Source organism: Pistacia vera, unplaced genomic scaffold (genome assembly GCF_008641045.1).
Source record: "Pistacia vera cultivar Batoury unplaced genomic scaffold, PisVer_v2 Contig320, whole genome shotgun sequence".
Lineage (NCBI taxonomy): Eukaryota > Viridiplantae > Streptophyta > Magnoliopsida > Sapindales > Anacardiaceae > Pistacia > Pistacia vera.
In genome coordinates, this window is record NW_022196136.1 from 3,057,830 (window position 1) to 3,127,393 (window position 69,564).

Consider the following 69,564-nt stretch of genomic DNA (forward strand, 5'->3'; position numbering starts at 1 on the left):
TCGCCCAGGCCGCTTTCGCAGCACGCAATGTACATCGTGACAGCGATGACGTATGCGTTGGCGTCAGCTACATCGGTGCGATCCCGAAATGATCCAGGACCGACCTGATGAAAGGATGGAAGGGAATCCTCCCTCCACCCTTGAAGATCTCTTCAGAGATCGCGGCAAGGCCATCAGCCGGGCGCCGTGACGACCTAGTGTAGTCGAGAACACCTCCGCGCGGATGTCGAACTGCCTCTTTATTCTAGCATATTCGTCAGAGGTGAGAACCGAGTAGACATCGAGAGCTGCGTCCTCGGAGCTCCCCGCGAGGACGAGCTGGCTCCTTCCTCTGGTCTGGATGTTGACGGTTCCATTCCAGTCTGCAACATCGACAGACACGGTCATTTAGGCCTTTGTGCTTGTCCGTTCGGCGGCAGGGGACAAACTCTTAAACCCTAGCAGTAACTCGAGCCGCCGCCACCGGCTCGAATCCAAGGACGGCGTCACGTCCCTGGTGAAACACCGGAGACCCAACGCCATCGCCCAACCAAGCAAATGCAAAAAGGGGGGGGGGGGGAGGAGAAAATGACGTGCGGGGGGCGGGGGGGGGCGGGGATATACTTGTACGGGGGGGGGGGGAGGAGAGCGGAAGGGGGGGAGAAAAGAAGAAGGGGGGGGAGGAGGGAGGGGGGGGAGGGGGGGGGGGGGGCGTGTAGGGGGGGAGGAGAAAAAGACGGGGGGGGGAGAGAAAGAGGGGGGAGAGAAACCGGTTCTTTTTTTTGGGTTTTCCTCTTTTTTTTTTTTTTTTTTTTTTGGGGGGTGGTGTTTTTTTTTTGGTTGGCGTGGTGGGGGGTGTGTTGGGTTGTTTTTTGGGTTTCTTGGGGTTGGGTTCCTGGGGCGGGGAGGAGAGAAAATCTTACCTTCTACGGTGGGTAACCGAGACCGAGGCTCGTTTCAGTTGTTTGAGAGGTGCCGATCGGAAAAGAATGGTTTTGGTTTGCAAAGGGCTGTCACTCGAAGCAAAGTAAATTTCGGTGACCTCATCTGAAAAACGCAAGTTTTTATATGGATTGCGAATCGACGGTTACCACCCCTCGGAACCGAAATACAGCCCACTCTCTCTCTCCCCACATTAAATGCGCCCCACGTCGCATTAAATGCCGTGATAATAGTCGTCGTTTCGAATGTGCTGCGCAACTAATGCTGTTAAAACGGTGTCGGGTCAGCACACGATGCATTTAATGTGTCTGACAAACGCTTCAGTGCGTACAGAGCGCCTGACAGCGCAGAACCAGGTTCATCGAATTTCTAAGGCACAGAAAGGAGCATCCATCGGATCCAGCTCGCTGAGATGAAGATTATCAGGTCGCTTAGGCAGGGAATTGCGCGAGATCGTGTTCGCCAAAAGTCCTGTGCCGAGCTTATCCCATGCAGGTCGGAGCGACCAAATCCTCAATATGACTTAGTTTCCAAGGTTCGATCCTCAAACCTTAAAAATTAGGGGGTTTGTTATGCCCGGGAAAATAAAGGGCTGACGTGGGAAAGTCACGTGAAGGGTGACCTGCTCCATCAGAGCAACACGCACACGTCAGACCTGCCAAATGATATGGAGCTCACACGCGTCCATTTCCCTGCAATAAGTCGTGCGAAGTCAGCTTGGGAAAGGGAAAATGGGACATAAAGCCGGATATATCCTGACAATCACACCAAACCATAGATTTAATGATGATTACACGCTTCAGTTTGATATAAAATGAAGGAGAACCCTTCGTTAAGGGGATTCGGCCATTTTCATACTAAGAACTACTCTCTCTCTCTGTAAAACATTTGCTTTTTCAAACTCTTTTGTAAGTCAATCCGCAGTGGCGACCTGACCCACACTAATATCAATACAAATCAGTGGACGTAGGACTTGTTACCTTAGCATCCGAACCACTTAAAAAACCCCTTTGCATTTATTTCATTTTGATATTCCATTTTCACGTGTATTAACAGCCAATCAACGTTACGCACGTGACAATTCGTTGGTGCCAAAAACGAGCATCAACATAATGGAATCACACAAGATGAATATCCGGCAGAAGAAGATACCTTCTCATATAATAATCATGAAAAATAAATTATTTAAATTGATTTGTGTCAACGTTTGGTGCCAGATTATTCAGTAATTAAAATCTTATTCGACCACACAGTTGACGTACTTTAGCGTAAAAGAAACATTTGCATTTAAAATTCTGCTTACGACTTGTATAAATGGATGTTTGAGTTAAAAGACAGGGATTCGTTGTTGTCTAAAACCAAATAACATAAATTTAATTCATGGGTTGAGAGTAATGAAGAGAGGAGGAGGTTGGAATATTGGACTTTGGGATCAAGGCAATACGTACTTGGAAATAATCAACCAATAATTACCTAGTGTTTTCCAATTAATTAACGATTCCCTACCAATTTTGTATAGATTTCTTAATGAAACAAAGTCAAATATTCTTGTTTTACAAACTGAAATTGCCAATTGATATAGACGACAACTAATTTACAAAATTTGAGTCTCTTTGATGCTAAAAGAATAAAAGAAATATCTAACATAGTCTTTAAAAAAAGAATCTAACATGATTTTCTAAATTCGAGCCTGTTTGAGAGTAAAAAGGAAAAAAAAAAAGATTTAATATGGTCTCTCGAATTTGAGTCTCCATGGTTGTTAATAGAGATAACTACTGGAGCTTTTATCGGTCAATAATTTTAAGGTTTTGAGGGATTAATCAATCAATAATTATTGTCCAATTAATTAATGATCACCTACCATCTTGTATGGATTTCTTGTGTGAAACCAAGTCAAATCATTCTTGTTTTTGAAACTGAATTGCCAATTGATACAGACCACCACTAATTTACAATTTGGTGTGATAAGGGAGACTATTTTATTTATCATATACTATAATCCCAAATCAAATATAAATCACTGACGTGTTACCCATGTTAATGACTTCATTATTTAACTGAAATACTTAATATAATCAATAATTTACGTCAATCAAGTTAAGACTAGTTAAATAATACAAAGCCATAACAATTAACAAAAGAAACAGTTATTTTCCACCATGCCCAACTCTTTATTTGTTGAACCTGACGTAGGATTCTGTGTTCATTTACTTTTAAACAATTAAAATTTGATTTATTGTATGCAAGAAAAGTTTAAAGCCTACTCTTATTTATTTTATTATGAATAGAGTGTTCAAACAGTTTACATGCACCTCAATTAATTTCTTAAGACCTTAAAATTATGGTGTATACAAGAAAAGTTTAAGGCCTACTTTTATTTTTATGATTGGGATATCGGTCAATTTACACGCACCTTAATTAATCCTTCGGACCCTAAAACTACCAATTGGGTAAAAGTTCTAGTGGCTATCCTTATTAGCAACCAATGAGGGGCTCGAACTTAGAATCCCTTGAGTAATACACCCAAGAGTTCATCGAACCACTCGATCACCTAAAAGTAATTAAAAATTACTTTTTTTTTATGGATCCATTTGTACCGTTTCATATAATTTATTATGCAAGTAAGCGTTTATCAGACGTCGAGATGCGGTATCCGAAAATGGAGCGACTAGCTTTCGCTCTACTGGTCGCGTCCAGAAAGCTGCGACCTTACTTCCATGCCCATACAATCAATGTAATGATGAGTCACCCTCTCAGGCAGGTCCTCCAGAAACCGGAGGCCTCAGATAAACTGCTCAAATGGGCCATGGAGCTGAGCCAGTTCGACTTAAAGTATACGCCCAGGTCGACTATCAAAGGGCAGGCTGTTGCAGACTTCATATCAGAATTTTCCTATCAACCAAGCGAGCAACAGTCTAGCGAAGTCGGGCAAGAAACTATTCAGAACCTGTCGACCTGGAACCTCTACGTCGACGGGTCATCAAACAGGAAAAGAGCCGGTGCGGGTCTTCTCCTGGTGAGCCCCGAGGGGGTTCGAATTCATGGTATCCTCCGGTTCGGGTTTAAGGCGACCAATAATGAGTCCGAATACGAAGCTCTGCTCGCCAGGTTGCGACTCGCCAAAGAAATGGGCGCAACCGCGATCAGTGTTTACAGCGACTCTATGCTGGTCGTCAACCAGATTCTAGGGGAATACCAAGCTAAGGAAGAGAACATGGTCCGCTACCTGAAAGAAGCTAAGGTCTCTCTGGGGTCGTTTAAGCACTTCGAGATCGGTCAGATCCCCAAGGAGAGCAACTCAATAGCGGACGCCTTGGCAAAGATAGCCTCGTCACTAGATTCAGAGGCTCCTGATAGCATTCCTGTTCGTTTTGTCAATGCTCCAACTATCAGCTCGACCGAACAGGCCGTGAACGAGGTTCAGTCAGATTCCTGGATGACTCCCATTGTCCAGTACCTCAAGGATGGGATCTTGCCTAGCGACAGGGTCGAGGCAAGGGTCCTACGAGTAAGGTCTGCTCGTTTCACACTCATCGGGGATCAGCTGTACAGGAGAGGATTCAGTGCCCCACTCCTCCGATGTGTGACCAGTGAAGAAGCAGACTACATCAGAGGGAAATTCACGAAGGAATCTGCGGTAACCACACAGCAGCTCGGTCTCTTGCGAACAAGGTTGTTCGCCAGGGATACTATTGGCCCCGATCCAAGAAGATCGGCACAACTTTGTCAAGAAATGCGACAAATGCCAACGTGTCGCGAACATTCCGCGAGCCCCATCTCACGAGCTGATCACATGTCTAGCCTGGCCATTTCCATGTGGGGGATCGACCTTATCGGCCCTATGCCAGTTGGAAAGGGAGGGGTCAATATGCCGTGGTCGCGGTAGATTATTTCACAAAATGGGTCGAAGCCGAACCACTAGCCGCGATACCGACCAGAAAGCTGAAAGACTTCGTTTTCAAGAACATAGTGTGCCGCTACGGAATTCTCCCACCTATCTCAGATAATGGAAAGCAGTTCGATAATGAGGAGTTCAAGCAGTTCTGCGACGAGCTGGGCATCCATAAAAAATTTGCCTCAGTCGCCAGAAGCAAGCGAATGCCAAGTTGAAGCAGTCAACAAGACCATCAAGCACACTCTGAAAGCCAAGCTCGGGGCAGCCAAAGGAAATTGGGCTGACGACCTCCCCGAAGTCTTTGTGGGCGACAGGACAACTCCAAGGACCTCACCTCGGAAACTCCATTTTCGCTAGCCTATGGCTGTGAAGCAATGATCCCTGTAGAGGTCGGAACTGGGTCCCTCGGAGGGACTTGTACAATGAGGACGAAAACGAGCACTAATGAGAGCAAGTTTGGATCTGGTCGAAGAGCACCGCACAAAGGCTTCGCTAAGGATAGCAGCCTACCAACAGCGAGCAAAAAGATCTTCGACTCAAGGTCAAGCGAAGAGACTTTCAGGTGGAGACCTTGTGCTAAAGGAAGTTCTCCTCGGAACTAGAGAGCCGAGTGCGGGGGTACTAGGACCTAACTGGGAAGTCCTCTACCGGGTCGACAAAGTAATAGACGGGGACCTACCATCTCAAAAGGTTGAACGGTTCCAAAGTACCCCACGTTGGAATGCTGAGCACCTCCGGCCGTACATCAGTAATCCCGAACTCAGCTCTCATTTTTAATTTCTTTTTAAGTATTACTTTGTCGCTTAAAACAGTTCGCATGTGTTCTGTTCGCATGTAAGGATTTATATGTAATCGCTTATGTAAATCATAACTGTAAATTGTACATATCTATGAAAAAACGAACTGCAATTGTAAAGAAAATATGTCTTCATTTATGTACAAAAAGTCAAGACTCGTTACAATGGGAACGACTCTTAACACAAGGCTGGTCGGGAAGATCCTTTGAGCCAGAGCCACCTGCTGGTCGGGTCCCTGGGCGGCGCGGCAGTCTGGTCGTCCTCTCGGCCATGATCCGCAAGGTCGCCTGCCAACCTCCGGGAGGTCGGACAAGTCCAAATCGGGGTTCCTTGCTCGCAGGGCGTAGATGGACCCGATTGCCCAGTCCGCGGCCTTCTCCTCCATCTCCTCAGACTGATTTTGCATTTCTACAGTCAGAGAAGCGACTTCTGACTCTCCTGAAGCTCGGCCTCAAGAGCTAGCCTTTCCTGTTCCGAGGTCCCCCTGTCTTCTTCAGCTCGCTGAGCCGTGCGAAGGTCGTCTGGAGCTCCGGTCCTTCTCGCGATCTCTAGAGAGCCTGGCGGTTGTCCTTTGAAGTTCCTTGACTTCCTCGCACGTCGATCTAGTCGCTTCTTGAAGCCACTGTTCGTAAAGCAGCGTCCTTTTGGTTCAGATACCTGTTCGCGCCTTCGAACGCATGAGTTCTTTCCGCCTCAACGGACTCCAAGCTCTGCTTCAGCTTTGCGACCTCTTCTGCAGGGCGCTTGTCCCCTTGGCGGCCCCCAGCCGCGTCTTTTCCATGGACATCTCATCGCGAGCAACGCCTGCGAGCAAGATATGAGTTAGAAATAAACCAAAATAAAATTTCAAGTACGGCTCGTTTACCTTGCTCAGGTGTTGGAACGACGGGGTCATCGGTCGCGCCCGTGTCGGCAAAACTCGTCGTACGACTCGACAGCTGCACTCGAGCAGGCCATAAACTATGGCTGCAGGTACTGGGCAGACTTCCCAATGAGTCTAAAACAGGCGCATCCTTCGCCTTGTCACCAGTCACCGCCTTGCTCGCGGGTTCCTTGCCCGACCTCCTGGATTCCTGGGCGACCTCAGAGGCTGTTCCTCAGATTCGGTCTCCGACTCTTCGGGCTGAATCTGCTTCCTCTCTTCGACCTCTGGGCCGGAGCCTTCCGCTTTGGGCGAGCAATTGGCGCCTGAGCAGCCCGTTGTCCTGGTCGCTTCTTGCACAGAACGAGGCTGGGAAGCCCGGACTGTTGTACCGGCTGTGCCGGGATTGGATGGCAGCTTCGGCCGCCTCTTACTCCTCGATCTAGGAAAGACGATGGTGCTCGGCGGGGGCTGCCCGGACTCCTTTGGAGGCATCGTTCCTGCATTTAAGTTTGTTGTAAACGAAATCATTCTAGACCAGAAAGGAACAGTAAATTTACCTTCTGGGGGTTCTAAAGACGCCTTTCGCTGAAGAACCCGTACTTTCGCAAGTCTGCGGTCGTCACAAGCTTCCTCGCGTCCCGGCTCTCCTCGTCCAGTACTCAAAGGATACGAGCCTGTTTGGGTCGGCGAGTAAGTCTTGGCTGGTCGTTCTGTTAACTGCAAAAGAAAACAAGTCGTTACTACTGATCATGCGAGCAGATAAAGAACCCAGCGAAAGGAAACCTACTTGGGTCCTGAAAACGACAGTAGCCATGTAAAAGAAAAAGAAGAACTTTGTCTCGTAAGCCCCCGCATTGCTGGGATAGCTGTGTTTCCCCGCGGCAAGGTAGGTCGCCGAGACAGATAGTACGAGTCTTGTCCCTACTCTTTTTAAGATAATAGCGATGCCAAGCTCCACTGCCGTTGGCTCGCCCAGGCCGCTTTCGCAGCACGCAATGTACATCGTGACAGCGATGACGTATGCGTTTGGCGTCAGCTACAACGGTGCGATCCCGAAATGATCCAGGACCGACCTGATGAAAGGATGGAAGGGAATCCTCCCTCCACCTGAAGATCTCTCAGAGATCGCGGCAAGGCCATCAGCGGGCGCCGTGACGACCTAGTGTAGGCGAGGAACACTCGCGCGGATGTCGAAATGCCTTTTATTCTAGCATATTCGTCAGAGGTGAGAACCGAGTAGACATCGAGAGCTGCGTCCTCGGGAGTCCCCGCGAGGACGAGCTGGCTCCTTCCTCTGGTCTGGATGTTGCGCGTTCCATTCCAGTGCAACATCGACAGACACGGTCATTTAGGCCTTTGTGCTTGTCCCGTGCGGCGGCAGGGGACAAACTCTTAAACCCTAGCAGTAACTCGAGCCGCCGCACACGGCTCGAATCCAAGGACGGCGTCACGTCCCTGGTGAAACACCGGGAGACCCAACGCCATCGCCCAACCAAGCAAATGCAAAAAGGGGGGGGGGGGGGAGGAGAAAATCTTACCTTCTACGGTGGGTAACCGAGACCGAGGCTCGTTCAGGTTTGAGAGGTGCGATCGGAAAAGAATGGTTTCTGGTTTGCAAAGGGCTGTCACTCGAAGCAAAGTAAATTTCGGTGACCTCATCTGAAAAACGCAAGTTTTTATATGGATTGCGAATCGACGGTTACCCCCCCTCGGAACGAAACACAGCCCACTCTCTCTCTCTCCCACATTAAATGCGCCCCACGTCGCCTTAAATGCCGTGATAATAGTCTCGTTTCGAATGTGCTGCGAACTAATGCTGTTAAAACGGTGTCGGGTCAGCACAGATGTAATGTGTCTGACAAACGCTTCAGTGCGTACAGAGCGCCTGACAGCGCAGAACCAGGTTCACGAATTTTAAGGCACAGAAAGGAGCATCCATCGGATCCAGCTCGTGGATGAGATTATCAGGTCGCTTGGCAGGAATGCGCGAGATCGTGTTCGCCAAAAGTCCTGTGCCGAGCTTATCCCATGCAGGTCGGAGCGACCAAATCCTCCAATATGACTTAGTTTCCAAGGTCGATCCTCAAACCTTAAAATTAGGGGGCTTCTGTATGCCCGGGAAAATAAAGGGCTGACGTGGGAAAGTCACGTGAAGGTGGGACTGCTCCATCAGAGCAACACGCCACAGTCAGACCTGCCAAATGATATGGAGCTCACACGCGTCCATTTCCCGCAATAAGCGTGCGAAGTCAGCTTGGGAAGGGAAATGGGACATAAAGCCGGATTATATCCTGACATCACACCAAACATAGATTTAATGATGATTACACGCTTCAGTTTGATATAAAATGAAGGAGACCCCTTCGTTAAGGGGATTCGGCCATTTTCATACTAAGAACACTCTCTCTCTCCTGTAAAAACATTTGCTTTTTCAAACTCTTTTGTAAGTCAATCCGCAGTGGCGACTGACCCACACTATATCAATACAAATCAGTGGAGTAGGACTTGTTACTTAGCATCCGAACCACTTAAAAAACCCCCTTTGCTTTATTTCACTTTTGATATTCCATTTTCACGTGTATTTAACAGCCAATCAACGTTACGCACGTGACATTCGTTGGTGCCAAAAACGAGCATCAACATAATGGAATCACACAAGATGGATATCGGCAGAAGAAGATACCTTCTCATATAATAATCATGAAAAAATAATTATTTAAATTGATTTGTGTCAACGTTTGGTGCCAGATATTCAGTATAATAAAATCTTATTCGACCACACAGTTGACGTACTTTAGCGTAAAGAAACATTTTGCATTTAAAATCTGCTTACGACTTGTATAATGGATGTGTTTGAGTTAAAAGACAGGGATTCGTTGTTGTTAAAACCAATAACATAAATTTAATATGGGTTGAGAGTAATGAAGAGGAGGAGGGTTGAATATGGACTTTGGGATCAAGGCAATACGTACTTGGAAATAATCAACCAATAATTACCTAGTGTTTTCCAATTAATAACGTTCCCTACCAATTTTGTATAGATTTCTTAAGAAACAAAGTCAAATTATTCTTGTTTACAAACTGAAATTGCCAATTGATATAGACGACAACTATTACAAATTTGAGTCTCTTTGATGCTAAAGAAATAAAGAAATATCTAACATAGTCTTCTAAAAAAAGAATCTAACATGATTTCTAAATTCGAGCCTGTTTGAGAGTAAAAAGGAAAAAAAAAAGATTTAATAGGTCTCTCGAATTTGAGTTCCATGGTTGTTAATAGAGATAATACTGGAGCTTTTATCGGTCAATAATTTTAAGGTTTTGGGGATAATCAATCAATAATTATTGTCCAATTAATTAATGATCACCTACATCTTGTATGGATTCTTGGTGAAACCAAGTCAAAACATTCTTGTTTTTGAAACTGAATTGCCAATGATACAGACCACCACTAATTTACATTGGTTTGTGTGATAAGGGAGACTAGTTTATTTATCATAATACTATAATCCCAAAATCATATTAAATCACTGAGTGTTACCCATGTTAATGACTTCATTATTTAACTGAAATACTTAATATAATCAAAATTTACGTCAATCAAGTTAAGACAGTTAAAAATACAAAGCCATAACAATTAAACAAAAGAAACAGTTATTTTCCACTGCCCAACTCTATTTGTTTGAACCTGACGTAGGATTGTGTTCATTTACTTTTAAACAATTAAAATTTGATTTATTAGGGTATGCAAGAAAAGTTTAAAGCCTACTTCTTATTATTTATTATGATAAGAGTGTTCAAACCAGTTTACATGCACCTCAATTAATTCTTTAAGACCTTAAAATTAGGTGTATACAAGAAAAGTTTAAGGCCTACTTTTATTTTTATGACTTGGGATACGGGTCAATTTACACGCACCTTAATTAATCCTTCAGGACCCTAAAACTACCAATTGGGTAAAAGTCTTAGTGGCTATCCTTATTAGCAACCAATGGGGCTCGAACTTAGAATCCCTTGAGTAATACACCCAAGAGTTCCTACGAACCACTCGCACCTAAAAGTAATTAAAAATTACTTTTTTTTTATGGATCATGGTGTACCCGTTTCATAAATTAAAAAATTAATGAAATTACCCAAATTCATGAAATAATTGTACACCACACATGTACCCTATATATATTGGTGTTCTATTAAAAGAATTAATAACTGAATATTATACTTTTAACTAAATATCTTACATAATTTAATAGTTAATTAACATTAGTTCAATTACTAAATTTAATTATCATTTTTATTACTGTGCAGTATTCAATGGACACAGAAAAAGTATTTCATTGAGCCTATTGGTGATTTGGGTTGTTACATTGGAGATTTAGAGTGTTACATAATGTAGTGGGTTAGAGTTTTGAAGTTTGAACCCATTAAAACTCTTTCAAAGCCCTAAATTAAATAAACAAATATATAGAGGAACCTCTCCGCTTAGAAGGCTTTTCCTTGTTTGGATTATTAACAAGTGAGCTAATTACAGTACATTAAATCCAGATTTTCAGATATGATCCTCGGCCCAAAGTGTAGCCCATATCAACCCTTGTATTATTTTAGAGTGTTTATGCGAAATTCATATCAATTAGAGATACTCAATCGACCTCGGGAGGGACCAAGTAAGATGTGCACGTGGTTACTTAAACCAACGAGGTCGATAAAATGACATGAACAAGTAAAGAACAAAAGAGATTTTTACAGTGGTTCGATGGTGGACAAGACAAGCCCACATCTACTATTATGTATTGCTTAAAGGTGTTACAGGATCGAGAGATTACAAGGGAATGGGTGCAATTAAATGGAGGACATTTAACTCTTGCGGCCTTCTCTCACTTAATTCTCTTTTACATGTATAAGTGTGTGTTTCCTTGAACTTTACTAAAAACTGGAATTCATCCCTTGAAATGGAGAGCTATGGCTCTTTTTATACTTGATTCGTGTACAATGAAGAGTGAGTATTACAAGATTGCTTGCAGCAAATCTCATAATTAGGGTATGAATCAGTAATCTTCATGCTTGTGACAGACCGGGTCACTAATGACAACTTAATCCATACTTATGCAGTAATCACTTTATGGCAGAAGGTAAATATTGATGGGACGACAAGTGGGAGGATCTTGGTATCGGGCTTTGGTTAACCTGGAGAACACATGCGCAATATGGCAATCAGGAAATTAGGCACAACATAAGATTACCCAACATGGAAATAATATTCGACCTCCACTAAGTATCATGTGACTTTTAAAATTTATACATAGTCTCTATTTTTGCTTCATAAAGATGTTAAAAGTTGTATTAGTACCTACTTAGATTAACATTTGTGGCTTGCTTAATTGAACGCCAAACAATTCATGATTTTTGTGAAATGAATATAACAAAGATCAAAAATTACGTATAGCGTCAATGAGACTAAAAGACGGATACTAAAAATAATTCTCTTTTACCAATATTAGGTACACTAACTTTGAGTGAGACTTTGTACGCCCATTGGAATGCTTCTCCAACCAATTTTGTTATTTACTCTTGTCAATTAAGAATTAATATATGTTTTATGTTGAATATACATAAACATATAAAAGAAAAATGAATAATTACAATTTTCAATCATCTCGCCAAATTCTCCATCATATTAATGTTGTTTTTTATATTGTTTTCGACTTAGATTTGAATGTATTCAAAGTTGCTCATATATAAATTTTTTTTGCATATATTGCTTTTACGTGGCTTAGGTCAGAAGTAGAGAGAAACCGAAACTGTTGCACATCGAAAAGCAAAATCTTCAACTTGCTTCCAATCCGGAAATGGGAAAACGATTGTCTCAGACTGTGTGGTATATCTCAATTGAAATACATGCCAAAATGGGTTTTGGAACTATAACCCAACTGTTATACACCATCATATTTGTTTGCGCGTAATCGCTTACGTTTCCTCCAAAATATTCTCATCCTCCTATTCTCTGCATAAATTCCACACCGTGTGGACCTCACACCTCTGAAGCAAAGCGCAGTGGGCAACTTCTAAAGAGATTGCGTTGTTTACCAAATTGACCTTTCACTTCACAAGTATAACGTACCAGATACTGCCTCTTCCGGTGCATCAAAGCATACGGCTCACTGAATCGATTTCTAACCGTTCAATTAAAGTAAGATTGCTGTTTATCTCATTATAAATTATTATTATTTGTAAAGAAGATCTTTTTCTTACGTACAAACAAACTTAGGCATGACGAATCGACGATGCCGTCATACACGTGGAACCAACTTTACATGCGTGGTGATTTGGTGACATGTACCAGCACTATTTAATTCCCTTTTCCGTCTTGCTTTTGGACTATTAGTTACATTCATTCACCAAATCATTTATTAATTTTAGAGCGTTACCAATTTCGATTTTCGGTTTGTTTTTAATATTTATTATAAGACTAAAAGTAAATTTGTCGACGAAATATCGCTGTGAATTTCCGAGGTCCGCGCATGGACAGACAATTAACAGGACCCACTAACGTAGGCCAATCAGCACCACTTATATCTCCACGTGTCCACTTCCGTTGACAGCACTCAACCGCACACTCGTACTGCACGTCATATAATACAGCCAGTGGGACTTCTCACCTTCCCGGTTCCACCCTCTATATTTCGCCCGCTCCTTATATACTCCCCGCTTCAGTCTCTCAATCACATTCATTTCGTTTATTGTTTCACCAATATTTTTCTCTGAAGTTTTCTGAAATGGAGAATCTTACGCTCACTGGATGTTGAAGAAAACTGCAACCGAGTTCCCAAACAAGAGAGCTCTTTCTGTTTCTGGGAAACTAGACCTCACACATGCTCAATTGCAAGAACTCATCGATCACGCCGCTTCTCTTCTTATCGCCTCTGGTATTAAGCCCGGCGTTGTCGTCGCTCTCACTTTCCCTAATACCGTCGAGGTAGTTTTTTATTTTCTGTTTTGGTATGTTCTGCTTGGATGACCAGAAAAATAGTCCGAAAACTTCAAACTTTTACCGTCAAACTTGACAAAAAAAGGCAAATTTATAATCAACTTTGAAGTTTTAAATTTTAATTTGTTTTCTTAGCGAAACATTCTTCTTATTATTTTAATTATTTCAAGGCGTTTATTCCGGAATCCGATTATTTTATTAGTTGTTTTAATAATAAAATTGTATTTTTCCAGTTCGTGATAATGTTTTTGGCGGTTATTCGATGTCGAGCCACTGCGGCGCCGCTAAATGCGGCTTACACTGCGGAGGAGTTCGAGTTTTATCTCTCCGACTCAGAATCAAAGCTTCTATTAACACCATTAGACGGCAACAAAGCGGCTCAAGCCGCCGCTTCCAAACTCAACATCCCTCACGTGACCGCCACGCTCCCTGAGTCCAATTCCAAAATTACGCTATCATCATCCACCGGAGCGGAGCCAAATCCTGACGCGGTCGCTCAACTCGTCAATAGCGCGTCCGACGCGGCACTCTTCCTCCACACCTCTGGCACAACCAGCCGCCCAAAAGGAGTCCCCTTGACTCAACTCAATCTGGCTTCCTCTGTTTTGAATATTATCTCAGTGTATAAACTCACCGACTCAGACTCCACCGTTATCGTATTGCCATTGTTTCACGTTCACGGTTTACTGGCTGGTTTACTCAGCTCACTCGGCGCGGGAGCCGCCGTCACTCTCCCCGCAGCCGGCCGTTTCTCGGCTTCAACGTTTTGGTCAGACATGAACTCGTACAACGCGACGTGGTACACGGCGGTCCCCACAATACATCAAATCGTCCTAGACCGCCACGAGAGCAAGCCCGAGCAGGCTTATCCCAAGCTGAGGTTTATTAGAAGCTGCAGCGCCTCTTTGGCGCCGAGTATAATGTCTAGACTAGAGGAGGCGTTTGGCGCGCCGGTGCTTGAGGCTTACGCAATGACAGAGGCGTCTCATTTGATGTGTTCGAACCCGTTACCCCAAGACGGTCCGCATAAGGCCGGTTCGGTTGGGAAACCGGTTGGACAGGAAATGGCTAATCTTGATGAGCAGGGTAATATACAAGCCGCTGGTGAAAAAGGGGAAGTTTGCATCAGGGGACCTAATGTGACTAAGGGTTATAAAAATAATCCTGAAGCCAACAAGACCGCTTTTCAGTTCGGGTGGTTCCACACAGGAGATGTTGGGTTTATTGATGCTGATGGATATTTGCATTTGGTGGGTCGGATCAAGGAGCTCATCAACCGTGGAGGTATATATTTCTCTCTTCTTACTTCATAGTTCACATAGATGATATTTTGTCCAGTATAATGACAGTTAAATTTTAAACATTGTTTTTAATATTTTCCAGGGGAGAAAATATCACCCATCGAAGTGGATGCGGTCCTTCTGTCACATCCAGATATTGCTCAAGCCGTTGCCTTTGGGGTTCCTGATGATAAATATGGTGAAGAGGTGAGCAAGACCAACAATTCTTCGTAGTCAAACCAACTCAGAATTATTATTACTTAGTGGTTGTGAATTTCTAATTTATTTAATCTAATCGGATTTTCCATAATGCAGATTAATTGTGCTGTGATTCCAAAGGAAGGATCAAACATAGATGAGCAAGAGGTGCTGCGATTCTGTAAGACGAATCTTGCAAGTTTCAAAGTGCCCAAGAAGGTCTTTATCACTGATTCAGTGCCTAAAACTGCGACTGGGAAGATCCAGCGCCGTATTGTAGCAGAGCATTTCTTAGCTCAAGTCTCCACAGCTAAAGTTCCCAAGTTTGGAGCTTAAGCAAACGCAGTTCTCCAACGTTTTTCAATATACTACAACATTTATTATAATTGTGGTATATTTATTGTATACAGATTCATGGGTGGTTCTTCTAAACTAGAAAAAATATGATTATTTTATTTATACATTGTTGTTTTTGTTTCTTCAAGATATGGCTTTAGTAGGTGTAATTCTTAGTGACTGAACGAGAAGAGACAATATTGTATATTAAATCTCGGGATCTGATATTTTTCAAATGAATATGTATAGCTGGTGTATATTTGTCCAAGTCAGCGAATATATATAACTTGAATGTGAAGGATAAGCAACAAGCAAATTACAGTGGTTCATATTTGCACGACTCAAATACATTTGTCTTTCCCATTGCATCTGCATGGCTGAGGAGGGTAAAAGAAAACTGACAGTTAGTGAGAGGACAAAAACATTGATCTGACTTATACATCAAGATGGAATATTTTCTTTAGGGAATATGATGGGCTGATAGTCTGATAGCCAAAAACAATGGGTAACTGGTGCAGGGGCTTTGTGGGTCAGAACCATTTAATCAGATTGTGCGCTTGAGCCGACGGTTTGTACTTTTGTTAACATATAAAGTCAATTTTTACCTAAGATTCTATTCAAGGACTTGACCATAATCCTTTGACTATAATCTAAAATTGAAAAGTAAACCGGTGATGTTCCAGGACCAGTAACTTAAATATTGTCATTAGTGACCGGCTTATGACTGCAACCGTAATGAACAGCCATTCTTTGCTCTCAAAAACACTCCAAATGTCAGTGTTAAAAGACAAATAAGATCTGGGTAAATGACTTGTTTCCACCTAAAAAATGGTTTAAAACAATTGTTTAACCCTTAGATTTTTAAAATACCACATTATCACCCAAAACATAAATATAATAGTAATTTTTGTTGTGAAGAAGGGCATGATAGTCAAAAGTTAGTTAAAAGGAAGGGTATAGTGGTCATATTGTCGTTTGGCCGGAATCTTCCCAAACTCTAACCGTCGGTTTGGGCTATTTAGGCGGTTTGACATGATTCCGACGCCGACTCTACCCTCAGGTTCCCCATCCTTCACTCACAAAACCCCTCACTTTCCCACCACACCGAGCACGCCAATCGCCGGCCATTGCTGGTGTTTTGTTCACGCGACCATTGAGCTTCCAGGCCAAATCCTGGCCGATTTGGTTGCTAAAAGTTCTACCTAAAGCCACTTGTAGCATTAGTGACACCTCCTCTCTAAAAGCTCCATCATCCTAGACCTTGGTTGTTCACCGTTCGTTAGACACCGACCCTTCAACAAAAGAACTAAACCACGATCGTTGGCTATTGGAGAGCTATCACGGTCCATATTATTAGGGCTATTGAAGAGGGATAGCCGGTTATTTGTTTGGTGATAGAAGGTTAGACTATAGTGGTCCAAGTCGATGGAAATTGTGTATGAAAGTTTGATTTGCGATGGTCGGCGATTAGGGATTGAAATCTAGTGGGGGTATTTTTGTCTTTGCAATTAAAATTATTGTATTTAAAGGAATTATTAATAGAGTTTTTGATTTGGGTGGGAAAATGGCATTTTAAAAATCTGTGGGTCGAAAAGTGTTTTTAGGCCATTTTTTGGGTGGGAAGAAGCCATTAACTCATAAGATGTTAATGAAATCTACATGTACGGCGTGTCGACTAAAATTTATTGGCACCAAGCAACTAGAGATGGCAAATGGGTTGGGCCGAGACTGGGTATCCCTTAGCTCGGGCCCAAGATAAAGGCCTCGTCCTAGCTTGAGCCCGTCACTGGGATGAGGGGTAAAGCCCAAGCCCGACCCGACGGGCTTTTTGTAATCTCAATCTTAGTCCAAGTCAACCTATTTTTATAATGTGAATTTTTAAATATTAATAAATTTTCATTTTTTTTATATTTTTAATTCTAGAAACAGTTTTTAAATATTAATTTATTTTTAAATACTCAACAAATATTAATAAATTTCAATTTTTTTTATATGTATGTAGGATAATTATGAAATTAGATATATAGTATAAAGGTAATTTAGTAAAATTAATAATAAAATTGTCGAACTGGGCCAAGCTAGACCGAGATTGAAGACATATTTATGCTCGACCCGTACCCGAGGACAAACCTTAAAATTAGACCAGACACAACCCTAAACCCGCAAAGTTACACCGAGTAAAACCGACATTTTTTTGCCAGATACCCAAAAATACCAAATCCATTGCCATCTCTAAGAGCAACGTGTCACGTGAAACCATTTGTAGTTTCTTCGTTCAACGAGGGACTGATTAGTCGTTTTATGTGATTCGACTTCCACAAAATTTGATTCCTCATCTTTATTGAAATCTTCAATTAAGTTTGCCATCACACATGCTACATAATCGACTATTATTATATGACACCTTTCAATAAATTATTCTCCTTTTTGTTTGCAACGTCGTCGTTTTAACGTGATTACTCAACGACGTCGTTTTAACGTGATTACTCAACGACGTCGTATCCTAACCCCACTTTCCGTCCATTTGTTATTTCTGTTCTTTAATTTCCAGAACTGTAACTGCAAAAATCATCGTACTTTCTTCTGGGATCCTAATCATTTCCAACCTACTGTAAGTTCCCGAATTATGTAATTTTATGAATTCCCTCATTTGAGCTCGCCTACGTATAGATTAGCTCTAGTTCCTGCTTTCTATTTCGAACTTAACTACAAATATTAATTTTTAAATCGTTTAATTTGTGGTGTAATTCTGATATTATAATATTATGAAAATAAAAAAAATCATTAAGAAATCCTTATTCTATGTAGATATGGAAGTGAAGGAGGTAAAGAAGTATGCCGCTGATATCTCATCCATAAAAGAAGCGCATAAGCGCATCAATTCATACATACACAAAACTCCAGTTCTGTCCTCGGAGTCTCTAAATGCTATATCTGGAAGGAGTCTGTTCTTTAAATGTGAATGTTTCCAGAAGGGGTGAGAAAAGGAAACTATTTTGCACCGAATGAATCAATTTTTATTTTGTTTTTTTATATCTGTAAGATTGCATCTGATATTATCTTTATACTAAAGAACCTTTTCTTTGTTTCGTTTCACAGTGGAGCCTTCAAATTTAGAGGTGCCTGCAATGCAGTACTCTCGCTTGATGATGATCAAGCTGCTAAAGGGGTTGTAACACATAGCAGGTTTTTACTGAGCTTATTGGATGCTTTGTAGTAGTTAAGGTTGTTAACTTGTTTGAATGTCCCCTGATCTTATTTGTCAAAATTAGTGGTAATCATGCTGCAGCCTTGTCTTTGGCTGCGAGATTGCGGGGGATTCCAGCCTATATAGTTGTACCAAAAAATGCTCCGAAATGCAAAGTTGAGAATGTTATGCGATATGGTGGTCAGGTTATATGGAGTGAAGTCACAATGCAGTCAAGGGAGAGTGTTGCATCCAAGGTGTTGCAAGAAACTGGTGCAGTTCTTCTACATCCGTATAATGATGGTCGCATAATAAGGTACAATATTGATTCTTACTATGTTATTTGTCCCTTGGCAGAATTCTAAATTGTTAAGTATTAGATGAAATGATGATCTTCGTGCTATATTGATAGATATTGTGTGTTCACAAGTTGCATTGTTTTCGGTGTACATCTGATTTTCTAAGCTTTGGTTCAGCATACTTCTTGTATCTTCGTTATTTCAGCTTTTCTTTCTTTCCTTTTAATTTTATTGTTTGGGACAATTGTGTTTGGTAAATTTGAGGGAGTAAAGGATGATGCTTGTGAGCAGTGACAATTTCTTCTGCGAATGAATATATGTAACCCGAAATCTGTTTTGGGGTTTGCACTATTAGTAACAGAAACTTAGGATGACTTAACAGGTTATACTCAGCAATAGCTTAGTAAATTATCAACTCTCATTGTGTGTAGCTGCAGCTTTTATATATTGAAATAAATCCTTAATATGGACTCTCACTTGTATGCTTATTTCTTGTCCTCAAGAGGAGCTTCTTAATATAGCATGCAGAAATGTTCGTATGCAGGGAAGTCTGTGAATTTGAATACAGTATGATGAGTTCAAATTTTTTTTTTATTATTATTATTATTATTTTGGTTGGTGCAGTGGGCAAGGTACCATATCATTGGAGCTTCTGGAGCAAGTCCCCCAACTCGACTGTATAATAGTTCCTATAAGTGGTTTGTTTGACAGTATTTTAAGGTCAATTTGTCATTATTCTTTTTTTTTGGTTTTTTATTCTTAAAAACATTCAACTGTAGGAGGTGGCTTAATATCAGGGGTGGCATTGGCTGCCAAGTCCATCAACCCTGCTATTCGAATTTTGGCTGCTGAGCCAATGGGTGCTAATGATGCAGCTCAATCTAAAGCAGCTGGTAGGATTATAACATTGCCTGAAACCAACACGGTTGCTGATGGGCTCCGAGCTTTTCTTGGAGATCTTACCTGGTAAGTACAATCTCATCAATGTCAATTGATGCTCTGAGAGGACTTTTTTACTTTGTCAACCGTTTGTTTCTTACATACTGAGAAATTTGCTTATGCGGTTGTTCTTATCTTGTATGTATTTGTTCATGACAGCTGTTACAGATACGTAGGACTGCATTTATACCTTTGGTTGTGTTTACCTTCATTTGTAAATCAATTTTCTTTTATTGATACCAACTTCCTTTCTATGCCTCTCTACTTTACTGTGCAGGCCAGTAGTAAGAGATTTTGTTGACGATGTTATTACTGTGGAAGACAAGCAGATAATCGAAGCCATGAGACTATGTTATGAGATTCTGAAGGTTGCCATAGAACCTAGTGGAGCCATAGGTCTTGCCGCTGTTTTATCGAACAGTTTCAGAAATAATCCCACTTGGCAAGATTGCAAAAATGTAGGAATTATACTTTCAGGAGGTAATGTTGATCTAGGTGTGCTTTGGGATTCATTCAGAAAGTGAAAGTTAAACGCCGAGTACATAGAAGATATCCTCCTTTGGCAATCAAACTTAAATCTTTCCATGATGAAACTAAATTGTTGTGGACAAGACAACTATTTTTAAACAGAAACAAGTTTGTAAGGTTGTATGCTAGCTGTCAATGTCCAGGAAGGAAATCTGATCTGCCATAGGCATCAGAAATGTCATGTCAAATGCTACCTTTGTGAAACAAAAATTTCATTCAGGAACTACTCTGATCCTACATTATGAAGCTCCCACTCTTTAAGCCTTGACTACCTTCACTGCCCAAATCAGATGACTGAGACCGAGACCAAGAAAGTAGCCAGCCGTCCACAAATAACGTAAGAACAACTTTCAGAATGCGGATTATCTACTTCATACCTACCAATTACCAACCAAACGTAAGATTTTAGCACAAGCCATTTGAGTACCTTGAAAGGTAAGGAAAATATATTAGAGTCGATTTTGCATCATTGTCAAAACCTCTTTTCAGTTTCTTTAATCTAAAAACTGATAAAAGTTGGCTACATATTGAATGTAAAATAGGTGTTAAAAACATAACATTTGTTTTGCAAAAGTTAATGATAGTTTAGAACATGTTTTCACTTTTTCTTTTTTTTAATCAGAAAATGATTCTTAAATTCTCAATATACAAGATTTTATTTTCATGTATAACTCCTGTGGCTGCGGTGCCTGAAAGTTGATTACTAGGCAGAAGATGTTAGAACTTAGAAGAGATCTGATAAAAGAAGACCTTTCTAATTAATAAAAGTGGAATTTCAGAGTAAGTCCACCTTAAAAGGAATTAATTAATTTAACAACAGATCATGACATAACAAAGCAGCAGTCAAAGCAGTACTCTATGAAATGTGGAGACAACAAAATCTTGAAAAAAAGATGCACACCCGGAAACCGGCAATGGACACTGCATCAACACCAACTCCACACAAGAAAATTGAAAAGAAAACTTATGACAATCCCAAATAAAATCAGAATAATTCCTTATATTCTACAAGCACACCAAGCCAGACTGAACTTCTCATTTAAGCCTCTTCCTGATACCCTTCCTCTTCCTCATCCTCATATTCACCTTCCTCCTCAGCTGTAGCATCCTGGTATTGCTGGTACTCTGAGACCAAATCATTCATGTTGCTCTCAGCCTCTGTGAACTCCATCTCGTCCATTCCCTCCCCAGTATACCAATGCAAGAAAGCCTTTCTCCGGAACATGGCAGTGAATTGCTCACTGACCCTTCTGAACATTTCTTGGATTGAAGTTGAATTTCCGATGAATGTAGAAGCCATCTTCAAGCCTGTTGGAGGGATGTCACAAACGGTGGACTTGACATTGTTGGGGATCCATTCAACGAAGTAGGATGAGTTCTTGTTCTGCACATTGATCATCTGCTCATCAACCTCTTTAGTACTCATCTTGCCACGGAACATGGCCGATGCTGTAAGGTATCGGCCATGGCGTGGATCAGCAGCACACATCATGTTCTTGGCATCCCACATTTGTTGGGTGAGTTCAGGGACAGTGAGGGCCCTGTATTGCTGAGAGCCACGGGATGTGAGAGGTGCAAAGCCAACCATGAAGAAGTGAAGCCGAGGAAATGGGATGAGATTTACAGCAAGTTTGCGAAGGTCTGAGTTGAGCTGACCAGGGAATCGAAGGCAGCATGTAACACCACTCATTGTAGCTGAAATCAGGTGGTTCAGATCCCCAACTGATCATATACAAAAGCATTTTGTTAGTCCCTGTAATTAACAAAAGGGGCTATCCATACTCTTCACAAATTCTTGCATAAAAGAAACAAGATCTGAACTTATCTACCAATCATACAGCTTAATTTGTTACCTAGACATTTAGAAATAGCAGAACCTAAATCATATAACTTGGTTTCTTTCTTGGCCAAAAATTCTGGAAGTGAGAACAGAAACTGTGCTCAGAATACTATCTGTGCATACAAAGTACATATCTGTCATGTGGGTCATAGTGAAATCATGAGTAAATCGACAAAACAATTTTTTGTCCCCAAATATGATGTATAAATCACAAAGACAATATGGTGCATAAAAGCCATCCGCAAATAAGTAAAGCAATGGCTGAACCATGTGTCTATCCTGTGTGACAAGCACCAGATGCCAATATAATTTATTTCTTAGACAAAAAGCTGCAGGAATTGAGACCCCATGTGAAATCACAACTGTACTAAGCTCAACTGCTCTGTCATAAAGATGAAAATCTAGATTCATACTGAATTTATAGCCAAAGTATATGAGAAGTGTTTAAAATTCACAATTTGTAAACATCATTGGACCATGAATTGATAGATCACATCAAAGGAACAATTATACTTTGTGCTTAGAAGAGCAATCTAGACATGCAAACTCCATACTTGTGGTAAGTAAAATTTCCACTCAAAAAAAAAAAAAAGCTCCACTTAACTCAGTCACAAGCAATTGATAATGAAGTAAAACTTACAACTGGGGGTGGTGAGCTTGAGAGTGCGAAAGCAGATATCATAGAGAGCCTCGTTGTCAAGAACCATACACTCATCAGCATTTTCCACAAGCTGATGAACAGAGAGCGTTGCATTGTAAGGCTCAACCACCGTATCCGAAACCTTCGGTGACGGAAACACCGAGAATGTCAGCATCATCCGATCCGGATACTCTTCCCTTATCTTTGATATCAACAGTGTCCCCATTCCGGAACCCGTTCCTCCTCCCAAAGAGTGACATACCTGAAACCCTGTAACCAAACAACCAAACAAAAATAAGAAACAATCCATAAACAGGAAAAAGAAATATAGAAACAAACTCCGAAAACAGAACTTCACCTTGCAAGCAATCACAATTCTCAGCTTCTTTGCGGACAACATCAAGAACAGAGTCGATCAGCTCAGCACCTTCCGTGTAATGCCCTTTAGCCCAGTTATTCCCGGCCCCGCTTTGTCCGAAAACAAAATTGTCGGGCCTGAAAATTGGCCCGTACGGCCCGGACCTGACGCTGTCCATCGTTCCGGGCTCCAAATCCATCAAAACAGCCCGGGGGACGAACCTGCCACAACTGGCTTCATTGTAATAAACATTGACTCGTTCAAGTTGGAGCTCGTTGGTGCCCTGGTAGCGTCCAGTTGAGTCTATCCCATGTTCTGCGCACACCACTTCCCAGAACTTGGCACCTATCTGGTTCCCACACTGCCCACCTTGAATGTGAAGGATTTCTCTCATTTTCTTAGTAGTTTTGATTTTTTTTTTTTTTTTCTCGGGAAAGTGAAGGAAAGTATGGGCAGGGAGATTGAAGAGTGAAGAGGGGATTTTATAATGGGATTGAAGAGAATGAGACTTCCTTGGTTTTTACTCTTGATGATGCGGTTGAGAGAGGTGGTTCCCACTAGAATGGAAAAAAGAAAGCTGTTAAATTGACATGACAGCTAGTGAGGTGCAGAGATTTCATCATGTGAGTGCAGACTTATCCATCAAAGTGAACCTTGGAATAAGCAAATTCCACACCCCCATTTGCTATGCTAAATATCATATTATATAATGATTGTAATTTATATATGTTTATATTGATGATATCTTGGCTTATGAAGCCTGTGTTCTGTGTCGCATAATTCTGGTTTGAATGGTTTTTACTTTTTTACTATTCAATAACTTAAAGTATAGATATAATTATCTCTGGATAATTAATGTTGATAAAATTTTTTTATTATTCTAAGGTTCTAAGTTCAAATCCTTCTTGATGTTAATAGGGATAGCCATAAGTTCTTACACGCGATAATTCTAAATCCCAGGAGATTAATTGAAGTTTGTACACTGTAGGACTAGATTGTTTTTTGAGGGTCTAAGATTAGAAGGAATGTTATTGGGGTTGCTTAAATATGTAGACAGTGTGGCAATGATTCGAAATTAAAAAATATCGGATTTTCGGTTCGAAAAAAAAAAAATGGTTAACCGAAACTGGTTTTACAAAAAAAAAAAAATATATATATATATATATAATAATAATAATAATAAAAATATATATTATATATTAAATAAAAAAAAATTCATTTCGGACTTTTATTTGTATCAATTTTTAATGTATTGTTAGTAGTAGTTAATAGATATGTATAAATATCTAATTTTTATTTGGATATGTATTGTTTATATTTACAATTTAATTTAGGAAAAAATTAAAAAAAAAAGTTTTATAAAAAAAAAGGGAAAACCAATTAACTGTTTTTTTTAAAGTGGTTAATCGGTTCGGTTTCGATTCAGGAATTCTTCTGAACTGAAAAACTAGTTCAATTCAGAAAAACGGTTAACCAACCAGTTAACCGCTTTTGAACATCCCTAATTAATATAAGATAGTAAATAAAACGGATTCGTAGTTACCCATTTGATGAGAATACATAATGAGCTATGATACTATTACTAATCCCTGAAATTAAATGTTGATAATTATGGAGTGGTCTTTTAGTTAGGCCATCTAATCACCTAGATTTACTTTACTCTCTTGTGACAAAGAAATGCTACCTATATCTTAATTTAATAAGTGACATTGGGTCAATGGTTACAATAATCATTAACTTTATCACCACCCTTCATTAATTAGAACATAACATAATATTTAAAGACAAAATATTGAACCAATATAACCCAAATTTGGATCATTAACTTAAGTGTGTGGACATTATACACTCAAAAAAACCCAATGAGTAATTCCTCAAATATTGACCTCGAAAATTTTTCTAGTTCCCCCTAAGTTTCGGCCTCCTTGAAATTTCCACCTCTCGTATCCCCAAAAGACAAGGATCTTCTTTCTCTTTTTTACTTGCATATCTTTCATTTTGTGTCTCTTGCCCCTACCTATTCCCTTTTCCCTTCTTCCTTTTTGCAATTCTCAATCTCCCATCTGTCGTTAGTGGCAAAATGGTATGCATTTTTTTTCTCTTTTATTTCTTTCACGTACCTAAGATTATATAATTTGTATTATCATCGCAAATTGCATGGTTGGTTAGAAATGTTAGTTGTATCAACCCTTTTGACATTTTTGTAAACGGCTTGAATGATTTGAAAGGGATATGTTCCGATGCCAAATGGGTTAAAAGAAGTTATCTATTTGGATTAAAATGCCCAGTTTTTACCAAGGATTTGTCTGTTTGTGTTTGGATATATATATATATATGTTGTTGATTGAATAAGATATTATCGTTTGATTTGATGCATTTAACGCCAGATAATCTTCGCTGCCAAATTAGGTTACAGATTTTATATTGTCAAGTAGTTGAAACACCATTGAAGCCCACTTTGTTAATGACTTGATGTTGAATGGTTGATGAAATATATCCATATGTTATTTAGGAAAAAACACAAGAATGAATGATGATGAGAATGTTAATGTTAATGTAAATGCAGGCAAATTCCTCTTCTGGAATGGCTGTGAATGATGATTGTAAGCTGAAGTTCATGGAACTAAAAGCAAAGAGGAGCTACAGGTTCATTGTGTTCAAAATAGAAGAAAAGATTCAACAAGTGATGGTTGAGAAGCTGGGAGAACCAAATGAAAGCTACGAGCATTTCACTGACAGTTTGCCTGCTAATGAGTGTCGCTATGCTGTCTATGATTTTGATTTCACTACTGAAGAGAATGTTCAAAAGAGCAAGATTTTCTTCATTGCATGGTACTCAATCAAATATATGTAATTTATTAAATGATCCATTCAATCCCATTTTCTAATTTTGATTGTTAAAAATGGGCTTGCAGGGCACCTGATACATCAAGAATAAGGAGTAAAATGCTGTATGCTAGTTCAAAAGACAGATTCAGGAGAGAACTGGATGGTGTTCAAGTTGAGTTACAAGCCACTGATCCGAGTGAGATGAGCATGGACATCATCAAATCACGAGTTTTCTAAGCAATTCAACAAACACATCTCCTTCATTCTTCATGTTTTATTTCATCTTCTTTAAGTTGCCATTCATCATGAGCCTTCTAACTCTTGTTTGTTACAGTTTACACATTCTTTTTTGTAAGCTTCAAGCCTTAAACATTTTGCTGCTTTAATGGCCGGCTCTCTATTTATGCAATTGATTCAAGGCTTGATTAATTCATTTTTACAACAACGTTCTACTTTGTTCAGTAGGGATTTTAACCCCATTTTTTTGCCTTTTAATTTTTGCTACTTTGTAATTCTTGTTATTTATCAACCAAAGCTTGTTAAGGGGAAAAAATATTTATTAAACTTTTAAGTTTTCTCATAACTATCAGAAATTTATAGTTTTGTTTTCCTTTTCTTCCATTTTCTTGGAAAAGACAAGAATAAAGGGAGAAAAAATTTGTAAACAAACAATGTCGTAGTAATAAAGATAAATTGAAGACGACATCGCTGCATTTGTCACTTCTGCATCAATGGGAACGACATCGTTTCACCTGTTGTCCATCTTCCAAACCGTTTTAGGGTTTAACAAATAGACTCTCATCTCATTTCCTTCTACATCATAATCTTAACAATGGAGGAGAGCAACATAGTGAAAACACAACCGCCACAAGGCGCACAAAAACAAAGAACTAAACGATACCGTCAAACCAACTCTTAACTGGAAAATGCAAGTCCATGGCTGTTGTTGATGCCAATGCTTGACTTGATAACAATATCATTATAGTTTACTCCAATACCTCGACAAAAAGGATATATATTTCTTATATATCATAATAAATAAGAATTTAAATTCACCTAGTCCTAATTAAATCAATGGGAGGAGTACTGACAATTGAACAGTTTTACATGTTTCTAATGTTGATGAACTAATTGGTTAAACATTTAAAGCAAATTTTCAGCATGAATCATTTTTTAGCATGAAATCTGAGCCTTCATACATTTTTTTTTCTTTTTTAGCTGTAGTGAATTGCAAAATCATAGAAATTTCATGGAGAATATTAGTCATACTAATTACTGTAAAGAATTAAGTATGTATACTTGTATTGTAATTAGTATATGTACGTGGCTTCTTTATCAGCATACTGTCTCACGCACTTAACTTCTTTGCTAAGTTCGTGCGGCCTAAGTTAACTTAGCTCTTAAGTCTGCTTCACCCTGAAGTATACTTAATCAGTAAGCAACGTGCAGCATGCTTGGGCAAACAGGCTGGTCGTGACAATACGCTCATGTTATTGAGGGGGGGGGGGGGATGGGGGAACTGTTACTGGGCCCTAGGCCCATATAAATCTTGTGCTGGGCCTGGCCCAGTCTGGGAGTCGTGGGTATTGTGTATGAACCGGTCTTAAAATATATGGGCTTATAGTTTAATAGTAATTTTCATAAAAATATTTGATAGTGTTTCTTTTCTTTTTTTTTTTTTTAATATCAATTAAGTGTTTCTTTAGTCTTTTTCGGAGGAATGAAAAAAAAGAAAAAGAAAAAGAAAAAAAAAAGGCCATATTTTGTTTTAAAAGATAATTGAGGACGAGATGAAACGACATCGTACCACTTGTCTTTCCTTTTCCAAAACATTTTAGGGTTTAACAAACAGTATATAGTGTAAACTCTCATCTTCTCCGCTACCGCTCTCTAACCCTAACAATGGAGGAATCAGCTGCGAAGTGGAGCAACATAGTGAGAACACAACCGCCAACAGGCACTGAAACGAAGAAGCAAACGATACCAGCAAACCAATTCTTAACCGAAAGCTGCAAGTCCACCCATGGAATATCCGTCGCTGTTGTTGACGCCAATGCAATCATTCAAGGCGGTCACAATCTTTCCAATTTCGCTGAAAAATTCGTCACCGTTTCCGAAGTCTTGGCTGAAATTCGCGACCCCGTTTCCCGCCACCGCCTTAGTTTCACTCCCTTCGCTATCGAGTCCATGGAGCCCTCCCCTGAGTCACTCAACAAAGGCAAGCACTAATCAATCTGTAATATTTGTTTTTGTGACATAAATTGTTGTCTGTTTGTATAGAAATTAAATATAGTTTTCAATTTTAGAAAAAAAATATACAAGAAATCATATGAAACGCTATGTTTTACAGAATAGTTGTCAGATTAATTTTTTTTTTTTTTTTTTTTTCCTCAATGCGAACCATTTCTGAATATGTTATCGAAAACATTTTAAGATATTAAAATTATTGAGATACAATTTAAGCTTTTAAATGTGTCTTAGTTTTAAAAAGTTATTTTATGATCACAAAGCAAATGGCCCTTAAATAGCATGAACTGGATCATATGGTTTGCAAAGTAAATTTGCTTATTGTTTGTGGTTTATGTTAATAGTTATAAAGTTTGCGAGGGCGACGGGTGATTTGCAGACACTTTCTGATGTTGATTTGAAATTGATTGCTCTGACTTATACGCTGGAGGCTCAGATGCATGGAACTAAGCATCTGAGGGATGCACCACCCCCGGTTCATACAGTAAATGTGAAGAGATTGCCTGAAAAGGATATGCCAGGTTGGGGATCTAATGTTACCAATATAGAAGAGTGGGAAGCGCTGGATAATGATGTTGAGGATAAATTAAATGCTGACTCAAGAATCCTTCCATTGAAAGACTTGAATCTGAATATCATCGGTGCTGATGATCAGTCTGAAAATGGTTCTGTGGGAACTCAAGGTGAAGCTCATTCTGAAAATCAAGAGGATGGCGACCATGGTTTGAGGAGACCTAGGAGATATTTGCCGAAGAAGAAAGAGATAAATATTGAAGGCAAGAAGATGGTGGCAGATGGAATTGATGCGTCTCAAGGACAATTTGATGATGATGCTGGTGATTGGATGCCTGCTGTCAGCCGAAGTACTCATAGAAGATATCTCAGAAGAAAAGCTAGACGTGAATATTATGGGGCCTTGTCTGAGAAAGATAGTCAGCAAGAAATGGAGATGAATAATAATGATAGCAAAAATCTTGAGGAAACTAGTAATGCAGATCAGCAGTTGCATCAGGGCTCTGAAGGGGCACATGGAGTTAATGGGATTTCTGAGGAGAGTGGCAGTGAAGAAATTTCCTCTATTTTAAAGCAAATGAGGCTTGAAGAAGATTCATTGAAGTCAATTCAGGAAGAGAAAGATGAAGATGTTTCTTCTGCTAGGCTTGATTCGGACAGTTCCCCAGTATTGGAAGCAACATGTGATGTTGATGCAAATATGATTGGTGAAGCAGATGAAGTTGATAGTGTCAATGAAGAGTTAAATCAATTGGAGTTTTCAAGCCAGACTAATGAAACTGTTGATACTTCCCATATGGATGATGCTAGCAGTGAGCAGAGTTGGATGTTGAGATCCTTATCTGAGTCAAGTGTAGCTTGCATAACTGGTGACTTTGCTATGCAAAATGTTCTTCTGCAGATGGGTTTACGCCTGCTTGCACCTGGAGGAATGCAGATTCGCCAGTTGCATAGGTATACTGTTGATGCATATATTCTTACTTCTAACTACTGATGACATCTTCAGTCATATTATACACCTTGTTAAGCCCTTTCCTATATAAGCTTGATGCTTAATGCCTGTATCGAAATTATGCCTTTTGATAAATTAATGAAACATTTATTATCGAGTAGGTTTTGCATGTTTCCCTCCCCGCATTTGATTATGAAATATCTTATCAGAGTATATATTTCTCTTGACTGTCTTTATTTGCAGGTGGATATTGAAATGCCATGCCTGCTATACCGTCACTGCTGAAATTGGGAGGATTTTCTGCCCCAAGTGTGGAAATGGTGGCACTTTACGTAAGGTAGCTGTAACAGTTGGGGAAAATGGAATCGTGTTGGCAGCTCGTCGCCCACGCATTACACTGCGTGGTACAAAAGTATGTATACCTTTACAACCAACTTGCAGCAATGACTATGGTTGCTTTGTACTGTGATTTTGTTAATTTACTTTCAGTTAAAAATTGAGTCTTGTGGGCCTTTTATTTATTTTATATACCATGTCGATATTGTGGTTTGGTATCAATATGCAGGTCTACCGTCTACATGCACGGTTGTGCACTCATAAGTGTGTTCTTGTGTGTGTGTTTTATTTTTCTAGAATTTATTTTTAACCATTATCACCCAAATGTAACTTTAAATTTGGGTTTGTACAGTTTTCTCTGCCTTTGCCTCAAGGTGGAAGGGATGCTATTACCAAAAACCTCATTTTACGTGAAGATCAACTTCCACAAAAGTTCCTTTATCCTAAGACAAAGAAGAAAGTGAACAAACAGGTAAATTTATTAATTATTATTTTCACTATTGTGTTTATTTTCTGTTTGAGCTCCACTTATTTTCGCATCTGATAAAATCAAGTTTTTGGGTTGAAATTACCTTGACATTGATCTTTATTTCATCATCCAGGGAGATGAATTCTTCACCTCTGATGATATCTTTAGTCACCATAATGATAAAAGAGCTCCTCTCCAACCTCCCATAAGAAAGGCATTAGCAGTTTTCAGTGGAAAGAGGAATCCAAATGACAATCATTACTCCCGTACCATGCACTAGTGACTTTGGCTTAATTTTTGTTTTGTTTATAAGATTTTGGTAATTGGTTTGATAAGTTCTGTGTTAGCCAATTGCATTTTATGTCTCCACCTATAATGAGTGTATTATAAAAAAAATTTGCTGAAAAAAATTGATAGCAATTCTGGTTTTATGATGGTGTTCTTGTTATGGTTGGCCTAGATGAAGTAAATGTCTGAGTTCTGGTTACCCTAGAATGGTCGGAAATGTTTCTCTCAAAAATGGGTATTGAGAGGACATTGCCCTCATCATTTCTCGGTGGATCGTATGCTTATTAGGTGTGCCAATGAATAGAACAACTACCATAAGGAATATTTGAAAAACCAATTTAGAAACTAAAGTCATTTGGTGTTGTTAAGGAGCAAGCAGGATTGGAACCTGAAATAACCTTCCAATTCCATGAACATTTATGGGAAAATTGTTATTGAGTGAACAAAAGACACCACTTGGTTTGTTCAATTGGGCCTGGAATTCCTTCACCATCGCCAAATGGAATAAAATGTGGAGTTTCCTTCAATTTTTGACCATATGTTTACCTGTCACATCTTGCAGGTTTTAAATAAGTATCTAAAGCACATTAAATGAGAAATTTTACTATCATTCCAGAGAATATTGGAATAAGTCAGTGTAAGAGAGTTACAGCTAGGGGTGATAGAACCAAAGCCCGCCCCATTAGCATCCAGTTCCAGTTCTGAAAAATTGGAATCGAGAATTCTCAAGTTAGGTTCCAATTCTTGTAGTGTTGGAACCAGAACAAGAACCAAGGTCTAGATACCCAGGTCGGAACTGAGACTAAATTATAATTTTTGTAAACTGCAAGATACCCGAAACCGATCACACTTATAGCCCCACAAGCACTTAAACACGATTAGGTATGTTATGATCTTTAAAACATCCACTCGCTGAGGCGCAAACGAATTCGAAAATCCATTATCTTTTTAGTATCATCAAGACTATGATACAAGTAGCTTCAGTTTTCCTGAGTTTGATCAAATACAAACATTTTTATAATTGCATATAAAAGACCAAGTCTTCCATATGAATATAGCCCCAAAATAAAATTAACAGTGTCATTTTCTGAATAACCACCCATATAAAAATAGCAAATGCAATACAAGTTAATACTTCATTAGCAAGAACTAGATTTACTATTTCGTGATTTCAGAACTTTACTGATTATCCCAAGGTATACAGAGTGTACGTTGTCATCCACCAAGCTCTATGTTTCTTTAACATGCACCATTTACAAAGATCGATGAGAGAGAGATAAAAGAAAAAAAAATTAGAGAACAAAAAGGAAAAATGAGTAATACAATTGTATATATCTAATCTACCGTATGTTAGCTTCAACTCAATCATGATGAAAGTGCAAGCTCAGCCCACGCCAAAGACGATGCTTTCAGCTCTACCGATATAGACGTGTCAATTCCGCTCTCCAAGGTGGAGCTTAATTCCTGCATAGATGGCCTCTTGCTGGGGTCTGGGTTGAGGCACATGTTTACTACTTCACAGATGACTTTGAGGTCATCATAACTAAAATGTTTCAACTCAGGATCCACCACGTACGACATTACTTCTGGCAATTCAAGATAATCCTTAGCCTGCAGAATATACAGTTTTATGTTTTTTTTTTTTTTCCAAAATTAGCATCAGAACTAATACTTTCAAAATAAACTTGAAAGAAAATATCGCAAATGTTTAAAAATTCCAGAGTTACATACCCAATCTACTAAGCTCCCTTTGTCCTTACAGTAAGGCGGCCTTCCACTGATTATTTCCAGTAAAAGTACACCAAGAGCATAGATGTTGCCTTGGACATCCAGATGGCGTTCCTCAAGAGAATTCGGAAGTACACAGATAGAACCTTGGCTGCCAATAGTGCCAGAGTTCTTCTCTGATCTTGCAAGAATTGTCTTCCAACTTTCAAAATCAACCAACTGCAGTAGGAGTTAAAAGATGCTCTTAGAAACGGGATATTCATGCACTTAAAAATGTTAATTTCTGATTGTTAATTTCTGACAGTATGCAAATTGGAGCAAGACAAGAATACCTTAGGTGAAAAATCATCCGTAAGATACACAGCACTCGAATTCAACTCTGATATGGTAAATGGAGGGTCAAGTTCTGTGTGAAGATACTTGAGTCCACGGGCAATTCCTATAACAATTTTCATTCGCCGTGTCCAAGATAATTGACATTCTTCTCCATCTGCAGCCATTTTTATTACTTAGCCATGAACTGATGGAATATGATAAAGAAACTAGTTTTAAATAAATAAATAAATCTAACTTACAATGGAGATGCTCATACAGTGTCCCATTTGATGCATATTCAAAAACCAGCATTCTTGCAAATGGAGCACTCTCTCTACAATAACCCAGTAACTTCCCTGTATTCTCGTGATTTAACCTTGCCAAATCTGCCACCTGAAAAGCAATAACTGGAAAATTTTAGAGATTATTTGTTCCCAGTTTATCTCCCTTTACACTGAAAACACGTTGCTGTGAAATGTGTGCAATTACCTCTCTCTGGAAATAGAGCTCCAGATAACCTGACCAGTGCTCTTCTTTAATACAGAGGGATATTACAGCAATTTCAGGCCCACCTTTCATGTTGCCTTTGTAGACCAAACTATCTGGTGAAGAGCCAATTATGTTGCTGAAGTCTTCACAGGCTACTTCAAGCTCTTGTCTGCTGAATCTCACAACGTCTTTCAAGATCTCAGAATCTATACAACAACCCACCATGTCAGCTAATATCTTGTCTAAAGTAATAAACTACTAAACTAGTGAAGCAGAAATATTTAATGGCAAGTAGCCCAACCTATGAACACTGTTATATGATCCTTCTCACTAGCTGATTTCTTCCAAGGGATTATAATTGAAGATTTGCTATTGCATCTCTGAAGTGCAGTGAGAATAGCAATAAGAAAGAGAGAGCCCACCATGGTTCCTGTCACTATTTCAAGAGCCAAAAGCCAGGTAGGTTTTGATGATGCCTGATGTCTGGATACTTCTTCAGCAGGCCGGCGTTTAGAATTGTATGCGGAATGAGTTTTTGCAGGTGGAGCACCACCTATGAAAGGAACTTTATGACAATTAGATACTTCAAGTAATATAAGTTTATACAAGAGCCAGTATTAGAAAGTTCAACTGGAGAACAGGCTGATGAAAAATCCAAATTAAATAAATAAACCATTAACATAAACACTTTCCACTACAGAACTGACATTAGCATTTCAGCATCTGTGGATGAAAATCTAATGTCACATTAGGAGATTGTAAAATTCAGTCCAGTAAATTCACTTTAACCGAGTACATCATAGACAAAAGTACACCTTTATACAACTTGAAGGCATGGCCTCACTTAACAAGAAAGTCTTTGTTGAACATTAAAATTTCTACATGCATGCTATCACACTTAATGGTTCATCAGGACAATCAACTGTAAGCACAAGTCAAACATACCACATAACACAGCAGCACGCTGTTTGGCATCTTTGTTCTGGAGGCAGTTCCCCTGAAAGCTTGTACTACATAAAACAAATTGAGATAAGGTAAGCTTAATGAAAGAAAGAAAGAAAAAGAAACCAGCATGACAAAGGCACAGAAGCAGTACCTCGGAAGATACCCCAAGCACTTTGGTATGCTCCCGACAAAGAAGTTATAGGAGAAATCTGCCACTTTTAACTGAGATGAGCGACACAAGCCAGTTAAGTTTGCACTTGAGGCATACCTGAAAGCAGAAAGGAATTACAAGAAAAATAATTAACAATATCAGAACCATTCAACATGGTTTAGTGTAATGTTATTTCCACCCTAGGATGAACTGCAGATTTCTAGAGCTTTTTCACCTAATTAACTTACACAACTTCATTACACTGACATATATCCGACTAATACCTATATCATTTATCAACAGAACTGATTCATTTCCATAGTAGAGGTTGCAAGATCCAGTGCCAAAACTCTACATGATATGTAAAACTGAGAAAGTATGAGAAGAAAGCCAAAAGCATTTTGTATATTAGCATACCCATGTCTAAACCAGTAAGCACTAAGGTATTATATACTTGGCCATCTTTAGTAGTTCTCAATATCATAGCCCTACATCCAATCTAAAAGGTCAAAGGTGCCAAACATGAGACTATCTTGCATATCCAAGAGTTCAACAACTGTTCATGGCAAATATAGGTAATGCCCCTCATGTTTTGTAAGATCAGTTTATCACCTAATCTCAAATTGCAATGGTAACCACGAAATTTAATGAAGACAAGAATCATTTACTTACATTCCATGTACACTAGATGTAAAATCTGAATTGCCACCAGCGGGGAAAGTTCCTTGGAGCTTATTCCTATCCAAACGAAGTTCCTGGAGATAAATCAAATTGCCTAACTCAGGAGGCAGTCTCCCAGTCAACCCATTTGACTGAAGGTTTCTGTAACAAAAGTAAATTGTAGAAGTTAAAAACCATGGAGAGCCAAGAATTTAAGGCAATTCTGGGGCAACAACTATTAAATTTCATTCACATTTTCACCAAACTAGTTAACTTCCCGAGCTCCGGTGGAATTGGACCCGTAATCTGATTCATCCCCAAATCCAAAACTCTTAGGTGTTTCAACATGCCCAGTTCTTTAGGTATTATGCCAATCAGATTATTCCCATGCAAAATCCTACAAAATAAAACTTGATGTCAAACTTCAATCATGCATCAAAGTATCATAGTTTAAGCATACGATCAAATTTAAAAACTAAAAAAAAGAAAAAAAAAGCATACAGCTCTTGCAAGTAAGTGATTTGAAACAATTCTGGTGCAAGGAACCCCCTCAAAGATGATCCAGAGATGTTTCTACAAAACAAAATTCCAAATCCAAAAAAATGTTAAAAGGCATGATACATCTAAAAATGCAATCATCTGATTATATGTGTTTGCAAAATAATGAAGTGAATTAAAGAATAGCTTACATCTTTGAAACATGGTCTCTAGCCAAAGTACAAGAAATGCCAGACCAATCACAAGGATCTGCATCTAGTGAATTCCAATTGGACAAAACCCTTTTTGGGTCTTCATATATAGCTTCCTTAAATGTTGTGAGAGCCAAAACTAAGGAAATCCAAAAGTTCCCAGTTAGCAATAGTAAAGTTTAAGATAAGCTCCAAAACTCGGCGATTTGAATGGTAGATTATCATATCTTCAATAATAACAATAATGCATTGTTTGATCACCAAGAAAATGCGGGAAAATATAAACAATTATACAAATTTTTGTACTTCGAAATCAACATCTATTAGAAAATGGTCAAATCTTAGCATCATAATAGTAAATAAAACATCAAAAAGGACAATGTTGACAATACAAGTTTCCCATCTTTTCCCGAAGTTTCTCAGCAACCAAACAGAACTTAAAAGAGTCAAGATCTGAGACAAACAAGTTGAGTATATAGATGAAACATTACCTTCATTTGTTGCAAAGGCATCACAGGTCACAAAAAGAACTCCAGAGACAAAAAAGAGAAGCTCAAGTGATCTCATTTCCAGTTCAAGATTCTACACTCTTTATCAATCAGTTTTCATCAATAAACCACAAGACTCAAAACAAGAAGTCATTAAAAGTAACCCCACAAAATAAAAATAAATTAAAAAAAAAAGGAGGGGGGGGAACCAAAAGGGAAAGAAAGAAAGAAAGAAAGAAACTACACTAAAGTAGAACACCGACTACTGTAATCTACTAAAATGGGGTTTGGTTTGTGAACAAAGTACCAGTTAGCAAAAGGAAAAGATAAAAACTTTAATACAGTACAAGTGAGTTTAAATCCAAGATTTGGCAACTACCCATGAAAGCAAATCACTTGAAAGGGTAGACAAAAATTGTTGTAGTACAGTAGATATGTCAAGTTAAAAGTAGTTGTGGTGAGAGAAACTTAGATTCAAAGAGAGGTTTTGCAACTAAGAATCTTCTTCTTCTACAAAATAAAAATCAGTAGGATGATAATTAAACCATTAAAATGGAAGAGAATGTTGTGCTTTTGTTCTGTGCGTTTTTTTTTCAATTAAAAATGGCGGTTGTGGTTTTTGGGTAATTAGTGGCATATTAGGGCCTTAATTGGATCTTTTACTTCCTAATCATTGCATTAACAGAGTGGCTGAGTTGTTTGTTTAATCTCGTGATATGAGAATTTCACATCTCGCACTCGCTTGTTGTGATTGTCTACGAGGTGGAGCAGATTAAGACCATTGGCGGAAAGTATCATTCTTGTGATGTGTGGTTAAGAGTGGATGAAAGTATGTTGAAGAAGTTTGCTTACAACCGTTGGATGATGCTCAAAACGGATAATGGATGATTAGATTTATTTATTTTGATAAACCTCTAATTAATTCAAGCTAATTAACATAATTAACTGATGGATTGATGAGAATTTTTTTTTTTTTTAATGATTGGAAGTGTCCAGACCAGCTTACGCGTACCTCAATTAATTCTTCGAGACCCTAGAACTACCGATCAAGTAAGAACTTTAGTGTCTAATGTTTTAAAACCCAAGCCGGGGTGCAACCTGGCAAAGTGATCAGGTTTCGGGTTGACCGGTTTAACCAGTTTGATCAAACGGTCAAACCGGTGTCCAAATGTTGAAATCTAACAAAAATACCCTCAAAATCATGTAAGTCATTATAGGTTTAAAATCTTACAAAAATACCCCAAACACCACCATCGGTATTGGAAAAAAGGGTTTGTTTCTGGCTACGACAACACTCTCTATCACCACGAAAACACTCCCCTTAGCCTCCTAACCAAAACTCATCTCACCCCTCCCCTATCCTATTCGCCTCCCCAATCACCAGCAACAGCGAGATTTTTCCAACAATGTTGTTTTGCAATTTCCAATTGATTTACTCACGGGAAATCGACATCGTTGCCACCATTGCACTCATTGGCAATTTCTCTTCAAAAGTCTTAATATTTAAGCCTTCAATTGTTCACGGATTGATGTCCTAATTTCTAGGGTTTTAAATAAATAGAAAAATTTGTAACTCGACCCAGTGAAAACTCCGAGTCCTGGTTAAACTTATTTAACCAATCGGGCCGGGCCGAGTTTTAAAACACATTTAGTGGCTTCTCCTATTAGCAACAAATGAAAAATTCAAACTTAGGATTTCTTAAATAATACACCCGATAATACCTATCGAAACACTGATGGGATATTGTGACTTCAGTTTTTAACTTAATTTTTTATAACCACTTGCTCTGTTAACAAACATATACAACGTGACAACATTTATTAATATACAGTGTGGCCAAATCATATCAATTTTTTTTTTTTTGTACTACTTTATTTTTCTTCTCTCTTATCTTAGACTTGATCATAACAACAAAATTATGATCAAACGTTTGATCTTCGTCAAAATCTAACTAGAGGGTAAAAATATTAAGACGGATTACAAATCTAAAATCTAAGGTTGACTTGCAAACTAGATTAATAAAATCTTAGATCTGATCAAGATTTGATCTTTGTAAGGATATCTTGGTCTTTTGTATTTATAATATTAATTAACTGTGTTCACCTTAATATATAAAGGTAAATATGTGATTTCTGGAAATTCACTAGATTATGTTTATTTTTTTAAATGAAAATATTATTTTAGAAACTTCAAAGGGTTAAGAGTATAATTGTAGTACTTATTTTTATTTAATCTAATAATTATGTTCTGGATATAAACAATTACTATCACCATCATACATGACAAGGAATTATTGATTTGAGAATAAAAAATATTCTTCTGATTTTCCAATTATAGAAAAGAATAATACATATTTAGGCTTCGTTTGGTTCACAATTTTGTGTTTTTGGGAAAAGTTTTTTGAAAAAAATTGAAAAAAAAGTTGAATTGGGCGGGTATTACGATGTAGGATTTACAAATTTAAAATACCCTCTATGTTTATTTTTTTACAAAACACCCCTTATAATAAAACATTAAAAGTTAACAAAAATACCCCCAATCCACCCTCAAATACGGACAGCCGGCCACCACCACCGGAGGGTGGCTAGAGTCGCCGTAACAAAAACATTAAAAATATTTAGGGGTATTTAATTGAATTAACAAATTTAGGGGGTTTAAAAAATATTGAATAATATTATGAGTCTTTGGGTATTTTACTATTTAACTTTTTTGAAAATACTAAAAGTAGTATTCCCAAAATCCAACCAAACGAAAGCTTTAGAATTTAATTTATGTTTTATGTTAGCATCAGTGAAGCCAAGGACTATTCCGGTATTAGCGCCGTTAAACATGTGACGTCGCCGTACCTCACCTTAACCCCCTCTTCTTAATCATTAGTTGTTCACGATATAAGAATAAAAATCGTCCTCAAAATATCACGATACGAAACAGTTATACTAAATGAAGCAGTTAGAGTTAGAGAAACAGCTGTCATTAAATACTCAAATTGAATGCAGTCCATTGACCAAATTACCCCTTCTCTTCACTCCACTTAATCCTCCTCCTAAAAGATGATGTGATTAATGAAGAGTTGTGTTAAGACAATCAACCTTCAAACTTTGAATGCTTTTCATACTCTGTCGTTTTAGTGGCTCCAGTAAGGACCCTTCTTTTTGAAAAAAAGGTTAAATTTCCTCTCAAGTTCAACATTTACAGTTGTTATCCATGAGAGGAGAATATGAATATGTTAGCATGTGAAGAATCAAATATACAAATTCAATGTCTTATATATGCAACCACTACAGCTACTTGATAATATTTATTTATTAATTAATGGATTTTTAAAGCTATAGTGAGGAAAGGACCAAACAGATAAGATTGCATGTACTTAGATAGATATATGTAACAAAAAAACTATTCCGTTTGTTTAATTATTTTTCTCTATCCTATTAATACTATTTCCAAAATACATGTTTATTTTGCTGTTCTGAAAATACTATTATATTTTATTTAATATTTTTTAAACCCCCTAATTTTATTAATTTAACTAAACATCCCCCAAAAAAAGTTTAGAAATTAACAAAAACACCTCCACCTACCCATATTTGCCAGATTCTGACCACCATCATCGGAAGGTGGCTGGAATATGGTATAATAGCGCACTAACGACTGGATCCGACCGCTAATGTGCCAATCTATCATTTACCGACCAGATCTACGACTAGATCTTTGGTCGTAGCTGGTCTTCAACGATGGCCAAGACATAGCCGTCGTTGACCATCAACAAAGGCCAAGATATGGCCGTCATTGACCATCAACGACAGCCATATCTTTGGTCATTGTTGACGGCCAAATATGGCTACCAGATCCACGGTGGGTTTAGCTAGAAAAGGTCATCTTAGTGCATAATCAGCCAGATTCCTGTCAGATTCCTGCGGTCGTGCGCCGTAATGCCAGATTCCGACGGTGGTGGCCAGAATCTGGCAACTATGTGTGGTGGGGGTGTTTTTATGATTTTATAAAATTTTTATATATTGGGGTGTTAAGTTAAATTAACAAACCTAAGAGGTTTTTTTGTTAATTTTTAAATTCTAGCTCGTAATAATCACCGAATTCTACCTACCAATAATATTTCAAAAATATAATTCAAAATAATAAAACAAACATACTAATAAAATAAATAAATGCATATGATTAAAGGGACAAGCAGTTAAATGATATTTAAAAAAAATAATAATTTAGGGTTTGCCTTTTCTGGTTTGGCATGAACTCAAACACAATATATTATATTGGGGGGGTGACAGAGACATAAAGATTGTTTAAGCATCAAGGTTCCTTCATCACAATGCTTCCAAGCAAATGCTAAGTATTGAGTTTTGAGTATTTTCAAAGGGAAGGGGAGCCTCAGCATCATCATATTTTAGAATGGACACGTGTCAACAATGTATTGGGTTCTGTGATATAAGAAGAGAAGTTGGTTGGGCCTTTTCACGGTTCCTATTTAAAAAGCCCATCTATATTAATGTCTAAAACGGAAGGAAGGACGGAGTCATTAACACTCTCCATGTGCTTCCTCTTATAAGGACCCACTCTGTCTCTTTACATGTATCAATTCTTAAAAAAGAGAAAGAAAAAAGGGGCCCCCATGTTTTTTTTTTTTTTTTTTAAATTTATTTATTGTTGTTTTAGGTTTATGCATTAATTTAATCCTTTTCACATCATACTATAATTTCTTCTTTTTCCTAGGTTAATTTCATTTGTCTTATTAGAGATAACTAAGTCTTAAAACTCTCAAAGATTTAAAAAAAATATTAAATGCACAATTATGATAGGTACATTTCTTGCGACTCGAATACAAGAAATTTAAGTATAACTAACTCGAATGACTGAAAAACTTATTATCCGACCACAAAAGAAGAGATATTGATTTACATACTTGTGATAATATTTTTAATGAAATTCAATATTTAAAAAAAAAAAAAAATTTAAAGGAAAGTTTGGTATTGGGTTATAGAAAAGTCAATATTAATTATCATAATCGCTAAAGATTAAGGAACCATTAGAGCCCCACAAAACTTTGAAGCCAAAATGCTTGATGAGTGGCAGCTTATTTAAATTGTACATTACATGTGTAATAATAATGGTTAATGTGGGATTAATCCAAAAGGATTAGATAAGGTGTCTTATTCACCATCAAAGTGAAGAATTCCTCCAAAATTTAATCGGTAATGGTAGGGACAGAAGAAGTAACGTATTAAAAAATCATGTTATGAATGACACTTAACCAAGTTGATGTTACATGTTCTGATTCTCCTAACATGCCTTACAAATAATTCATGTCTCCTTTTGCTTCTAATTTATTAATCATAATCATTTTCAATAATTACCTTTTGTAATTCTAGTGTTGCCAAACGAATCAACATTCAACTCCTCAACTAATTCACGGTTGGCCCAATCTAACCATGCTTCATTTGCCTTTATTAGTTTTATTTTAGTCTTTATCCGTTATATGAGATTCTCAAATCCGCAAAGAGGTTAGTCGTTGGTTATACTACGTGTATTTTCTAAATCAATCAAAGAATGAGTTAGACTAGTAAATAATGATATTCGCGTGACGAGAGTGTTACGTGATTGGATGAGAAAGAACGTTACGATCTCGTAACCTGAAATGGTACTTTTCTGATTTTTATAACTGAGATTATATAATGATATTTGATTAGTGATTTTACAAGTTCTACATGTGTTGTTGATTTAATCTCTGTTTTAAAAACCAGACTAGACCGCCCGATAAGACCGGTCGGACTGGGACCCGGTAGCTTCTTCGGTCTAGTTTAGGTCTTAGGGGGTTTTTGTAATATTTTAAAATTATAAGGATTAATTTGTAATTTTATAGGGTTGTTTTGAAGATATGTCAAAAGTTTAAGGATTAATTGATAATTTTTTAGGGTATTTTTGAAATAAATAAAAATTTTAGGGATTAATTTGAACTTTTTAAGAGAATTTTTGTAATATATTAAAATTTAAGAGATTAATAAAATTTTTTAAAAATAAAATTATCCCTGACGTCATCGGTCCAACTGGTTGGACCGGTTGACTCGTGACCCAGGCAGCAAAATGGGTTACCCTCTGGTCTGGGTTTTAAAACAATGGATTTAATAACAAACCTGCAACTGTATGCATAATTTATAGCACCGAAATCATATTTAGATTGGCCATGGTTTGAGATCCTTTTCATTAATTGTGAAACCAATCAAGATCTTCTACACCATGAGTTTAAAAAAATCATGTGATGGGTCAACCGTGACATAGACACAAAGCTAATTACTCTATGGAAAATTAGGTGACGAGCTGGCCACATCCTGCCGGTGGTCCAAAATCCGCATGGGTTAGCTAAATTTTACTATAAAATCATGGTTAAGAGCTAAGTCCAGCCCATGGTTGTGATACTTTGTCTCCTTCACAGCCTCTATGATTCCAAGCCCAAGAATTACCTTCGTTTATGAACCACAATGGAGATTGCTCTGGCTTATTCATATGAATAAACATCTATTGATCATATATTAGTATATCATTCTGTGCTTTAGCTGCTTAGCATCTTGCTGTTGGCTTTTGTTCTTTCTATTTTAGATTAATCAAGGGCCTGCATATCAATTATAACCTACAATGGGATACTTCTTAAAATATATCCTTTGGGATCAACAAACAGTTGGAGACGTTGTAGAGTTTGGAGAGGGAATTCAATCTTTTAACAATGATTTATTTATGTCAAAGTGTTGAAGTGCAGAATGATAGTGTTAAGGTTAGTTCCAGCCCGTCGTCTTCTTCTGCCTCCTTCACAGGCTGTATGATTCCAAGTCCTAGAATCGCCTCCATGTATGAACCAAAATCTACACTTCGATTTGATGGATTTAATGTTAAAATGTTCATATTGCTTTGATTAATAAACTAAGATATAATAAGAAAGACAAATTAACTGTTATATTAACATATATACAACATCTATAATATTAATTATTGCTTATTGAAACTATCCCAATATGTATTCTCCCAATTCTCCACTCGCCTTATTGCATTAACCTTTCTTCTATAAAATGCCCCGAGAACTTTGGGTTCATAGGGAGGTGGCATGGTGCAGGGGCTTGTAATAGAAGGACCCTTCACCATAGATTCCACCATGAACTTCTTCTCCAATCCATTTGCCATGCAAGCCATAATCTCTGAGCATATTTCCACAGCTCCTTCAGGTACCATTGCCTTGAACTTCAAAAGCTTAGCATACTCATTTAGCAAATGAAACATGTAATCGTACACATCATCCATTTTCACTTTTTCTTGAATGAAGTTGCTGGCCGCTTTCCCAATTTCTTGTGCCTACCAAGTCCACAGATATAATATTAATAATTAAGTCGTAATTCTAAATTCTAAGAATTTAATATGGTCTAGCTACCTTTTGTTTGTGGTTATTACCCCAGTCTACAGCAAACTTGATGGATTTGCACTTCTGGTCTTCCCTTATTGGCCAGTAGTGTTCCACAGGTTGTAGATCTCTCAAGAAGAAATCATAATAATGGGGTTTTACAAGTAATGTCATAGAGTCACAAGCTAGAATGTATTTCTCACTAACGGACCAAGCCCATCCTTCAATGTAGATCTTGTACCTAAGTACATGAAACACAAATTGAAAGAGAAATTCCAGATCTTTCAAAGCGTCATTCTCTTAAACAAGATTAATTTATATACCTATGTGTGCATTGCCTTGCTAGGTTTGATTGCTTGAAGCCTTGCTGGGACTCAAGGATCCAATCCTTTGAAAAAATTAGACACCATACATATGCCAAATAGATATTAATCACCGCATGTTCAATTATATATTGTTGAGATTAGGCATTTTCAATCACAAATAATTAATGCTAAAGACTTACCTGGACATAGAGTCGAGCATTCCAGTCCTGTTTATCGGAGACATTACATGTAAGAAGGTCTTTTCTAGTTTCAGCTACGAAAGGGTTTCCTTTCCAATAGGCATATGGTTCTCTTTCTATCCATTTGCTCTTGACGTTGTTGCCTTCTTTCATCTCCCTTAATATACTATCCCATGGTCTTATATTTATCTCTGGCCTGCAGCAAGCATATACATGTAGCTCTTCTTATTCTAAAACCAATTCTGTCACAGATTTTAATTAAGGGTTTTTTTTTTTTTTTTTTCAGCTAAAGGGGTACATGCTGCAGATACTATAATAATACCGATTAAAAAAATTCATTGTGTTTTTCCAATATTATAAAAAGAAGATAATAAACTTTTTTTTTATGGGTGTTTGAACTAGTTTGTGTATACCCTCAACCAATCCCTCAAAGCTGTGAAACTATCAGCTGGATAAAGCCTCAGTGGCCACCTCTATTAGAGTTATCAGGCCACGTAATGGTGGTTAAGATAATAAACATTCATAGCTAGTGAGATGTGTTTAGTCATAATTAAAGAGAAATAAATATATGCTTCAGCGTGGTTAAGTTAATCATCATTAGCAAGTTTTCAAATTCCAGCCGTGTTTGCTCAAATATTTTCACTATTGAACCTTATCATAGATTCAGAAATGGTAGGTGGCATGTCATTGCACATTGGTGTATGACCAGATTATCAAGCTAGCTGTATATACAAAAAATTATACATATTAATCTACCCCACCTCCCAAGTTAACCAATTAGCATCTGCATGGCACCTAGATTTTTCAATGTAGGACCATGATACATGTTTACTAGTTGAAGAAATTCTAGATTGATTAATGCATCTATTGTTTTTATTCAGATCACAAGAAAAAAAAAAGCAATTGACAAATGAGAAGAAAGCTTGTGCATTACCATCCCCAGAAGGACCAATCAGGGAACACAATATCCATCGTCCACCTATCACCACAGTACCGAAACAGCGGTGGTGGAGCCGTCATGTTTTGTCCCCGGTAGTAGCGTGAAAAGATGACCGGCCGGTCATCACAGTCAAACATAAGCTCCAAGTCCGGTAACCTTCCAGGATACTTTCTTAGAAGTTGCAAGATGCCCCATATGGTGAATACATCTCTCGTCTGTATTGATTTTTTGTACCTCTCGATGTATGCCTTGTTGTTCACAATAATAAGGCGAAAATGAGCTGTTTTATTAGCTCTTTCCACCATGTCCCTAGTGATTCCTGTAACTTTCCATGGCCTTAGGTCTTCATGAATCCACCGAAAATAATCCGGGCATGATGCTTTTGATGATGGGTCAGGATCTTGTGTTTGGAAAGTTGTGGGGTAATTCGTTGGACAAGTTTGTGTCTGGTTTTGAGTAGAGCAATTGAGTGGGATTATAATTTCTTTAGGCGGTTTTTGGCGCTTTTGGAAGATAATCACGGTGTTATTTATTGAATTATCAACCGAAAATCTAGACTGCAAAAATTAAGAAGTTAATCAAGGCAAAAAATATAGTGATACTATTTGAGTTTACCAGGAGAAGTTTGATACTTACAGTGTCAACCCACAAGGAAGAAATGAAAGCAGCAACAATGAGGACAAGTAGAAAGAGTAGTAGTATTGTAGTAGTTGCCAGTCCCTTTTTCGGAGGGTGCCGCCATATCAGCGTCTCTGAAAAATGTGTAGCCAGTCCGGACCCGTGAAATATACTGGAGAATCGATGCATAGTTTAAGAAATTTATTTTTTTAGTCTAAAAAAAAGCTGAAGCCTGAGGCTACTACCCAATTAACAACCTCCTTCTGAATCAGTTTGTTTAAAGAAAAGGGTAAATGTCGGTGACAAGAAGAGGCTCCTACTCTGTCAGAAACTAAAAGAAGAAGAAGCAGCAAAGAAGAAAGAAGGCAAAATGGGCAAAGTATCTGCCAGAGACCGCCTAAGAAAGAAGAGTAAAAAGACCAAAGAAATGATTCTGATATTTTTCATATATGAATGTTTTGTACGAAATGTCAATTTATACAAGTATAAGAATCTCTAAAATAGGGATGGGCACAAAGCCCGCCCGGCGGAGACCCACTCCAATCAAGGCGGATTTTTCTCGAATCATTCGGGCTTTGGGCCGGGATCGGGCATAAGATTAGCCCCAGAATTCGGGATAGGTCTTGCCCCGCCCCGTCCCGTGTGTATATATATATTAATTTTAATAATTAAAAATCAATCATATATACCTATATTAATTTTAATATTTGAAAATCAATCATATATACCTATAATAATTTTAATATTTGAAAATCAATTTTACATTATACAATGATAAATTATAATTGTGTAAGTATTTTATGAAACTATATACAAATAGGTAATAAATAAAACTAGATTAAATATAATAAATCATTATATATATATGAAAATATGTTAATCTATGAATAAAAGTATAACATTCGACATTATACATTATATATGTATTTGACATTATACATTATACATTGTATATTATATATGGTATCTACTAGAGCTGGGCTTTTGGGACATGTTAATGCTATGAAACAAATTATACATCGACATTATATATTATACATTATTATGGTATTATTTGACATTATACATTATACATTGTATATTATATATGGTACTACTAGAGCTAAGCATTTGGGACCGGCCCAAAGCCCAGTCCCAAACCCGGTCTGGTCGGGACGAGGTGTGCCAAACACATGCGAGCTGCAAGTCAAAGGCACGAGCATAGCCCAACCCCCCCGACCGTCAAGGGTCGTGTCTGATGTAGGGCGATACTTCACTAATCAAAACGGCCAAAGACAAATGGGAGGGGGAAGAATCGCGTGGGATATGTAATTTTGTGGAACCATTATTGGCGGTGAGAAGGGGACTTCAACGATGCGACGACACGTAGAGAAGAAGCATCCCCAAATAGATACATCTTCAAGCAGATCAGGACCATCAGGTAGACAAATTCAAACTCAACTTAATTTTAATCCACATCCTCAACTCTCTCAACATGACAATACAATACACATGTTGCACGAGGAAATAGCAAGATATATAGTTGCTACGGACTCTCCTATTTGTTTACTGAAAATCCTTTTTTGTTAATATGGTTAAAACTGTATTTTGTCCAGCATATACCCTGTTAGTAGAACTACAAGTAGAAGATATGTACTAAAACTTTATAACAAAATAATAATAAACTTAAAAACGAATTTCAAAACTTAGGAATATATCTATTGCACTTACATCAGACATATGGGCTTGTAGATCAAAAACTGATTTTTTAATTATCACAGTACATTCTAAGATCATAATTGGGGTTTACAACAAAAATTGAGTTTTTAAACCATATATGAAAACATAGTGCTGAAACTATTTATTTTACAATTCTTGAAGTTTTGCAAGAATATTATTAACTGATAGAGTTGTAGCGCTAATGCTTATAATGCAGCTGCTACACCGTGACAATCTCTTTATTTGAAAAGAGATTGGATCCGCTGGTGAAGCAAATTTTTTCACCAGAGATGTGCTTGTCACTCATCAATTTGATAGTTAAAGCAGGTTTAGATGCTATACATTCAAGATGAGAGGGTGCACAGAGCTATCAGATTTATCGTCGGCGATAGCAATAAAGATAGCAGGAGTGTCAATATTGTAAGCAGAGGAGCCACCGGTTCGACCTTTGAAGTTATGTACAGACATGCCTATCCGTTGGAACTCTACCTACTTGATGTTGGAAAAAGCTTTGCCAACCCCAAAACAAATTACAGATTTCGTCAACCGGAAGAATTCAGAGGAAGTTGTTAGCTATGATTGGGCGGTTTGTGAACTTTTTTTATTCATTTCTTAAAATTTTTATGATGCTACTAATACATTAAGTGATATTTATTATCCAACTACTAATTTAGTGTTAGATATTTTAGTTCAAATTGCTAAAACTTTTGCTCAATATAGATATGATAACATTTTAAGTGAAATTGTTGTAAGTTGGAAAAAATATAAGAGATATTGGTTAGATATTCCATCTTATATGGATTAGGCATTTTTCTAGATCCTAGGTTTAAATTATCCGTAGTTAACGTGTGTTACTGAGTTAGACCTCATTTAGATATGATTATACGTCTTATTGATTGACTTTAAACACAATTGGATAGGCTTTTTTCTTTATATGAGATCAGGTACAATGGAAGTGGAACGTCTAGGAGAGGCGATCAAGACCTGATGCAACCCCCCCTCAAGGATCGAACAAGTGGGCATATGTGGAACGTGGCAGAAGCTCCACTCGTACTACATGGACCAAATGAGCCGACTCCTACCTACAGGTGGACCAGACCTTTATGACGATGAAGGAGCAACTTGACATGGATATTCTTCAATGGTGGACCCACATTAAAAGTCGATTCTCCATTATATCCCAAATGGCACGTGACATTTTATCTGTGCCAGTTTCTACAATTGCATCCGAGTCAACATTTTTAACGAGTGGTCGGATTGTTAAAGACAGAAGATGTTCTATAACCGATGAGATGATTGAAGTGATAACGTGTTTACGGGATTTGACTCATGCAGAAAGAAGACTATAACAACACCCTGAAGATCTCGAACTACTCGAACTCTTTAGGAATACAGATTTGAATAATGTAACTAGTGTTGACAATGAAATTGAAGATGAATAATTTAATTAAAAAAAATTATTTAATTGTTTATTTGTGAAGCATGAATGTGTGAAATGTGAATATTACATTTATGTTAAAAATTAAAATTAACTATTAATTTATTATTTTTTCAAATTAATTAAATTTTAAGAAACTTACTAATCAACCCCTAAAAAAATACTAAAAACCCCATATAAAACTTCATTTCGCCCCTAAAATATAAAAAAAAAAATCAGGGGGAAAAAAAAATTATCTAAGCCCATAGGACTGGTCCTGGGCCTATAGGACTAGTCCCGACCAGGCCTAAGGCCTGGTTCGGGTCCTGGTTTTTCTCATGGGCCTAGGACTGGCCCTAGGCCCATGAGTGACTGATCCCATTTGGGACCAATCCCAAACGGCCCCAGGCCTGGGCTCGCAAGGGACCGGTCCCTACCCACCTCTAGTATCTACTATATAAATATAATGTATATAACATATATATGTTATACATCATAATTTATACATAATATGCTATTATCTATAATCTTACGTTAATACATAATATATATGTAATTTATTATTTATTGTTTTGATTGATTATAATGAATCAATAAATCATTATAATTTTTTTTTTGTCCCTCATTGAATCATTATTTCAATTCTATTATCTAATTGCCTTTGTTATATTGTGATAACTATTTATTTAGAATTTATTATAATATATATGGTAGTTATTTATTTAAAATTTATTATAATATATATATGTATAATGTATCATATGTGTGATACATTATATATATGTTACTATTTATTACTTAATACAATAATACATAATATTATACTGTTAATATATAATATATTTATATATATGTATAATGTATTATAATTATCATTTTGATATTTGGATTTATTATAATCATTAATCAGGGACGGATCCAACACTTATTGAGGGTGGGTATTTTAACAAAAAAAATACTAATATGTATAATTGTGGGGTGGGTCTTTTTGGCAGCTCATGTTTTGAATCTTGATACTGTCATATTTTGAATCTTTTGATTATAGATCTGTCACATATTGTAATATATTATCAATTTAGTATGATGGTTTTTATATTTAATGTGTATATTATAGATTTAATTTCTTTTTTGATGATATGGTCTTTATGTTTAATATGTATATTATATATTAAATTTTTTTTTGATTGGTATATATAATTTGGAGAAAAGGATAGTAAAACTAATAAGGATACAAAAAGACAAAAAACCCCCAAACGGGGAATCCCCGAATTCCCCGAACGGGCTTCGGGCCGGGATCGGGGAATCCCCTTGGGCTTTCGGGCCGGGGCCAGAGATAGGGGTCCCCGGCCCCACCTCGGCCCGTGCCCATCCCTACTTTAAAAGGCAAACATATATCATGCCTTAATGCTGTAATCTCACATAATTAGGGATGTGATTACCATGAATTATGCTACGTATTAATAACATAATATTTGTCATTATGACAAATATTAGTTTTCCTAATTAACAATATTCATATGATCTTCACACTCCCCCTCAAGCTTGTGGTTTGTATGTGTCATAAACGCCAAGCTTGTGTAAGAGATATGAATGTTGTCTGCTGCACAATAGTTTTGTAAAAATATCAGTTGGCTCTTCTGAAGTTTGAATGTGCATTGTTTTGATCATCCCTTCTTGTATTTTCTCTCTGATGAAGTGGCAGTCAATCTCTATATGTTTTGTTCTCTCGTGGAAAACTGGATTTGTTGCAATATCATTTGCTGCCTTGTTATCACAATACAACTAGATAGGTCTTTTGACTTGTACCTCCAAATCTCCTAATAATCCAAGTGATCTCACATGTAGTCTTAGCCATATATCTGTACTCAGCTTCTGTTGACGAAAGGGACACCGTAGACTGTCTCTTTGTCTTCCAGGAGATGAGAGCTCCCCAAAGTTTTATGCAAAACCAATAACAGACTTTCTTGTCATTGGACATGTGGCCCAATCATAATCACAATAGGCTGTGATATCTAAATCAGTATTTCGTGGTAACAGTAGTCCAAGGCTGGGACACCCTTTTAAATACTTTATTACCTTTATTGCTGCATCCATGTGAGATTATTTTGGTCCATGCATGAATTGGCTAAGGATATGTATAGCGTAGCTGATATCTGGTCGCGTCATAGTGAGATAAATGAGACGTCTTACAAGTCTCTGATAATGAGAAGCATCTTCTAATGGTGGGTTTATTTCTGTCGATGAAGCCACTTTATCATACTCTTGAGTGGTAAGTTTTGAATTTTGTTCGACAGGGATGACACTTGGCTTGCAGTCTGACAATCCAGAATCTGATACAAGTTCAAGAACATATTTCCTTTGACTGAGGGATATTCCTGCTAAAGATCTTGCAATTTCAATCCCTAGGAAATATTTTGGTTCCCCAAAATCTTTTATGCGAAAATGTTTATTGAGATGTCCTTGAGGTTTCTAATGGTAGCTTTATCATTTCCTGTTATCAGGATGTCATCAACATATATAATGAGGGCAATGAAGGAGTTACCTCTGCGCCTTGAGAAGAGTGCATAATCATGTTTTGATTGGAGGAAACCAATGCTTGTAAGTGTCTGTGTGAATTTTTCATTCCACTGTCTGGATGCCTATTTTAATCCATATAGGGACTTCCGTAGACGATATATAGTATTCTCCCCTTGTCATTGAAGTCCCGGAGGAAGATCCATATAAATTTCCTCATTAAGGTCGCCATGAAGAAAGGAGTCATGGACATCCATCTGATGCAAGGACCAGTTGCAAGCAGAGGTGACTGAAAGAAAAGCCCGAACAGTGACATGTTTGGCAACAAGAGAAAATATCTCTTGGTAGTCAAACCTTCATGCTGAGTGAAGCCTTTAGCAACTAGCAGAGCCTTCTACCGTTCAATAGATCCATCCGAACGATGTTTGATCTTGCACCCAATTGGTTTTCTGTGTGAAGGCCTGGGCACCAATTCCCAAGTATTATTGTGAGCTAAGGTATTAAGTTCTTTAGCCATAGCTTAGGCCACTGAGTGTGAGAGACAGCTTCAAAGTAACAGGATGGTTCGCAGTCTGCGAAAATGTGACTGACAAAAATTCTATGTATAGGAGATAATCTATCATAACTAACATAATTTGATGTAGGATAAAGAATACATGTTCTCTGTATGGTAGGACATTCATAATCTGCTATCTAACTTGGTGGCCTTGTACGACGGGAAGATCGTCATGTAGGAGGATCCCGGTTTGGGTGAGGTGATGGTTGTAGGGGTTCTATGGTGGTATTATCAAGAGGTGGATCTGATGGAGGAGTATAAGTTTGTGGAGATTCTATGGGTAAAGGGAAATCTAGAGCTCGTGGGATTGTAGTAGGTGTAGGAATGAGGACAAAGTTTGGATCTACAGTAGGGAGATCATCTTTAAGGAATATGTGTTTATGTGTCTGGGTAGGGCTAGGAATGACATCTTTATACGAAAAAATATCCTCATGAAAAATAACATCCTGAGAGACCAAGAATGTCTGAGTGGCAGGATCATAGAGATGATACTCTTTTTGGAGCATAGGATATCCCATGAAGATGCAAGGAGTGGCTCTAGCCCCAAATTTGTCAAAAGTCCCAACAATTTTAGAGTAACACAAGTAGCCAAACACAAGGAGATGGTTAAGGTCCATTGTTTTGCCAAAAAAGATCTCAAAGGTTGTCTTACCATGAAGCACTTTGGATGGCATACGATTAATCAGGTAAGTAGCTGTGACCACACATTCGCCCCACAAGGAAGTTGATAGGTTGGCTTGATGTTTAAGGGCACGAGCTATTTCTAATAAGTGTCGGTGTTTGCGTTCAACTACTCCATTTTGTTGTGGAGTATATATACAAGAACTCTCATGTAAAATGCCAAGGGATAAAAAAAGAGATGAACAATTATGACTAAAAAATTATTTCCCATTGTCAGATTGAATCCTTTGAACAAATGTACAAAATTGAGTTTTGACCATGGCTAGAAAACCCATGTACCACGAGAAAAATCATCGACAATAGTAAGAAAGTACCTCGCCCCATCATGGTTTGGTGTGTGATATGGACCCCAAGCAAAAGGGTGTTTGGTTGTAGTTGTGCTAATGGGAAATGTGTTTTGGGATTGTTTGGCGAGAGGGCAAATTGGACATTTTGGCTATGGAATGGAAACACTACGACCTAGTCTTTGATGTAAAATAAGAGAACTTTTATTGATATTTGTATTACAAGAAATTTTATTAGGTGTAATACAATCAGAAAAAACAGTAGAAGTGACATCAAGAGACCAATAGTAAAGACCATTATTGACCCTACCCAAGCCCATTAGTTTCCCAGTCGAAAGGTTCTGACATTCGCATTTTGTAGGTAGAAAATGTAAACGACAGTTATTGTCCTGACAGAGTTTAGACACAGAAATAAGATTGAAATGAAATGCCAGGACACATAGTACATTTTTAAGTACTAAAAGGTCAGTTAAATAAACAGTGCCTATGTAGGTAGGGGCAATGTTGCCATTTGGCATATGGACGGAAGTGCTAGTGGTATTTATGATATGTGTACGAAAAAATTTTGGATTGCAAATTATGTGGTCATTAGCTCCTGAATCAATTATCCAAGCATCATTTTTGATAAGATTAAGATAGTTAGATGTACCTACGTAAGAGGATTTGGATGTCGGAGGTGTGTTGTTCAGCATTTGCAGGAGCTGAGTGTATTGCTCTTAGCTAATCAAGGGTGCTAAGATAGTATCTCCTGAAGAATTGTTGGACACTTGGTTTACTAAAGGGTGGCCAATTTTGTCATTTGTGGGGCGCCCATGAAGCTTCCAACAGTGATCCCGATTGTGATTTCGATGTTTGCAGTAGTCACAATAATATTTGGGCTTGCCTTGTCTAGAAGATCCATACTATGGTAGCCATTTTGTCCATTTGAGGAAGACCCAAGCCCATTTGAGCCATAAGTAGAATTTGGGCTTGCATAAGTGTTTAAAGAAGAAATCAAACCTGACCCATTTGCATTTGTTGACCCAGTTGACTCTTGGGCTGAATGTGGGCCGTTGGATGAAGGGTTTGAATCTCGGCCGCCCATTTTCCCATATAAAAGATTGCCTTCCACCATTTGCAACCCTAGCCGTTGGAGAGCTACTTATGTGGAGAAAATATGAGGTGGCTGTGAGGCTTGAGTGCTAGCACCAGTGAGTGCTAAGGTGTCTCCTCGCCGAGAAACATCAGCGACTTGCCGTTGGCTTTCCTCTTGTACGACTAATTGGAAAGTCCGGCGAAGAGATGGTGGTGGGTTGGAGGCCAGTATTTGAGTGCGAAACAACAAGTAGTCATCGTTGAGGCCAAGTAGGAATTTGCTCAGGCGTTCTTGGTCTCGGATTCGGTGATATTGTCAGAGAGTTTCTGGCGGCCCAAGGAGGGTTTCTTCAGCAGCATCCAAGGCATTCCAAATGGAACTCAATTTGTTGAAATATGTCGTGATCGACATATTGTTTTGTGTGGTCTCCGAGAGATTTTGCCGGAGAGTGAAGGTTTAGGTGAGATCGAGTTTGCCATACATCTCTTTGATGTATGCCCAGACTTCACTCGCTAGATCAGTGGGTGGCAAGCCTGCTGCCATCTCCGATGAGATGCAATTGTCGATCCAAGCACGGACGAGCATATTGCATCTGTTCCAATGGCGGTGGAGGTGGTCGTTGATGGGTGGTTGGGTAGTGGTGCCGTTAAGAAAACTTTCCTTATCCTTTGTGATGAGAGCATGACGGAAATCCCTAGCCCAAGTGGCATAATTCTCAGATCCCGTCAGGGTGTTTTTGATGACAATGTCAAGGCCGTCAGATGTCGACGCATACCAGATGTCGCCTGGTTCAGGGCAGCGACTGGCCACTGGATACATGTGAAAATTGAAAAGAGGTTGATTCGGGTAGGGATTTGGACCCGATTGGGAATCCTGACCCGGTTGGGGACTCGGATAACCAAATGGGTATGGAAAGGTGTTGGGTAGTGGGTTTGGGCCAACTGAGTTTGGTCCTGTTTGATGTTGGGTTGGGATAGGGCTTGTTGGGGTTGGGCCTGAGAGTGGTTGAGTTTGTGTTGGGTTTGGGCCTGTCTGGTTTGGTGGGATAGAGCTTGTTTGGCCCACGGTGGAGTTTGTTGGTGTTAGGCCTCATGTGGGTTGGTGGAGGTTGTGTTTGATTATCTACCATCTATTTTGCAAAGAAAATGATTGGGGTTTTCTGTTTGATTTTTTAGGGACAGTAAAGAGAAGGTTTTTGGAAGTAGCGGAAGCTCAAAAGTACTGTTCTGATACTATGTTAGAAACTAAAAGAAGAAAAAGTAGTAAAAAAGAAAGATGGCAAAAGGAGTAGAGTATCTGCCAGAGACCACCTAAGAAAGAAGAGTAAAAGACCAAAGAAATGATTCTTGTATTTTTCATATATGAATGTTTTGTACAAAATGTCAATTTATACAAGTATAAGAATCTCTAAAAGGCAAACATATATCATGTCTTAATGCTGTAATCTCACATAATTAGGGATGTGATTACTATGAATTATGCTACGTTAGGAAAACTAATATTTGTCATAATGACAAATATTAGTTTTCCTTATGACAAATATTAGTTTTCCTAATTAACAATATTCATATCTTCACATACTCAACTAGGATCAAATATTAGTTTTCCTTATGACAAATATTAGTTTTCCTAATTAACAATATTCATATCTTCACATACTCAACCAGGATCTCTCCATAAAATCCTCCACCGCTAGCATTTCCTAAGGCGTCATTGAGTTATAGTGCTAGTTGATCCATAGTACAAGTCGTTACAACTGAATTACATGACTGCCAAAACATGCCATTTCATCGAAGACAGCCATTGGGACCATGCAGCTGCTTCCACGTATTGTGTCTTTCTGCGTAAGCTCCTAGCTAGCTTCAAAATATTTATGGGCAAAATATATCCCCATGTAACAAAACAAAATTGGGATGAAGTTTATTGTTCACACAATTATTTAATTAGAAAATAATAATTCTTCTTTTTTCATGTATAAAAGAAGGACAGAATATATAATATAATAATAAGGGTTCAATACTGTATTTTTTTTTTTTTTGGATTAAACCAGTAATTATATAAGAAGAATTAAAAAAATACAGAGTAAGAGAGGGAGCTCCCCGGACAGGCCCAAGAGGAACAAAAAGCAAAACAATCCAAGACAAAAGGATATACAATCCTTACAAAAGCTCTATCAAAGGCCTAAGCAAAATAAGGCCTAAGGTCAATCTATACAAAGCATGCAGGCTGAAAAGGTCCTCATTGTAGGAACAGTAGTGAAGCCACGAACAGGAAATTACCAACTCCATAATCATCTACAAGGTAGTGCGCCTCTCTCCACCCATAGTTCTAATCGGACGCCTCAAAGAATTTCCCCAACACATAGGTAATTAATGTAAAATTTTGAAGAATGATCCTTAGTTATAGCTGAGTGGAATATTTGACTCAATAAGATAATAATTTTGTTCCCCATATAAGCTCTTGGTTGGTGTGAACGTGCTCCATGATCAAAATAATTTAAGTTACAAAATTATTCAGTATAAAATATAACTCAACAAAGTCAGAAAAAGACTAAAGAGACATTAATTGCCAGAGTGCTAATTGCGTGATAATATTTTTTATAAAATGAATTATTATAAAATTAAGTTTAGTAAATCTTTTCACATAATCTTATTATAAGTTCAATGTGGGTCATATAGCTTTGCTTAGTGACGTGTTGGGTTGGGATAAAAGTGTCGGATTTAACTAATTTATTTTAGAGTAAACGACTTTTTCCCACTCAAATAATAGTTTAATGATACTTTTTTACTCACATATTTAAAAATATTATTTTACTATCTAAATTTATATTTAATTCTATTTCGGCATCGTTGTGACTCCCACACTACACAATTCTCTTCTCGATATCACTCACCAAAATCCCTCAAACCCTACTCTTGCCGACCCCTCCAATCACCGGCAATCAAGCAATTAAAATTTACGGAACCGCCCCTCCCAAATAAATTCCAATCAATTTTAAACACCAAAACCCAACCTTCAAGTACCAAAAGATTCATCGACCTCCCTTCTTCAAAGGCCTAACAGTTGGACCGAGTTTACTCTGTATTCGCTCATAGAATATAAATTTGGGTAGTAAAGTGGTATTATAAAAGTTTGTGGGTGAAAAGTATTATAAAGTTATTTTTTGGTGGGAAAATGTTGTTAACTCTTTATTTTAACTTTAGTCTCTAACTAGTTGGAACACTTTTTTTTTTTTTTTTCTATGTTATACATATACTAGTCTTGATATAAATTTATTTTAACCATGAATATATGTTATTGGACCTGTGTTATAAAGTATTATTTTAGTACTAGTCTTGATATAAATTTATTTTAACCATGAATATATGTTATTGGACCTGTGTTATAAAGTATTATTTTAGTCCAATGTAATGAATTCAACCGTCAATATATGGTCTATTGAAATTAAAAATATGCTATAAAAAATTAATTTTAATTCATAATTGAAATATAAATATTTTTTAATATGTAATATATTTTTCATTTGATATATATAATTATTTAATATACACATTTATTTACTTATTTAATAATTAAATTTTAGTATATATATTCTTATCTATAGGGGTGGGTACTGACTACTGAGTACTTTCGAGTTCAGGTCAAATTTGTCAAACCCGACCCAACCTGAGACAAATTGAGTTTGTTTAAATTGGAACTGGCTCAACCCAATACATACAAACATTTTATGGGTAAATGGGAATATTATAAAGAAAAAAAAATACAACCATCCTAAGGCACCAAGAAGTAAAAAAAACGAGCCTAAGTGGTCCACCAATCCCCTCAAAAAGTGCCTATATAAAGTATTATAAACCCAGGTGAAAGTAAATTTAAAGTGAACAAAACAACACCTATGCTGCTATGCACTGACCTCCACAGCTGCAGCCTGCAGCTACCAAACAAAGCACGAAGAGGAACACCGCATTCCTGGTGTCAGAAACCTTGCAATTACCGAAACAGACAATCCAGCTACAACCAAACTAAGTCAGAGCGCAGACCCACTGAGCCTACTGCCAGCGGCCAGGAAAATATCCCGATAATCTTTATTTGAAATATTAAAATCTTTAATAAAAATCAATCTGTTAGTAATTAATATATTTCTCATTCAATTATTATAATTGATTAACTGTAAATATCGTATTACAATAATTATTATTGAAATTAAGATAATATAATAGAAAAATATTAAATTTAATTCATAATATAAATATAAACATTTTTCATTATGTAATTATCTAATATACAAATATATTTACTTATATAATAATTAGTTTTTAATATATATATATATATACATGATTCACGAACCATGTATGAAATGCTTCATTATTGACTTTTTGAATATGGTGATTTGGACTATGAGACAGTTCTTGTGTAAGTGTATGAAGGTGATTTATTATATTAAAGAAAAGTATATTGTTAGACGTGATTGATCACGAACACGCATCTATGTGCTTAAATTGAGCCCATGATCTATCAAGATGCACTCCAACTCCTTTCCCAACCATCTAATCATCATTATCATTTTGAATTTGTTCATTATGTTAAAGGTTTTAATTATTAGGTTTTTTTTTGGAACAAATGTAATGAAATGATATCAGTTGGGTCCCCTAAAGAAGAAAAGAAAGAAGAAAATGATATGAAGTGACATTACTACAAGACACTTTGCTCACCAAGTCAGGTCAAAATGTTTAAATACATGTCTAATGTCAAGATTAGGTGTTTCACCAAACCTTCAATTGAATAATATCCATATATTATAACTTATATGTGTTGGTGTTGGTTTTTAGAATTTATCACTCATTTTAATACTGCTGAATTATAGTGATTTAATTCCGTAAGCTTTATTTTGAATCCAACACTTTTTTTTTTTCTTGACTATGGGTATCTGGACTAACTTACGTGCATCTCAACTAATCATTTAGAACTCTGGAACTACTGATCGGATAAAAACTTTAGTAGTTACCCTTATTAACAATCTAGTAGAACTTAAACTTAAGAACTCTTAAGTAATACCTAAGAATCTCTATCAAACCACTTGATCTCGACACATCTTATTTTCATAAATCGTTTTAGAGACAAATGATCCCAAGTTGAAGCTGTACAACAGAGTTGACGTCTGAACTAAATCTTCACTATTATTAGTTGATGTACTTTTGACGAAAGTTTATATATATTTTTCACAAATAGACGAACCAAACTAAGAGTCTAAAATGTTAGACACATCTAGTTATGGCGCAATATATTGAGACTTTCCCAGTATTTATCCTCCAAGTTATGCACTTGCTTCATTGCATCAAACTTACCCCGATCGAAAGAAGCAAGAACTTTGGTGTCATAAGGAGGCATGGTGCATGGATTTGTAATGGAAGGGCCCTTGACCGATGTTTCCATCATGAACTTCTCCTGCAACCCATTTGCCCGACAAGCCATAGTCTCTGAGCATACCTCCACAGCTCCATCAGGTACCTTCGGTTTGAACTTCAATAGCTTTGCATACTCGTTTAGCAAATGAAACATGTAATCATATATGTAGTCCATTTTCAGTTCTTCTTGGATAAACTTGCTGGCCGCTTTCCCAATCTCTTGTGCCTGCCAAATCATAGGGCATTACAAACATATAATTGTTATCGGAGAAAGTAATGAAGTTAGGTACGTACCTTTTGTCTATTAAAATTACCCCAATCTACAGCAAACTTGATGGATTTGCACTTGTTGTCTTCCCTTATTGGCCAGTAGTGTTTCATAGGTTGTAGATATCTCGTGAAGAAATCATGGTATTTGGAATTTACAAAGAGTGTCATAGAGTCACAAGCTAGTATGTATTTCTCACTAACGGACCATGCATTTCCTTCTATGTAGATTTTGTACCTATGTAAGTAGGTAAAAATAAATAAATAAATGAAAGAAAGACAATATATACTGCAAATCAAGTTATGGGAGAAGTCATTCTGGAAACAATTTTTACCTGTGTGTGCATTGGCTTGCTAGGTCTGAATGCTTAAAGCCTTGACTAGACTCATGGCTCCAATCCTACAAAATTATATAAGTAAATACCAAATAAAATTAATCACTATTGTTTACAACACAACAGACCAGAAATACAAGAAATTTACCAGGTTATAAATTCGAGCATTCCAATCCATTTGATCGGAGACATTGCATGTGAGAAGGTCTATTCTAGATTTACTGCCTGAGAAAGCGTTTCCTTTCCAGTAAGCATACGGTACCCTGTCTATCCATTTTGTCTGATTGTTGCCTGCTTTAATTTCCCTTAACAAACTATCCCATGGTTTTATATTTATCTCCTCCCTGTACCAACCATAAAAGATGACTTTATCTAACTCACCAATAATTTATTATATAGTAATAAGGAGAAGAGTTGTAATTATACCATCCCCAAAACGACCAATCAGGGAACGCAATATCCACGGTGGACTCACTACCACAGTACGCAAATAATGGCGGTGGGGTTCTTGATTTTGGTCCACGATGGTCGCTCGACCGGATGACCGGCGAATCATCACAGTCAAACATCAACTCTAAGTCCGGTAATTTTCCGGGATACCTCCTAAGAAGTTGCACGATACCCCATATAGTGTACACATCTCTTGTTTGATAAGATTTTCGGAACTGCTGGATATATGCCTTGCCGTCCACAATTATAAGACGAAAATGAGCCGTTGGATGAGCTCTTTCCATCATCTCCCGGCTGATTCCTGTACTTTTCCATGGCCTTAAATCTTCGTGGATCCAGCGAAAATATTCTGGGCATGTCGACTGCGACGATGGGATGCCACGGTTTTTTGTTTGGAAATTTTTTGGGTAATTTGATGGACAAGTTTGTGTTTGGTCTTTGCCGCTGCAATTCAGAGGGATTATGATTTCTTGAGCTGGGTGTTGGGAAATAATAGCAGATAACTCAAACTGCAAAAATTGATGAAAAAAACAAAGAAGCAACCAATTAAATAAATGTATTTACCTTTACCAGGTGCCAAAAAAAATGAAAAATTGTAATACAAAAGCGTTTAGAAAAATACACAACTATAAAAAAAATTCGACATATACTTACAGTAGCGCCAGTCCAGAAGGAAGAGATATAAACAACAAGAGAAACAATGGCTATCATAAGCAACGCTGCTGCAAGACCATTCTTCCAATTTCTAGACTGAACAGACTTACAGGAAAATCGATCCATAGTTATATATACTTTAAGAACACTCCGGATAAATTAGAAATTCAGTTAGAAGGTTTCTTCTGAGTTGAAATTCTCTCCGAGTTTAACAAAATTTAATCGCGTACTCATTCTTTTCGGTCAACATACTGTATATGCAACTTCTACATACAATAATAATATTTGTCTTATTATTTCAAAGTTCCCATGGAAAATTATCATGTGATTGGTCAATATTTTAACAATTTCTTGGTCTTATTGTTTTATTGTTCCCAAGGAGAGGTGTCACGTGATTGGTGAATGGTGACATGGACACGTGGCTAATTATTATATGGTAAATTAGGTGAGGAGCCGTCCCCATCTTTCCGGTGGCGGTGGTCCCAACGCGCATATGGGTTATCTAAAGTTTACTATAAAATTCAAGGTCAAGGCTGAGCTTTGGTCTTTGGATGATGCAAAGTGCTAATAAATATTCTAAACCTCCCAAGGTTTCCTAATGTAACCCTTGCCGTTTCTCAAACGTTACTGAAAAATCTAAAGATTCCCATCTACCCCATTCAATTGCTAAGAATGCCAACTCATCCTCTAAGCTCCCTTCTTAGAGTTTTATGGTTGAGTTGTAGGGATTAGGAAAAGACCCCGTGAGGAGAGGGATAGAGATGACAGGTATTTACTTTTGTTTTCATTTCGATGGGTTTTGCTCATTAAGGTGCAGAGCTTTATGAAATTGGATTTTACTCGTCATTTACACTGTTACAGAGCTTTTTCTGAATAAGAAGAGAGGTGTGTGGGAGTTGAAGGCAGGCAGGGCGTTTTGTTTTAATCCTTGGGTTGTCTGCTATGGTGTGATGCTTGATAGATTGGTGGTGTCTTGGTGCTGGTTTTGATTGTATTGATCTAGAATTCATTTTGTTTGTTGATTTGAATATAGTTTATGTATGCTGGAAAAATGAACATTGAATTTTCAACTGAATGATGGCGAGGAGTGCGACGTGAATTTGACTGTTGAGTCAGGGAGGAGAGAGAGAGAGAAAGAAAATTAATTTATATAGTCATTTGAATTACTTTTCTACCCTTTATTCATTTGAATAACCGAAAACTATTGTTGATTTGAATGTAGTTTATGTATGCTGGAAAAATGAACATTGAATTTTCAATTGAATAATGAAGACGAGTGCGACGCGAACGGCGGCTGAGTCAGGAAGGAGAGAGAAAGAAAGAAAATTAATTTATATAGTCATTTGAATTACTTTTCTACCCTTTTTTTCATTTGAATAACCGAAAACTATTAAGGATCAAATAACGACAAGGGGTCTACAGTTATTTATGATACCAGAGAGGGCCCGTTTGGATGGAGGAATATCAGATGACACTAGGGTAATATTTTTTAAACTAAGCACACGACGATATTTGATTGATTTGTAAAAAATTATTCTCATAATCTTTTATGATGAACAGTAGCTTTTTTTTGGGGGGGGGGTAGCTGGGAATATTATTACCTTTGGGGGGCCCCATGTTGCCCCTAAACAGTTAGCCATTTAGTCTAAATTACCCTTATATTTATTAAGATTTACAAAACACTCAATTCATTCATGTCATTTTGTTCTCACTTTTTTAATTTTCAGATGACATTGACATTGTACCTAAAACTGGCCACCACCCTAGTCATTGTTAACTACCGTCGGAGGCTGCCGAAAGTCGTCATAATGGTGTAAGACTGGCAGTATATGGTCAGCCATGCACCGGTGAGGCATTTTTCGGCCACAGATCATAGATCCATGATCGAAAACAACGATATCTGGCCGTTTTACAACTAGATATGTGGCCGTTTCATGGCCATATCTGTGGCACTACTGGCGTCATGACTATATCTGTGGCACTGCTGGTGGTGGTGGCTAGCTGTAAGCAATGGCTTGAGGGTGGTAGGGGTGTTTTTGTTAAGTTTAAAACATTCTTGCTTGCTAGGGTGTTTTTGTTAAATCTAAAAAATAGGGGGTTAAAAGAATTATTCAAAAAATAATAATAAAAAATACTATTGCAATACAACCTCTCTTTAGTTATTTTATAGTGATATTCTATATATGAATAACCTCCATGTAGTCATAAAAAAATTATGGTCCCAATTTGGACTAGTTATAAATAAGAATAAATTTTACATTGTAATAAGTTATAGTTTGTTTAGGTCCCGTTTTAAGGAACTTGTCTCAACATAGTAATAATTGTATGTATATTATAAAAAAAAATATTATTTTACATTAAATGTTTAAGATGAAATAAAATATTTATCTAAAGTTGTTTGAAACAATGATTTATGTTTTAATATTGTTATCATATCTTTTATCTTGTGGGTACGAAATAAGTCGCCAACATGAACATCTTCTTGTTGAAACCAAAGTATTCTAGCTCTCAAGCATGTTTGGAGTTTCTTGGCATGAAACTCTTGGTATTTCTGTACTATATTCATCCTCATGATTATCTCATTTCTCTTCTTGTCTAATTCTAGTAATGATTTCTTCTTCAGTTAAAACATACACAATTTGTTGCTCATTTGGATGATTAAGGAAGATATAATATCCATTTGATTAATGTAGCAAAGTTGTCGAATATGATCACTCAATTTTGTAATGACTCTTTAATATATATTTCCATACTATCTTAATGTTACTAAAATAATGAATTGAAATCCTAATACTACTAAAACATGAATTATAAAATAAGAAATAAAAAAAAACAATTTTTTAATCAAAACAATAATTATTGTAACTACACATCAATTAAATTATAACCTCCTCATAGCAATAAATTTAGTTGGTCCCAACATTATGACTATAGAGAGGTTTTACTGTATATTAATATTTAAAAAGAAGGGCAATTTTGTAATCTATATAACATATCCACCCAACCAAACATATTATTCACCAATTTATTCGAACAAACCGAACACACTTTCTAAATATTCTCAGTAATCTTCAATGTGATATTTCTTTCCGTTAATATAATATCCCTCTATAATAAAACATTATATGATCCAAACGTTCCCAAAGGGTTAAAAATATACTTAGGGGGGTTTAGAGTCCTAGGCGGCTAAAGGTTAAGTCCAACTCATGTAGACCCGGTAGAACAGGTCCATACCCATAAATGAATCAGTACCCGTCAAAATAATATAAGATACAGATCCACCATTTTTATTTTACCCGTACTTGGCCTGGTCCTTTTTTGCATGTGAGTCGAGTTATTTGTGGGGAGTAATGCTACATTTACACCACTCATTACACTATTTTCATTACACCATGACCATTTTACTAATAATTATTTTATTATAATATTAAAAATTTGAAATAATTAAAAATTTGTGTGGATATGACATATTTCACATCATGGTGTAATGAATTGTGTAAATGTAGCATTACTCGTTTTGTGGGTACCCATGAAAAAAGAAAAAAAAAAAAAAAAACTAAATGCTTAAAAGGTAAAAGCCTAAATCGTAATTTCGTAAATGGTAAATCCCTAATCCCTAATTCTCTTCTCATCTATTTCGGTCATTAAATACTTCCATTCCTAAAATCATAAATCGAAATTCCATTCATAAGTTTCTTTAATCTCAATATTTAGAAGTTCTTTGATTTGCTTTTTCATTAATATACCACACATAACACAACCAATTGTAAGTTTCTTTATACTTAATTACTATTCTAGGGTTTTTCGGTAGCTGGGAGTTTCGAACTGTGGATTATAGATTTATTGCTCTTAACAGGATTATATTGTATTGGATGGATTTACATATCAATTTAGAATTGAAGTGTTGTGTTATGCATATCAAGTGTTTGATAAATTGCACTGGTGGTATTGCATAACATTAGAATTTTGATTTTTTAATGCAGAATTGCCGATTTTTAAAATTGGGAATGATACTCTATGCTTTTGGGCAATTGAATCCGAATTTTAATTTAGTGATTTAGAATAAGAACCTGGTACTTAATCTCCCATAGTCTAAAGTAAGAATATTTAATTTCTTGCCACTTGCCACTAACAATATCTCCATATTGCATCTTTCTTAATTCGTTTTCAAATGGGGTGACACATGACTCACCTTTTTTCAAAAACAAAAACAAAAACAATAAAAACACTTCATATACTTTGACATCTAAATATTATCAAATAGACATTATGGATATATACATAACATAAATATGTGTTATTATTTTGTTTCATATTTCAACATAAATATGTAAGTTGGTTACCTCATTATTTTGTTTCATGCTATGTTCAAGCCGATATATATATATATATATATATATATATATATTATATATAATGTTGGTAAAAAAGATGAAATTCTATTATTGATTAGTTATTATTATATAGTTTTAATTACTTATTATTACATAATAAATTATTACTATTATTATATAAGTTGATTGTGGGGTGGTTGTAAGTTGTACTGTAAAAAATGAAAACTACAGAAATTTTAGGGTGTAACTATACAAAATGAAAATTAAAGCGAACAGTACGAATAGAGTATGGATCCAATATTTTGGGCCCTTTTAAAACTGACCCATTTTAGGCTTGTACCCGTTGAGACCGCACGGTAACCATTCGGTCGGCTCGTGCCCACCTGGCCGGCCCGTTTTGCTAGGTCTAACCCAATGATTGTTTCTCCTCTGCAAGCCCAAAAATCATCTTGATGTATGAACCAAAATCTAGATCCTGGTTTGATGGATTTTACGTTAAAATTTCAAACATCTTTTATTAATAAACCAAGATACAATAAGATTGTCAAAGTGTTACATTAACATACATCTCAAATTACTTCTGTTTATTGAAACCATCCCACCATATATTCTCCCAATTCTCCACTTTTATTATTGCATTTAAATTTTCTTCCATAAGAAGCCCAAGTCTCTAACCCATTGGCGATGCAAGCCATAGTCTCTGAACATATTTTCCATGGCTCCATTAGATACCATCGGAGTGAACTTCATAAGCTTAACATACTTATTTAACAAATGAAACATGTAAATCCATTTTAAGTTCTTCTCAAATGAAAATTGTAAATCTGGGTGGTGACAAGTTCGAAGAGGCTCCTACAGTTGTCTGAGATCTCTCCATAAAACTCTCTACCGTGTTTGGCATTTCCTGAGGCGGCTTTGAGTTCCATGAATGCCAAAACATGCCATTTCATTGAAGGTAAGCATTGGGACCATACAGCTGCTTCCATGTGTTGTGTCTTCTTGTATAAGCTTCGTTGATTTTTCTAGCTTCATTAAAGGCAAAAATATATCCCCATATAACAAGAACAAAATTTGGACAAGTTTAGTAACAATTAATAAAATAATAATGAGGGCTGCAACACAGTCTACATAACAACTAATACATACATGATAGTATTTTATTGTCTAATTGTTGATTGATGGTCTCTTGTAACGTGTAATTTTATACTAACACATGATCTTTATAATATTAGACTGGAATATTTGACTCAATATAAATTATTAATTTTTTTTCCTCCATATAAGCTCTTGATTTGGTGTGAACATGCCATCAGAATATAATAGGTTAAAAGTTCATAAATTATTGGGTCCGTATATAAATATAACTCAACGAACTCAGAAAAAGACACGACTAATTCTTTATTGCTAGAGTGCTAATTGCATCATATTTATTCTAAACAATTATTATAGCCTCAAGTTTATTGTTTGAGAGGGTATACAAATAATTATCCAAAAAAAAAAACCAATAGTCGTCGGTTGGACTGTATAAAAGGCTACATGAAAAACTTCCCAAATTCCTTTTCAAGTGTTAAAAGGTTAAAATTATTAAATTATAATTAGATAGCTTTTGGACCAAATGAAATGGCATTCAATTAGAAGAGAAAACAACTTTTTCCCCCCCAAGGTTTGCCTTAATGACACTTTCCTACCCAAAAAGTTATAAAATACTACTTTTCCACCCACAGTTTGTATTCTGTTACTATCTAAAGCCGATTTCGGAGGCAAAAATTCTCTCTATCACCACCATTTGAACCTCTGGTCTCCTCTCTACAAAATTCATTTCACTCAGGCACCTGATTTCTCGTCGATTGCCAGCCACTGTAAAGCTAGAGTTAGAGATGGGCATTTGGGATCGGGTCTAAAAACCTGCTCAAAAACTTGGTCCTAGTAAGCCTAGTCTCAAAATCGAACCAGGCCTAAGGAGGAGGGCTTGGTCCCTCCACTGGCCCCTCCTCTAAGGCCCGGGCCCAAACCCTTTTGGTTTATTTTTTTAGTCCCTTAGATAATTACTAAAACCTCTTATAAATTTTGAAATAGATAGAAATTATAGGGGTTAAAATTTTTTTTATAAAATTTAAAAAGTTTGCATTTAATAACCGTTGGCTGTTGCCCCCGAAAATTACTAATCTACCCTAAAAATTACATAAACCCCCCTACAAAATTTCGTTTCACCCTTAAAATATAAAAAAAGATAGGGGGAAAAATGAATTTTTGCAGGCCTAGTCCTAGGGACTGATCTGGGTCCTGAAATTACTCATGGGCCTAGGATCGATCCCAGACCTAAATGAGTTTCTTGTTCTTAGTTGATTTTCGGTTGATTCCGATAACGAATATTCAATCGTTACCACCATTTGATCCATCGGCCTCCACTCTACAAAACCCCTCTTATCCTAACTCTTGACAAATCGCCGAATCTCAGCTGAGAAAGTTAAGTGTATTTTTAGTATTAACAGAATATAGACTTTGGGTGGAAAAGTGATAATTTGAAATTTTTTGGATGGGAAAGTGTCATTAAGGCAAACCTTTGGTGGGAAAAAGTCGTTTACTCTAATTAGAATTGCATTGAAAAACTTGAAGTTATCATTTATGTATCTCATGAAATCACACACACACACACACACACACACACACCACATATATATATAATATATATAATTATATATATATATATATTACCGTCGTCAACGTCACATTTCATCTATAAACCTCACATGATGTCGAGCCTTTGAAAGTAGTGATTAAATTAACAACGTTGACTATCAGTACTTCCACTATATATGTATAATTAGCTTCCTCTTGTTCTCAACCACCCCTGCTTTCATTAACTCCTATCTAGTCATTGAATTCCAATTTCATCGATCAGAAATGGCACAGGTAACAAAACCCATGACTCTCTATTCCTAAATGTAAATTTTTTTACGAATACTTTTGTTGTTATATATGTATACATAAATAGACTCTTTTGTTTTCCTACTTAATTTGTATCAATGTTTTTGCAGAAGGTGGTGTTGAAGATAATGACAATGAATGATACGAAGACAAAGCAGAAGGCAATAGAAGCTGTTGCTGATATTTATGGTAGTTAACACAAAATATGGCTTCCTTACTTACCTGCTTAATTAATTTTTTGTTTTAGGCAAAAAGTGCTTTGAATTATACGGGACAAATTTATCAGTACTGATACACTGAAACAAAAGGATTGTTTTTATTATTTTTTTTGACTTATTAATACTGTTACTGGGTTCCTGATCATAACATGTATAACAGGAGTAGATTCAATTGCAGCTGATTTAAAGGAGCATAAGCTGACTGTTATTGGAGATATGGACGCAGTTGCTATAGCTAAAAGACTCAAGAAAATAGGAAAAATTGAAATTATATCAGTTGGCCCCGCTAAAGAAGAAAAGAAAGAGGAAAAGAAAGAGGAGAAAAAAGAGGAGAAGAAAGGATAGAAGTACAATATTATGTTTTTCAGATATAATTTTTGAAAACTTTAAGATAAACTCTAAGCATGTATTATTATGTTTTGGGTTTTCGGTAAATTGGTCAAGATGTAATATAATAGAATACCCTTTGCAAAAAAAACAAAAAAAGGCAATATATATATATATATATAATGTTAACATTAGGTGTGTGACCATTGATTTTGGGATGAAATTTTATATTTCTCTCACTAATTAATAGGCTAATAATAACAGTGTAAGATGTTACATACGTTTCTCCTAGCTATTGCTTAATGCTTATATACTGAAACTTTCCCAGTATTTATCTTCCCAATTCTGCACTTGCCTCATTGCATCAAACTTTCTCTTACTGAAAGAATCAAGAACTTTGGTGTCATAAGAAGGCATGGTGCATGGATTTGTATTGGAAGGACCCTTGACCAACGTTTCCATCATGAACTTTTTCTGCAACCCATTTGCCGGACAAGCCATAGTCTGTGAGCATACCTTCACAGCTCTGCTAGGTACCAACGGTTTGAACTTCAAAAGCTTTGCATACTCATTTAGCAAATGAAACATGTAATCATATATATAATCCATTTTCAGTTCTTCTTGAATAAAGTTGCTAGCTGCTTTTCCAATTTCTTGTGCCTGCCGAATCCATATAGCATTACAAACATATAATTTAACTAAATTGGCATTAGAGAAGGTAATTAAGTTAACTTTTGTTTATAAAAATTACCCCAATCTACAGCAGACTTGATGGATTTGCACTTGTTGTCTTCCCT

General features: G+C 37.1%; 9 protein-coding genes and 1 pseudogene across 11 annotated transcripts; 5 read left to right on the top strand and 5 right to left on the bottom strand.

Annotated features, from left to right (window-relative positions):
* Positions 1-13,248: 13,248 nt before the first annotated feature.
* Positions 13,249-15,422, top strand: LOC116136921 (oxalate--CoA ligase-like). Its single transcript, XM_031422592.1, is given in 5 exon segments — positions 13,249-13,267; positions 13,270-13,448; positions 13,694-14,744; positions 14,844-14,947; positions 15,056-15,422. Coding segments are annotated over 5 exon segments (1,572 nt in total). The 3' UTR covers positions 15,275-15,422.
* Positions 15,423-17,830: 2,408 nt separating this feature from the next.
* On the top strand, positions 17,831-20,488 carry LOC116136922 (serine racemase). Its single transcript, XM_031422593.1, has 7 exons — positions 17,831-17,885; positions 18,083-18,251; positions 18,374-18,460; positions 18,547-18,777; positions 19,385-19,458; positions 19,540-19,726; positions 19,977-20,488. The coding sequence occupies exons 2-7, from the start codon at positions 18,085-18,087 to the stop codon at positions 20,221-20,223; spliced, it is 993 nt and encodes a 330-aa protein (XP_031278453.1). The 5' UTR covers positions 17,831-17,885; positions 18,083-18,084; the 3' UTR covers positions 20,224-20,488.
* Positions 20,489-20,963: 475 nt separating this feature from the next.
* LOC116136956 (tubulin beta-1 chain-like) lies at positions 20,964-23,600 on the bottom strand. The gene is made up of 3 exons (XM_031422644.1): positions 23,066-23,600; positions 22,708-22,977; positions 20,964-21,949 (listed from the first exon to the last, which is right to left on the bottom strand). Exons 1-3 carry the CDS (start codon positions 23,457-23,459, stop codon positions 21,267-21,269), a joined length of 1,347 nt encoding a protein of 448 aa, XP_031278504.1. The 5' UTR covers positions 23,460-23,600; the 3' UTR covers positions 20,964-21,266.
* A 1,291-nt stretch (positions 23,601-24,891) lies between these two features.
* LOC116137060 (actin-depolymerizing factor) lies at positions 24,892-26,197 on the top strand. Its single transcript, XM_031422749.1, has 3 exons — positions 24,892-25,148; positions 25,632-25,897; positions 25,981-26,197. The coding sequence occupies exons 1-3, from the start codon at positions 25,146-25,148 to the stop codon at positions 26,129-26,131; spliced, it is 420 nt and encodes a 139-aa protein (XP_031278609.1). The 5' UTR covers positions 24,892-25,145; the 3' UTR covers positions 26,132-26,197.
* Positions 26,198-27,720: 1,523 nt separating this feature from the next.
* On the top strand, positions 27,721-30,831 carry LOC116137151 (RNA-binding protein NOB1). The gene is made up of 5 exons (XM_031422837.1): positions 27,721-28,112; positions 28,486-29,608; positions 29,850-30,018; positions 30,295-30,414; positions 30,545-30,831. The coding sequence occupies exons 1-5, from the start codon at positions 27,797-27,799 to the stop codon at positions 30,689-30,691; spliced, it is 1,875 nt and encodes a 624-aa protein (XP_031278697.1). The 5' UTR covers positions 27,721-27,796; the 3' UTR covers positions 30,692-30,831.
* Positions 30,832-31,846: 1,015 nt separating this feature from the next.
* Positions 31,847-36,353, bottom strand: LOC116137158 (probable LRR receptor-like serine/threonine-protein kinase At1g63430). Of its 2 annotated transcripts, none has more exons than XM_031422843.1 (13): positions 36,168-36,353; positions 35,677-35,815; positions 35,489-35,560; positions 35,241-35,384; positions 35,000-35,149; positions 34,328-34,444; positions 34,177-34,241; positions 33,533-33,796; positions 33,232-33,437; positions 33,003-33,135; positions 32,760-32,917; positions 32,431-32,646; positions 31,847-32,310 (listed from the first exon to the last, which is right to left on the bottom strand). In XM_031422843.1, the coding sequence occupies exons 1-13, from the start codon at positions 36,241-36,243 to the stop codon at positions 32,065-32,067; spliced, it is 1,986 nt and encodes a 661-aa protein (XP_031278703.1). In that variant the 5' UTR covers positions 36,244-36,353; the 3' UTR covers positions 31,847-32,064. The 2 variants fall into 2 exon arrangements, with proteins under 2 accessions (XP_031278703.1, XP_031278704.1); XM_031422844.1 differs by having other exon boundaries at positions 31,848-32,310; positions 33,533-33,784.
* Positions 36,354-43,111: 6,758 nt separating this feature from the next.
* On the bottom strand, positions 43,112-46,053 carry LOC116137183 (O-glucosyltransferase rumi homolog). The gene is made up of 6 exons (XM_031422870.1): positions 45,643-46,053; positions 45,001-45,563; positions 44,067-44,262; positions 43,885-43,949; positions 43,592-43,802; positions 43,112-43,515 (listed from the first exon to the last, which is right to left on the bottom strand). Exons 1-6 carry the CDS (start codon positions 45,811-45,813, stop codon positions 43,156-43,158), a joined length of 1,566 nt encoding a protein of 521 aa, XP_031278730.1. The 5' UTR covers positions 45,814-46,053; the 3' UTR covers positions 43,112-43,155.
* A 12,947-nt stretch (positions 46,054-59,000) lies between these two features.
* LOC116137052 (O-glucosyltransferase rumi-like) lies at positions 59,001-61,239 on the bottom strand. The gene is made up of 6 exons (XM_031422741.1): positions 60,961-61,239; positions 60,283-60,815; positions 60,005-60,200; positions 59,857-59,921; positions 59,549-59,759; positions 59,001-59,480 (listed from the first exon to the last, which is right to left on the bottom strand). Exons 1-6 carry the CDS (start codon positions 61,084-61,086, stop codon positions 59,115-59,117), a joined length of 1,497 nt encoding a protein of 498 aa, XP_031278601.1. The 5' UTR covers positions 61,087-61,239; the 3' UTR covers positions 59,001-59,114.
* A 6,860-nt stretch (positions 61,240-68,099) lies between these two features.
* LOC116137107 (heavy metal-associated isoprenylated plant protein 39-like) lies at positions 68,100-68,904 on the top strand. Of its 2 annotated transcripts, XM_031422798.1 has the most exons (3): positions 68,100-68,207; positions 68,333-68,411; positions 68,601-68,904. In XM_031422798.1, exons 1-3 carry the CDS (start codon positions 68,199-68,201, stop codon positions 68,783-68,785), a joined length of 273 nt encoding a protein of 90 aa, XP_031278658.1. In that variant the 5' UTR covers positions 68,100-68,198; the 3' UTR covers positions 68,786-68,904. The 2 variants fall into 2 exon arrangements, with proteins under 2 accessions (XP_031278658.1, XP_031278657.1); XM_031422797.1 differs by lacking the exon at positions 68,100-68,207 and having other exon boundaries at positions 68,321-68,411.
* A 169-nt stretch (positions 68,905-69,073) lies between these two features.
* LOC116136837 overlaps positions 69,074-69,564 on the bottom strand; it is a 22,577-nt pseudogene continuing 22,086 nt past the window's right edge.

Bases quoted from the DNA above. Each gene is read 5' to 3' on its own strand.
- LOC116137052 (XM_031422741.1), bottom strand. From the start codon at position 61,086: ATGGATCGATTTTCCTGTAAGTCTGTTCAGTCTAGAAATTGGAAGAAT. The intron at 60,201-60,282 runs GTATAATTACAA...TGGTTGGTACAG, and splicing joins GATTGGTCGTTTTGGGGATG to GGAGGAGATAAATATAAAAC. The intron at 59,760-59,856 runs GTAAAAATTGTT...CTACTTACATAG, and splicing joins GCAAGCCAATGCACACACAG to GTACAAAATCTACATAGAAG.
- LOC116137183 (XM_031422870.1), bottom strand. From the start codon at position 45,813: ATGCATCGATTCTCCAGTATATTTCACGGGTCCGGACTGGCTACACAT. The intron at 43,803-43,884 runs GTATATAAATTA...TCATGTACTTAG, and splicing joins GCAAGGCAATGCACACATAG to GTACAAGATCTACATTGAAG. The intron at 43,516-43,591 runs GTAGCTAGACCA...TGGACTTGGTAG, and splicing joins GTAATAACCACAAACAAAAG to GCACAAGAAATTGGGAAAGC.
- LOC116136922 (XM_031422593.1), top strand. From the start codon at position 18,085: ATGGAAGTGAAGGAGGTAAAGAAGTATGCCGCTGATATCTCATCCATA. The intron at 18,778-19,384 runs GTACAATATTGA...TGGTTGGTGCAG, and splicing joins AATGATGGTCGCATAATAAG to TGGGCAAGGTACCATATCAT. The intron at 19,727-19,976 runs GTAAGTACAATC...TTTACTGTGCAG, and splicing joins TTTCTTGGAGATCTTACCTG to GCCAGTAGTAAGAGATTTTG.
- LOC116137151 (XM_031422837.1), top strand. From the start codon at position 27,797: ATGGAGGAATCAGCTGCGAAGTGGAGCAACATAGTGAGAACACAACCG. The intron at 30,019-30,294 runs GTATGTATACCT...GGGTTTGTACAG, and splicing joins TTACACTGCGTGGTACAAAA to TTTTCTCTGCCTTTGCCTCA. The intron at 30,415-30,544 runs GTAAATTTATTA...TTCATCATCCAG, and splicing joins AGAAGAAAGTGAACAAACAG to GGAGATGAATTCTTCACCTC.
- LOC116137060 (XM_031422749.1), top strand. The intron at 25,898-25,980 runs GTACTCAATCAA...ATGGGCTTGCAG, and splicing joins AAGATTTTCTTCATTGCATG to GGCACCTGATACATCAAGAA.
- LOC116137158 (XM_031422843.1), bottom strand. From the start codon at position 36,243: ATGAGATCACTTGAGCTTCTCTTTTTTGTCTCTGGAGTTCTTTTTGTG. The intron at 33,797-34,176 runs GTATGTTTGACT...ATTGTCATAAAG, and splicing joins GCGTGCTGCTGTGTTATGTG to TTCCTTTCATAGGTGGTGCT. The intron at 32,647-32,759 runs GTATTCTTGTCT...CTCCTACTGCAG, and splicing joins CGGATGATTTTTCACCTAAG to TTGGTTGATTTTGAAAGTTG.
- LOC116137107 (XM_031422797.1), top strand. From the start codon at position 68,321: ATGTTTTTGCAGAAGGTGGTGTTGAAGATAATGACAATGAATGATACG. The intron at 68,412-68,600 runs GTAGTTAACACA...CATGTATAACAG, and splicing joins AGCTGTTGCTGATATTTATG to GAGTAGATTCAATTGCAGCT.
- LOC116136956 (XM_031422644.1), bottom strand. From the start codon at position 23,459: ATGAGAGAAATCCTTCACATTCAAGGTGGGCAGTGTGGGAACCAGATA. The intron at 22,978-23,065 runs GTGAAGTTCTGT...GTTTGGTTACAG, and splicing joins GAATTGTGATTGCTTGCAAG to GGTTTCAGGTATGTCACTCT. The intron at 21,950-22,707 runs GTAAGTTTTACT...GTATATGATCAG, and splicing joins CAAGCTCACCACCCCCAGTT to TTGGGGATCTGAACCACCTG.